We start from the raw sequence: 60763 nt of genomic DNA, 5'->3' as shown, positions 1-60763 counted from the left end.
GAATCTGTTTCCTTAGTGAGTTACCTGCAGAATTTTATTTTTTTCTCCAGTTTTCTCTAGTGGGGACCCTGAATTGGTTTCTCACAGTTCTGTCATGGCTGGAGTCTAACATATAATGACTTCACAGACACAGAAGCAATTTCTCATACGTCTCAAAAAAGACACACGTATGGATATCTGCTTGATTCTTTTGTTCAGGTATCTTGTTTCAGTTCAGATTATATACTTTTGGAGGGATGTGTATTTTGTACCTTCTAAGATACTTATTTAACAACCGATGCTCAGTTAATGGCAGCAGAGAAGGAATACATTCTCCCTGAATTCTGGAAGACATAAATCAAAGAAGTCTACCATGAGCCCCCAAAGCTTTATCCTAAAACTTTGTATGCGTTTTACAATCCTGTCTGTAACATACCCCTGTTTGTTTTAACATGAAAATGTTATGAACTGCTTGTACTAGGTAAACGTAATGCTTTGAAAGGATGTGTCGTATTGAATTTCTGAGTCTATATACCCTCTGATCCACAGCTGCTCACCCCTGCTGTGTATTCCAGTTAAAAAAGCATGGCGACTAGAAGTTAAATAAATGTTTATGGGATGAATACATGAATAAAAAATCTGATAACACTAATGGAAATTTTGTATTTAGGCAACTCCTTCCAGAAATTTATATATTGGGTCACAGTCTTCCAAGGGAGTTAACTCACCAGCAGGAGTATGATCTGTGTTTCTTTCAAGTCCGGCCAGCTAGTGCACAGATGCAATCATTCCTTACTATAATTAGCTTCACTTTACAGGTGGGAAAGTGGAGGCTTAGGCAGATAAACAAGCACCACAGTAGCCGTGAGTAAATAGACCATAACACCCCTGTCTCTCAGGGCACCCAGGCCAACTCCCTCCTGCAGGGGCCCCAAGCGCCCCCAGTTCAGGCCTTCACGTAGCACTTTTCATGCTGGGTTGAGATTACTTGAGCACTTCAGACTGCACCCGTGGGCCAAGAGCTCCTCCTTGCTGGGACTCTGTCTTGGTCATCTCTGCGCACTCAGCTTCCCACACGGAGGGCTCCTAGGAAGTGTGAGAATGAATAAATAAAAATACATAAATCCAAAAAACTGCTGAAGGATTCTTGATTTTCCAGGCCTGTCTTCTAAGTAGGCCCTTGTGTTTTTAACTTGTGCTAAGAGTATAAGTCTAAATGAAAAAGAATCTAATGCTTACATTAGAACATGAACTCAATGTTTCTCAAGACTTTCTTTTTCTATTTTTACTATATTGAAAATGTTCACTCAAGCATATCTTCTTTACTCTGGATTGATTCCCCTTCAACTCTTTGGGAAACCCTCGTGGACCAGGCCACAGGGATTGTTTTTGTCTCTGAGAACAGGCACTCCCTGCTTTGCTGCTGCAGGAACACAGCTTGGTTGTCTTCTGTGCAGATGACTGACATGAATAGTCTTGGTGACCACTCTTACAGGACCCCGAGTTAAATTGGCTTCAGATAGATACAAGGAAAATTCCTTGTTAACTATTTTATAGGTACAGACGGCAAATCTACAACTTATAATGGTTTTTTTTTTTTTTTTTTAAAGGATTTTCTTTTTTATTTATTTATTTATTTATTTATTATTTTTTGTCTGTATTGGGTCTTCGGTTCGTGCGAGGGCTTTCTCCAGTTGCGGCAAGCGGGGGCCACTCTTCATCGCGGTGCGGGGACCGCTCTTCATCGCGGTGCGCGGGCCTTTCTCTATCGCGGCCCCTCCCGTCGCGGGGCACAGGCTCCAGACGCGCAGGCTCAGCAATTGTGGCTCACGGGCCCAGCTGCTCCGTGGCATGTGGGATCTTCCCAGACCAGGGCTCGAACCCGTGTCCCCTGCATTAGCAGGCAGATTCTCAACCACTGCGCCACCAGGGAAGCCCTATAATGGTTTTTTAAAACAGCTTAACTGAGATATAGTTCACATACCGTGAAATTCACCTATTTATGCCAATCAATGGCTTTTGGTGTGTTCACAGGGTTGTGGGACGATCACCACCCTCAATTTTGGAACGTTTCCATCACCACAAAAAAGAAACCTCTAGCCTTTGGCTCCAACCCCAACCTCTCCCCTGAGCCAGGGTGGGAGGTGGGCGGAGACTAGCCATAGGCACAGGGAGAAAGCTCTGCGGCAAGTACAAGAATCTACTTTGTATGAATATGAATTAGTAAGGATCATTGTGTTTTCAAGTGACAGAAATCCAAATCAAACTGGCTTGGGCAAAATGGAACATTTTTTTTTTAAACATCTTTATTGAAGTATAATTGCTTTACAATGGTGTGTTAGTTTCTGCTGTATAACAAAGTGAATCAGCTATACATATACATATATCCCCATATCTCCTCCCTCTTGCGTCTCCCTCTCACCCTCCCTATCCCACCCCTCTAGGTGGTCACAAAGCACCGAGGTGATCTCCCTGTGCTAGGCTGCTGCTTCCCACTAGCTATCTATTTTACATTTGGTAGTGTATATATGTCCATGCCACTCTCTCACTTCGTCCCAGCTTACCCTTCCCCCTCCCTGTGTCCTCAAGTCTATTCTCTAGTAGGTCTGTGTCTTTATTCCTGTCCTGTCCCTAGGTTCTTCAGAACCATTTTTTTTTTTTTAAGATTCCATATATATATGTTAGCACACGGTATTTGTTTTTCTCTTTCTGACTCACTTCACTCTGTGTGACAGTCTCTAGATCTATCCACCTCACTACAAATAACTCAATTTCATTTCTTTTTATGGCTGAGTAATATTCCATTGTATATATGTGCCACATCTTCTTTATCCATTCATCTGTCGATGGACACTTAGGTTGCTTCCATGTCCTGGCTATTGTAAATAGTGCTGCAACGAACATAGTGGTACATGACTTTTTGAGTTATGGTTTTCTCAGGGTGTATGCCCAGTAGTGGGATTGCTGGGTCATATGGTAGTTCCATTTTTAGTTTTTTAAGGAACCTTCATACTGTTCTCCATAGTGGCTGTATCAATTTACATTCCCACCAACAGTGCAAGAGCATTCCCAAAATGGAGCATTTTTTTTATGTTAGTTTTTATTTATTTTTATGTTTTAATCTTTATTTTATATTAGCGTATAGTTGATTTACAATGTTGTGTTAGTTTCAGGTGTACAGCAAAGTGAATCAGTTATCCATATACATATAGCCACTCTTTTTAAGATTCTTTTCCCATATAGGCCATTACAGAGTACTGAGTAGAGTTCCCTGTGCTATACACTAGGTCCTTGTTGGTTATCTATTTTATATACAGTAGTGTGTATATGTTAATCGCAACCTCCTAAGGGAGCATTTATTGACTAACAGGATCCATGGACATTTGAGCAAGCAAACCATGGGAAGGGCACACAGGCAGCTGGGTCTTAGAAACAGATAGAACAAGGGACTTGAATGCTGCCAAGACTCTTCTTTCTTCTCTGCCCTTCTTTTCATTTTTTTCTCAATAAAACCATTTTCCTCCACACGGCAGGAAACAGCAACATCTCCCCTGCCTCATGGCATTCCTCCACCGCCAAGGAACTTAAGAATCACCTGGAAGCCTAAAGCCACCAACACGGACAAATTCCCCTGGAAGACAACCAGGCCAAACTTCAAAAATCACTATTGTTTTGTGGGGTGGGTTTTCTTCTGGGGGATAGGATGATGTTGCGTTTCAAACTTAGAATAACCTATACGACAGAAAAGGTGGTTGATGACAGCCAATGTCTGGCTATAAATGAAAGATAGAAAGTAATACAAATTAAGAGGCATGTTTACTTCACACCATGTGCTTGAAATCCAATAATAGTCATGATGTAGATATAGGGGTACCATAAAATCTGTGGGAAGTATCATGAAAAGGTTAAAAACAAGGATAAAATAAGGATAGACTGTTAATGCAATCATATGACGAAGTTCTGGTCAATGGGATGTAAGTAGAAACAGTGTGTGCAGCTTTTAGGAAGTGTCCTTCAGGGGTGTCATTTCTCTTTCTCCCTCCCCTTTCTTATTCTTGATGGTTTGAATGAGGATGCAAAGCCTGGCGCTGAAACAGTTACCTTGAATTGTGAAGTGGAATTTGTCTGTTGAGGACAGTGAGCAACAGGATGGAAAGGGCCTGGGTTCCTAATGACCATGGGGCCACCATACCAGCCTAGGATTACTTATGCCAACGTTATTATAAGAGAGACAAAGCCTCAATCTTGTTCAAGCCACTGCTGTTCTGGAATTTCTGCCATACTTGATCAAACCTTGGGATGAAAAATTGCAATAAAATGTTTCCTATTCTAATAATTTCTCAGTCTCAGTGGATTGTACTGACAGGGTAGGACAATGACATTTACGGGTAAAGCCTCAAAAAAAAAAACACCCTACTTCCTATGTACTCTTTCTCAGAGAGTCACTGGAGTAAACCAATTAAGAGGAAGACATGGGATGCTGGCAATGGGGAGTCCAACACAGGAGACAGGTGGAAGCATCTCTCAAATGGGGCTGGAGGGAAGCTCCAGGACAACAGGTGTGCAGCCAGCCTGGAGAGCAACCTGTCTAGATTGTAGCACAAGAGTAGATTCTTCTCCATTATAGATTCTTTTCCATTATAGGTTATTATAAGATATTGAATATAGTTCCCTGTGCTATACAGTAGGACTTTGTTGTTTATCGATTCTATATATAATGGTTTGCATCTGCTCATCCCAAATGCCCAATCCATCCCTCCCCCACACCCCTTGGCAACACAAGTCTGTTCTTTACGTCTGTGAGTCTGTTTCTGTTTCATAGATAGGTTCATTTGTGTTGTATTTTAGATTCTACATATGAACGATATCATATGATACTTGTCTATCTCTGATTTATTTCACTTATATATATATATATTCCAGGTCCATCCATGTTGCTGCAAATGGCATTATTTCATTCTTTTTTATGGCTGAGTAGTATTCCATTGTATATACATACCACATCTTCTTTATCATTCATCTGTCAATGGACATTTAGGTTGCTTCCATGTGTTGGCTGTTGTAATTAGTGCTGCTATGAACACTGGGGTGCATATATCTTTTCAAATTAGAGTTTTATCCAGATATATGTCCAGGAGTGGGATTGCTGGATCATATGGTAACTCAGTTTTTAGTTTTTAAAGGAACCTCCATACTGTTCTCATAGTGGCTGCACCAATTTACATTCCCACCAACAGTGTAGGAGGATTCCCTTTTCTCCACACCCTCTCCAGCATTTATTGTTTGTAGACATTTTGACAGTGGCCATTCTGACTGGTGTGAGGTCCAAGGCCCCACTCTTTTTTTTTAATTTTATGTGCTTCCTTTTATTTTTTTCTCTCTTTTTTTAAATTGGAGTATAATTGCTTTATATTGTTGTGTTAGTTGCTGCTGTATAACAAAGTGAATCAGCTATATGTATACATATATCCCCATATCCCCTCCCTCTTGCGTCTCCCTCCCACCCTCCCTATCCCACCCCTCTAGGTGGTCACAAAGCACCGAGCTGATCTCCCTGTGCTATGCGGCTGCTTCCCACTAGCTATCTATTTTACATTTGGTAGTGTATATATGTCAGTGCAAGGCCCCACTCTTTTTTTTTTTTTTTTTTTCCCCACTCTTAATAGTTGTATTATGCTCCTCACTTTGCCAGTTCAAAAGGTGTGGTGATTCCACCTGTAACTTTAGTTAAAAATCTGACAGAGGACTCTGGGAGTTGAGGAGATTGGCTCCCTGCCTGTACTGATTTCCCTAGATGGTGTTTACTGAACAAATATTCATTCGGGGCAGCATAACAGTTCCTAGAGGAGAAATCAGTTCAAGCACCACACTCATATTTTGTAACCTGAGTATTCCTCTTTCTCTTTCCTGTGCCCAGAGGGGCATAGGATGAATGCTCAAAGGCATTCCCTTTCATTTGTATACCCCCTTAGCCTCTGGGAAAAACACTGGATGTGGGTGTCTTGGTCAGGGCAATGTTAGTTCTGTAATGAATAAATCCCAACACTTCCATGCCTCAATCACAATCGTATAAATGGAATCATACAACATGTGATTTACTTTGTGACTGGCTTCTTTCACTTAGCACAGTGTTTTTGAGGTTCATCTATGTCATAGCATGTATCGGTACTCCATTACTTTTTATTGCTGGATGACATTCTATTGTGTGTATTTACCACATTTTGTTTATCCATTTATTTGTTGTTGCATATTTGGGTTGTTTCCACTTTTGGCCATTGTGAATAATGTTACTATGAATATTTGTGCACAAATTCTCTATGTTTTCATTTCTCTTGGGTATATACTCCTAGGATTAGAATTGATCGGTCATATGGTAACTCTGTTTAATCATTTGAAGAACTACCAGATTGTTTTCCAAAGTGGCTACACCATTTTACATTCCTATCAGCAATGTAGGAATTTTCCACTTTTCCTACATCTTTGCCAACCCTTGTTATTATCTGACTTTTTTGATTATAGCCATCTTAGTGAGTGTGAAGTAGTATCTCATTGTGGTTTTGATTTGTATTTCCCTAATGAAATAATATTGAATATATTTTCCTGAATATATTGTGCTTATTGGCTACTTGTAGATGTTCTTTGGAAAAAGGCTTATCAAATCCTTTGTTCATCTTTAAAGTGGGTATTACTGAGTTGTCATTTTATTTATTTTTTAAAATAATTTTTATTTATTAATTTTTGGCTGCATTGGGTCTTTGTTGCCGTGCACGGGCTTTCTCTAGTTGTGGTGAGCGAGGGCTACTCTTTGTTGCAGTGCACGGGCTTCTCTTGTTGAGGAGCACAGGCTCTAAGCACATGGGCTTCAGTAGTTGTGGCACGCGGGCTCAGTAGCTGTGGTGCACAGGCTTCGTTGCTCCACGGCATGTGGGATCTTCTTGGACCAGGGCTCGAACCCGTGTCCCCTGCATTGGCAGGCAGATTCTTAACCACTGTGCCACCAGGGAAGTCCCTGAGTTGTAATTTTTTTAAATATATATTCCAGATACCAGTTCCTTACCAGATGTATAATTATAAAATATTTTCTCCCATTCTGTGCATTGTCTTTTCACTTTCTTGGACTGTGTCCTTTGAAGCACAAAAGCTTTTAGTTTTGATGAAGTCCAATTTATTTATTATTTCTTTTGTCATTTGTGCTTTTGCTGTTGTATCTAAGAATCCATAGCCTAACTAAAGATCATGAAGAGTTACTCCTATGTTTTAAGATTTTTATAGTTTCATCTCTTACATTTAAGTCTTTGATCCATTTTGAGTTAAGTTTTGTATATGGTGTGAGATTTGGGGGGGGGGTGTCCGATTTACCCTTTTTCCCGTGGAATTTCAATTGTTCTAAACCCATTTGTTGAGAAGACCAGCCCTTCCCTCATGTAATTGTTTTGGCAAGCTTGTTGAAAATCATTTGCACCTAAATGAAAGGGTTTATTTCCGGACTCTCAATTCTATTCAATTGATCACTATCTGGTGACAATGAGTACTAGCAAGTAATTAAGCGATTTGGAACTCTTTGCTCAAAACTGCTCTTAACTGATTCTTACACTTTTAGGCAATCCACCATTGTTTGTTTAATTTCAGAGCAAACCTTCCGAAAGTGGTAAATGACAAACTGTTCCAAAAAATTAAAGCGAATTAAAATAAATTGTTTGAGAAGGTTCTAAAACAATTCAAAACATCCTGGGGTGTGGTAATATTTGAGTGAGAAATAACTGGCCTAGTTCACTCGCTCCATTGTTAGTTAGAACGTCTCTCCCTTTCTCCTCAGGGACGGGCACTCTCAAAGATCATTATCCATAAAGTGGAGGAAGGCAGAACTTCCACTGCCATCACTGGTTTTCTCTCCCCTGAGCAAGTGTTGCGACGTCTCTAAAAGCCATAGAAAATTCTGTAATCTCTAGAATTTTTCAACCACCTTCCCAGAATGCGATTTATTTACTACCAAAGCTGAGAAGGAGAAGCGCACACCTGGCCATCGCAGGTGCCTGCTCGCCCGAGAGCGTCGCCCAGGCCTTAGGAACGCCAAGGTCCTGTTCGCACCTGCTCGCCGAAGGCGCTAGAGCCCCTGGCAGCTCAGGCTCCCCACCTGCGTCTAAGCCTTCCCCTCGCAACGCGCCCATGGGCCTCGTTTAAAGGGCACCGCGGGTGCAGAGTTGCAATGATGCCGTCCTCTTGGGCGCTCGCAGCGCGCCATCCCCGGGGCTGCCCTGCCAGCGAGCCCGGCCACCTGGTTTCTTCTGGGCGGCAGGTCGGAGGCCCCCGGGTCCCGCTCGCTGCGCGGTGGCGTCGGCGGAGGTGGTGGCGCGGGACCGCGGGACGCGCCGAGGCGGTGGGGCCGGGCGGGCGGCGCTGGATGGGACGGGGCGGGGCCAGCGGGCCCCACCCTCGCCTGGGCGCGGCTTGCGGGTCGGCGGGCGGCCAGGCGGGCGGCTGCAGACTCGACGAGAGCCGGAGGCGTGGACGCCGACCCCGGAGGACTCGGCGGCCGGCGCGGGGCGGCGGGTGTGCTGGCCGCGCGGCTTCCCTCGGCGGCGCCACTCCGGGCCTCGGCCATGCCCTCGCCGTGGAGAGAAGTGCCCCTGGAGAGCCTCCTGGGTAAGCCGAGGCCGCCCGCCGCTCATTCGCCGGTCCGCTCCCCCGGCCCTGCCCGGAGCCGAGGTGCTCGGCCGGGTTGGCTGAGCTCCCGGAGGGAGGAACGCGCGCTCGGTGCCCGGAATAGAAATGCTTATCGTCCCCTGGCAACTTCTGTTGCTGGAGGAACTGAGAGGGAGGGAGCTCCCACGCCACCCTGGTGTTGCGCCCAAGGGGCCCGACTTCTTCACCTGTCGGCCTTGAACCGCGAAGCTGGTACCAACCCCGAGTCCCCTCACCCGTGATCTTTAAGTTTAACTGAATGAATTTCAGCACCGAACTTTACCTTTCAGAAGGAAAGGGGCACCCGTTTCCCCCGGTAGCTGTAGGTGAGCACTCAGCGCGGTGGCTACCGCCTGGGTTGACCCCTCACAAGTGGCCTTGGGTAGTGGCTGCACATTTGAGCATTTGGCGGGAAACGTCGAACTCGAGTCCCGTGTGCTCACTTAGCAGCTTTGCAGAAAGTCCCAAGAACTATTATTGTTGTAATATTGTCCGAGTTGTATGGTTGAAATCAGAATTCCCAGACAAACGTTTAGGAGATTGCTAGCATCTCGCTGTTCACGATGAAGGGGAGGGGTGCCTTCCTAAGAACTTGATTTTCTGGGAGCTGGTAATGCTCGGGCTGGGGGGCGGGGCTCATTTTTTGGCCTAGTCTGTATCTCACAAGTACACGATGTAAAGCGAATTACTTTCAGTGAGTACCTAGGGTGCTAGGTACTGTGTGTACTTTATCTTTTTAAATCTTAGTAGCTTTGCGAGGTGGTTAAAAGTACTGCTTTCGGTGGTTAAGGATGGTTTGGAACCGGACCGCTCGGTTTTAAGTTCACTATGCCATTTGCCACTTTTGTGACCTTAGGCAATTACTTAACTTTCTGAGTCTAAGGAGTTTTTGTTGTTTGATTTTGCATTTGTAAGAGGGGAGTAGAAATAGTGTCAATTTCATAGGATGCGGAAGAAGAGAGAAGATCGGAGTGAATACTTAGCACAGAGCCTAGCACATGGTAACTGCCCATTGGTTAATTATCATCATTGTAGAAGATTACAGTCAGTAGTTGGCAGCTGTGAAAGTAACGTCAAATCTGGGTTTTCCACTACCCTACACTGTCTCCTAGGGTTAGGTTTAAAATAGTCTGCTCACAAGAAAATGATTATTTCCTAACTAACGTGCCTTTGGCTGTAGTCTGGAGTGGGAGGAAGGAGTTCTGCCGTTTGTTGCTCTTTTTGATTTTCACGCTATTTCTCATTAAAGAAGGGTCGATTTAGTTAAGGAAATTTTATCAATCAGGGTCCTGACAGGAAACCAGATTTAACCTAGATGGTCCAAATGAAGAGCCTTTAATAAAGGGACTACCTACCTACGGGAGGTATGAACGAAGTTAAAGGGACAAGCAAGGGATGTTGAGCCATTCTCATTCTGGGCCTGACAGGAAAGGGGAGGAATTCTGTTACTGGAACCCAGATAAGGCCAGGGTCATGAAGGAGGGCAGCCAGCGGGAGCAGTTTTAGTGGCGAGAAGGGCTACTGTTTGAAACAATGAGAAAGTTACACTTTCTCTCTCTCTTAAAAATGTTTTTTTCCCCTAGGATATGTTTCTTGGTCTCTCTGCGATGGCCTGGGACCGATGATCTATTACTTTCCCCTGCAAACACTAGAACTCACTGGGCTTGAAGCTTTTGCCATAGCATTTCTTTCTCCATTATTCCTCACAATTACTCCTGTCTGGAAATTGGTTCACAAGAAGTGGATGGTAGCCCTGTTGCGGATAGTTACCGTTGGTAAGATTTAAAAGTGATTCCTTAAGGTTTCTTTTTTTTTTTTTTAGTTAAAAATCAAGTGAAAATATGTAGACTGTTCTTTGAATGCTAAATGATTAAATAAAAAATAAAAGATTTCTCTTTCTCTTACTACTACCTTGCAGAGTTTTAGTAGAATTGGAAGTCTAGACCAAGAGTCAGCATGTTTACATGTTTAACTTTTCCATCAGATTGGAAGGGCTTAAGGATCACTGAGATGAAGAGGGGAAAGATACCTTGGAGAACAGCTTAACTCTTGAACATATTTTTGTTCTTTTTTCCAACTATGACACAAAACTCCGAAGCCATTAAAAAGTTGTCAAATGATACTGCCTAAAAATATGAAAATTATGCATGATGAACACCGTATTAAGCAAAGGCAATCAACAAATTAGGACAGCTATTGCAGCTCTTCCAGTCAGAGGGCTAATTTCATTAATATATGGAGTTCTTACAAATCAATAATAAAAAGGGACCAATAGTTCAATAGAAGAGAAAGCAAAGGATATGATCAGTTTACTGGAAAGGAAATATAACTGGTTCTTAAAAAGATACTAAAATGTATAGAATACAAATCATACACACACACACATATATTCATAGACAGTCTCACATAGGTTGGCAAAGAACAAACTCTGACAACACTGTCGTAAGCGTGGGAAAGCAGGCACTTACGCATTGCTGGCAGAGCTGTAAATTGTCACAACTTCTGCAAAGGATCGGTTAGCATTGTTTATCAAAAGGACAAATATGTATCTTTCACTCAGCAATCGCACTTCTGGGAGTATATCCTATAGATAAACTCATATATGTGTAAAATGATAAAAATAAAAGGTTCTTTAATCATTGCATCAATGTTTATAATAATAATGTTAGAAATAACCTATATGTCATCTATATGGAATAGGTTAGGTTAAATAAGTTATGGTTATGAAACTCGGAGTACTATAGAATACTATGCAGCTATATTAAAGAATGAGAACATTTATGTAAGGAAATGGAATGTTCTTAAAAATATGTTGTTAAGTGGGAAAAAAGAAGCGCTAAACAATATGTGCAGAAGACTAGCATTTGTGTAAAATAGGTTAGATGAAAATATATTTAATAATTAATTGGACATGCATTAAATAGGTCTAGAAGTATTTTTTAAAAACCTGATACCATTTTAGTTGCTTCCAAGGTGAAAACTTTGGTACCTAGACACAGGTATGAAAGGGAAACTTTGCACTGTATACCTTTTGTAGCTTTTGAATTCTGAATTTCAGTACGTTACATTGCCAAAACCCAGCAATTAGAAAATGTACACTTACTATCACAAACACTTGAGGTTATTAACATTAATAAATATTGAGAGACCTTGGAGAAGTACTGGTAGGAAAAAAAGAAGGTGAGGTGCGGTCATGGAGAAAAGGTTTTAAAAAACAAAAACACCAGGCTCCAGTCTGATGGAATCTGTAGCTGAAAAGTCTGCCTGTTTTGCCCTTCTGCTATAACACAGTTGGTTTCTCTGAGTTTTCCAAGTGGCATTTGTTCTTGAGCCACGCTGTAAGAACAGTCACTTGACTTTTTTCAGAAACAGTGACAGGAATCACTAGGGAATTGCCTTCTGTTTTTCTGTTCATCAGTCCCTGAAGAAGGCAGAACGTGGTTAGTGAGTGTAGTGAGTTATGTGGTTACCCACAAAGGTCTAGAGCTCAGAAATAGCAGTGGTAAAGACCACTGGAAGATGCATCCTTTTAAAAGATGACGTCTATAGGAATGAAATAACCATGAAATTTTCAGCTCTAGAGATAATAGAAATGAAACTTTCTTCTTTTTGAGTATATATAGTAACTGAGTTAAACTGGCCTTGGCTCACAGAATCCTTCTATGAATGAAGATGGCCTCATCACACTCCTTGGTTGGCTTTATGAGAGGGATCTCCTCAGTGGCCCTTTTTCGTTGCCTTTGCTCAATGCTGCCTGTGGCAGCTTTACCTACAAAGCCACCCACCGAACAGTTACTGGGACAGTTTTTTATTTTTGAGTCCAGTTCTGGCCCAGGAACTTCTGGAGGCTATAATGTAATACTAAATAACTTTGGCGGAGGGTATGGTATTTGAGATGCTTCTTGTTGCTCCCCTTTCATCTGCTTCCTCCCTGAAAACCCATCACCTTGAGTAGAGGTAGAATTGTATTTGAGAAAGGGGAGTGGGTAGGAAAGTGACTCAGAGTTGAGGATGAAGAAACCAGTTTTTGTCAGATGCTCTTCCAGGTAGCCATTGAGCTTTGTTGATGCTAAAGAGAGGCTGAAGTAAGCCATGATTTGCCTTAAAACTCCCTTTTCAGATGCTTCTTAAGGAAGCAAAACAACTTTGTTTTTACAGAGTCCTAAGGCATTCTTACATAACTACAAAGAAGATCTGAGTGTTCTGTGCTATCTCATCACTGACACCTCAGATATTTTAGGTTGATTACTATGTAGTTAACTATTAAACTAGTTCATACTACCAGTGATTTAGGTTATTTTTGACCTTAAATACCTTGACCCACTAAAATGGCTACAATCAAAAACATAGACAATAAGTGTTGACAAGGATATGAAGAAATTGAAACCCTCACACATTGCTGGTGGAAATGTAAAATGGTGCAGCTGATTTGGAGAACAGTTTGGCAGTTCCTCAATATGTTGAACATGGTTGTCATATGACCCAACACCTCCACTCCTTGGTATAGACCCAAGAAAAATGGAAACATATGTTCACCTAAGACCTGGTACACAAATGTTCATAACAGCATTATTCATAGTAGCCAAAAAGTAGAAACAACCCAAATGCCCATCAACTGATGAATGGATAAACAAAAGGCAGTATATCCATGCCATGGGATATTATTTAGCCATAAAAAGGAATGAAGCACTGATACATGGTGCTACATGCATGGACCTTTTTTTTTTTTTTTTTTTAAATAATTTTTTTTTAAATTTTTATTTATTTATGGCTGTGTTGGGTCTTCGTTTCTGTGCGAGGGCTTTCTCTAGTTGTGGCAAGCGGGGGCCACTCTTCATCGCGGTGCACGGGCCTCTCACTATCGCGGCCTCTCTTGTTGCGGAGCACAGGCTCCAGACGCGCAGGCTCAGTAATTGCGGCTCACGGGCCCAGTTGCTCTGCGGTATGTGGGATCCTCCCAGACCAGGGCACGAACCCGTGTCTCCTGCATTGGCAGGCAGACTCTCAACCACTGCGCCACCAGGGAAGCCCTGGACCTTTTTTAAAAAAAGATTTTATTGAAGTTTAATTGGTTTACAATGTCATGTTAGTTTCAGGTATACAGCACAGTGATTCAGTTTTATATATAATATAATATATTTTTCAGATTCTTTTTCCCTATAGGTTATTACAAAATACTGAGAATAGTTCCCTGTGCTATACAGTAGGTCCTTGTTGGTTATCTATTTTATATATAGCAGTGTGTATATGTTAATCCCAACCTCCTAATTGTCCTTCCCCCCCCTTACTTTTCTCATTGGTAACCATAAGTTTGTTTTCTATGTCTGTGAATCTCTTTCTCTTTTGCAAATAAGTTCATTTGTATCTTTTTTTTTTTTTGTAAGATTCCACATATAAGTGATATCATATGATATTTGTCTTTCTCCGTTTGGCTTACTTCACTTAGTATGATAGTCGCTAGGCCCATCAACATGGATGAACCTCGAAAACATTATGCTAAGTGAAAAAAAAACAGTCACAGAAGGCTGCATATTTTATGATTTCGTTTATATGAAATGTCCAGAATAGGAAAAATCCATACAGATAGGAAGTAGATAAGTGATTGCCGGGGGCTGGGGGTCGGAGTTGGGGGGAAGAGGAGGGAAGGGAGTGACTGCTAATGGGCACAGGTTTCTTCCTGGGGTGATGAAAATGTTCTGGAATTAGATAGTGGTAAGAGTTGCACAACTTTGTGAATGTATTAAGAACCATTGAATCATACACTTTAACAGAGTGAATTTATGGTATGAATGATATCTCAATAAAAATTTTCAAAAAGATTTATGCACGCAGATAATTATATATTAACTCTGTCTTCCCGAGTGTAACCATGGTACCAGACACAGCAGTTATCAAATGCAGATCATCGAATACCAATGCATGATTGCCAGAAACGTTCAGCTCTCCTTAATCTGCAGGCAGTATAGCCTCCTTCCAGGCTCCAAATGCCTAACTTCGGCTCTTGGTTCTCGCGCTCCGTCTGTCTTCCTCACTGGTAGTGCAAGCCGTGACGTGGTGGACAGGAAGTGGTTTGCAAAGGTATGGTTCATATCTTGTGCCTACAGACAAACAAATGTGGTCAGTTACCAAAGGGAAGGTTGGGACCAGGAGTTGCAAGATATAGTATTTACCTTGCATAAGGCCTTGTAGAAGTCGCACTTTTCTCTTCACAAAATCGGGATGTGAATATTTGCCATCAGTCTCAATAATGTGAGAATGAAGGCATTATAACAAGTTGCCTAGGTAACGGGCTATACAAAGGCTAAGTCATGTAGATTACCAACAAGACTACCTCATATACTCCTTCTATGACACTGTGAAATTCACAATGAACATAGTACATTGAAACCACATAAAGAGTTGTTAAAAATACTTCTGTCCTTACAGGTACTTCAGAATCTGGGGATTCATTTTAGGACAGATTCTTCTTGTTGTTCTCCGCATTTGGTACACTTCACTGAACCCAGTCTGGACTTCTCAGATGTCCAACAGAGTGATACTGACATTAAGTACCATCGCCACACTTGATCGCATTTAGACAGGTAAGTGTAGGCCCAGTTTATTTAGGGATTTTCTCTCTTGCACAGTTTATTTACGTTTCTTATCTGAATGTAACACATCTTGGAAAGATAAAACTAGTCTTTCTGCACTCTATCTCCGTTTCTACTTTTTCTCCCCCTGCAAGAGTAGCCGGCACAGGTAGTGGACGGTTATCTAGGCAGAAGGCACCTTTTCCTCGCCAGCATAGAGGGCGACCATAGCAATCTGTCTCTGGCTTGTCTCAGCGTGGAGTGCGAGAGTAGACCCAGGCCTCATACTCCCTGCTGGCTTTCAGCTCTGTCTTCCTCCTCTTTCCCTCTGGACAGGACTTTCCAGGACGAGGACGGTGGGAACTGCATGGGTTTGTTTGGGTTTTTTTGGTTTGTTTGTTTTTTGCTTTTGTTCCCACCCCGCCTCGGGCCCAACTCTGAAGATATTTAAGCTCCAAATATGAAATTTAAAAAGAAAGGAAATCCTACATATTCATACCACCTTTCAGATCACCTCTCTGGAGCTGACAAACAAACTTGGACATTTGCTTCACATGCTAACTCGAGACTCTTCTGAAAAGAAGGGAGAAGTGTTACTAGATTCTACATAACTTGCTCCTGGCTTTGTGTGTAACTCTCAGTGAGTCGCTGTTCTTTTGTAAATACAAGGAGAAATCTCACAGATTAATGGAAGTTTAGAGGGTTTGGTTCACCATGAACAAAGGGCTTGTATAATTCCCCCTTGGCCCGAATTTTGGCATGAAGTGGGGTTAGTGAGAACAAGGGAACATCATGCACGTAAATTGGTCGAGGGACGTTGATATTAATTAGAACATTTAGAACTCGGTCTAGTGCCCTAATATATGTTTTATATTTCATAAATTGCTAAAAGTCGAAACTCAGGCAGCACATTTCACAGGTACAGCCTGATAAGGATCTGGATTCAGGGTATCGCTTACATTTCCCGACTGGAGTTTTCTTCTTTCTCACCTCTGTTTTAAATTTATGTGACCCAGTTGTTGGTCCCTTCCTGTTTTTGCACTGTGCCCCATTTACAAAACTTGACTTCTCACCAGCTTCCCCAGGATATCTGATCATCCCAGGCATTTTTGGGGGTAGCTTTATTAAAGATTTGCTGGGTCTTGGGAGAGGGTCACCCACCATAGTATGCAGCAGTGTTAATCAGCAAATTCAGCTTAGGCGTGTCTCTTCTCCAAAGACTGTCTCCTAGCCTCCAGGCCCTGGCCTTCTTCCGTCTTCACATCTTCTCTCCCTCATCCCTATAGCTTTCAGCTCTGCTTCTCCTTCCTCTCACTCGTTTATTGGCAGAATGGCTTTCTTCCTCTTTGTGAAATCGGGCTGTCACCCTCACAGGCAGACCCGAAGTTTTCTTTCTATCCTGGAGAGGGCTTCTCAGTGTCATGAAGCATCTACACAGCAGGTTCTCTGTTCCTACAAAGAAATTCTCCTGCCAGCATTTTCTCGAGTTGTTACATTTCTGTATGTGAAGTCATTAATGCAACAAACTGAGACCTCGTGGTTAAACAGTCCCGGGAAGTATAGTATAGTCAAGTACACAGGTGCTGCCTAAGCTCTCTTTACCAGCTGTATGATCTTGGGCAAGTTACTTGCTTCCTCTGGGCCTCAGTTTTTTAATCTGTGAAATGGGATTAGTAATAGAGCCTACCTCGTAAAGTGGTTGTGAAGATTAAATGAGTTCATGTAAAGGGCTGGGCATAGGGCCTGGCCCATGGTAACTGCTCAGGCGATGCACTGTTGTCACTCCGGGGACACAGAGGGTTAGACGAGAGCCCTGTGCTTTTTTTTTCTTATTTTATTCAGTATTTATATTTATTACACATGCTAAATTGTTTGTTGAGACCTCGGAATGGGAGATACTATGAGGGGAGTAAAGATGAGAAGGGGTGAGAGAAAAGGAGAGGGGTATACACAAATGAGTTCTAGGGAGGGATTAAATGAATACTGTCCACTGACATCATCAAAACTGGGGAAGTTTTGCCACATTAGCACATTCCCTTCCTTTATTGCTATTTTTTTTAATGTATATTAAACTTATCCAGTGAAACCATCCAAAGACATACAAAGAAGAGTAATTATCTTGCCCTATCCTCAGGGCCTTTTTTTTTTTTAAACATCTTTATTAGAGTATAATTGCTTTACACTGGTGTGTCAGTTTCTGCTTTATAACAAAGTGAATCAGCTATACATATACATATGTCCCCATATCTCTTCCCTCTTGCATCTCCCTCCCTCCCACCCTCCCTGTCCCACCCCTCTAGGTGGTCACAAAGCACCAAGCTGATGAGAGCCCTTTTCTTTTGGGGAGAAGCAGCCTGGTATTCTGAAAGTGTTCCACTCAAGGTGGACTGCATTTGTTCCCTGAACATACCTTTCACTTTTCGTACATATATTTTAGCTCATACTATTAATTTCACTTTAAAGAAGTAAATAAATTTCTGCATTTTCAGTTGTCAAATTCCAAAATGATTTGTTCTCCCTAAATCGTTCCCAATCTAGCCTGCCTGAAATAACCTCTCCCACTGACTATCTCCCAGCACATTCTGCTTTGGATTGGGTCTCATCTCCTCTTCTGAAGTAAGGTCCTTGAAGCCAGGTACCATTCTGTTAAATATAGAGGGTAGATTTCCATGTAACTGATCCTTTTCCATTTTTCATTCTAGATGGTGCCTGCTGTAGACCTGCGGGGAAGAAGTCCGGTGAGGCAGCGAGGGTGATGGCTTCTAGACCGAACTGGTTGTTGGCAGGGGCTGCCTTTGGCAGTCTCATGTTCCTTACCCGCTGGATTTTTGGAGAAGTCTCTCTTGTTTCCAGATGGGCAGTGAGTGGGCATCCCCATCCAGGGCCAGATCCTAACCCACGTGGGTGAGTTTGGGTTTGGAAGCAATCCAGAAATTGGCTAGTATTGTTGAAGAAATTCCTCCTCTGTGTGAGCAGCTAGATCTGCACCAGCCAGATGTTTCGTGTTCCTCTTTCCCTAGATGTCAGAAACATTGCAGGACATTACTGCAGTAGGACAGTACTGGATCTACTCTGGAGATGACGGAGCTGGAGGGGTATTTGCCCCAGTGCTGAGGGATTGCTGGGAGGTAGATGAGGGAGGACTGAGGATAGTGCACGGCTAAGTGAGAGGTCCTGGGAGCTCCTGCATGGGCACGCTGAGGAATTCCTGCCAAGAAGAGCGTTCTCAGTGGCAGGGAAAGCATGGCATTCCTCCAGATCCCCCTATTACAGTTATGGGCACTGGGTAGGACGAGACCAGAGGGCCTTGACGAGAGACCGGGTTGGCAGCAAGGCAGACAGCTTTAATCTCTGCAAAGGAGGGAAGCCTGGGGGAGCTCTGCATCCTCTGTACTTTGGGACTTGTTCCAGCCGTGGGGCTCCCAAGGAGTTAGCAGTCTTGAGCTTAAGTGCTGGTTCCTGTGCTTGGTCGTCACTGACCCTCTCTCTACTCTTCCTGACACCTCTTTTCTCCCATGGCCAGGTCCAGCCTTTCACGTAAAAAGATGGGAGGAACCTTTAAAACTTCTGCCTCAGATATCTGTTTTCTCCTAAAACGCTGAAATTCCCACATACGGAGACACACTGGCTCTTTCCCCAGAGGATGTCTGGGCACATCCCACAGTTGTCTCACATGCAGTGTGTCCAAGTCTGGCTCAGTAGTTTTCACTACCCAGACATGTCCTTCCTCCTCCGGGCCTTGGTTTACTCTGTCTATCCCTCTACCATCTAAGCTGGAAACCAGGAGTCATCTTAGAATTGTGTGTCTTCCTCATTTTCTGCATCTCAGTTGGTATTAAGTCCAGTCGATTCTACTACTTCTCTTAAAGCATCTATCCCTCCCTCCCTATCCCCCACCGTATCTCCTTAGTGGATCCTCCCATCTTTCATCAGGCTACTGCTCTGGTCTTCTAGTGGCCTCTCTGTAGTGTGGCCATCTCCACACTGAGAGTGAGATCTCTAAAATGCACACCTGACTCCATCACTCTTTTGCTTAAAACCTTTCAGCAGTTTTTCTCCCCCAAACCAGGTCATATGAGACAGGATCTGCACCCGCACCCTCACTTAATGTTTTAAAGATGCTCCCTGCCTTATCCCCATGCTTCACCTGGGCTGAAATCACTTTCAGTTCCCTAGACGTGCCAGATTGTCCCAGTCCTCCATCTGCATGTACGTGCTCTTCCCTGTGTCTGGGCTACCTTCTCTGCCTTGATGTCTTGGCAAGCTCTTACTCACCCTTCAAAACCCAGGTCATGCATCTCCTCTGTGAAGTCTTCTCTGATTATCCCACAGACTACCTTGAATGCCCATCCCACCCCCACCCCCTTGTACATCTCTTACTATTATTCTGTATTACAAATTGTTTATACTACAATTATTTTATGTCCTTCATCCTTTCTAGACGCTAAACTCTTTGAGGGCCGGGAATGGGAAAAGGAACTAATACTTATGAGTTCCTCTGTGTCTGGCCCTGAGCTAGGAAGTGTACATATGTGATCTCATCCAGAGTCTATATCTTTTTGATCTTGGATGCTCTGGCATATTTGGGAGGTGGGGAGAGAAGGAAGAAAGGCACAGAAGAAGAGAGGGGGAGGGAAGGAGTTTATTCTTATGTGTTAAAGCTTCATTTCCAAAGCTCCCATGAAAACAAGCATAAGACGTGCGGAAGAGCAACAGGAGAACTGGACCAGGAATCTGAGGCCAGTCTTGAGGGCTGGAGTCCTGGTTGGCCGACAGCAATTCACCATTCAACTTTGGACCAGTCGCCTGACATCCCTGGCCTTGTTTTGCTCACCTTTAAAATGAGGGTTTTCATTTTATGATTTTGTATGCTGGAGTGACACATTGAAGATGGAGATGCAACGCCTGAGACCAGCATTTCCCAAATTGTGTTGTGTGGAACACTGGTTTCTTGAGATGTTACTGGGTAATCTGAGAGAAAAAACAAGCAAAACCCAAACCTCTTTTAGATCAAGTAGGTTTTGGAAACACCGTACTTCATCTTCCTTTGTGATTCACAAGGCACATTAGCATCACAGAGACTCTCGGGAGTTTCTCCAACTTACTCGAACATGGAATTCCTTTGTTAGAACACCTATCAACACATCATAAAATTGATGTTTCTCAGAACCCCGTCTGAGAAATGTTGCATTAGATCATCATCACCTATGACCGTCATAGTAGGAATTGCTCTCTCAATTTCTCTAGATTCTACTTAAGGGAATGGGTCATAAATCTGTTTTGATGGGCTAAAGATGTGGGAGATGGGAGGAAGGTGAGAGACAGGCACAGATGGTGCTGAGGGAACTTTGGGAAACCAGAGGATCAGTGCAGACCACAGAGCCTGGGAGGATGAGGGAGCAGGACACGGTCTTAGCCTCATGTTCCAACTTCCCATTAGCCCACCCCAGCACTCCCAACCCCAAAACTCTCCCTCTTCTGTGCTGTTTTCTACCTTCTAATATCCTGTGTTATTTTCTAACTGTGTTTATTGTCTGGCCCTCTCCCCCACTGGAATGTGAGCGCATGAAGGAAAGGGATCTTTGTTCACTGACGCATCCCAAACCCCTAGAACAGAGCCTGGCACACAGTAGGTCCTCATAAACATTTGTCGTTGACTTGGGGATAGACAATGATCAACAGTGTCCTCGCCAGCCTTTTCTGTCTTCTGTAGACCCAGGACCACTCTTAACCTTAGAAGGTGGGGATAGGCAGGAGAGCGGCTGAGAGCCTCACTCCAGAGCTGGAGGGGCTTTTTTGGATTCTTAGTCCTATGTGGGCGACTGTGTACAATTTGTGGCAGGTTTCTTAGTGCTCTTTCCCCCAGTGTCCTCCCCTGCAAAATGGGGATAATTATTGCATTTACCTACAGACTTGTGAGTGTTAGATGAGCTAATATATGTAAAAATCTTCAAACAGTGCCTGGTATGTAGTAAGTACTATGTTTTTTAGTTTATTTATATTATAGCTGTTTCACTGAGTGCCATGTTGTAGCTTTTATTGCTGCTGGATTTTCCCCTAAAGTTTAAATTCTTTTTTTTCCCTCCTCCTCCAAGTTTTTGCCAAAGTAGCAAAAGAATGAAATAGTTTGTGGTTGTTTTTAAAAACACACAACTATTAATTATTTACCAAACTCACATCAGTCCCAGGAAGGCAGAGACTATTGATAAAAGCAGTATTGAGGTTGAGAAAAGAATGAAAAGAGGCACACTAAATAGAAACTATTCCCAGTGTCTTTTTCTTTTTATCTTTGGCAGAGTCATTTAAAATGTCACGTGGCCAATATGAACTATAATTTAATAGTCTGAGAAAACTCAATTACTGTGTTTACACTGACCATGAAAGACTGCAGATATCGTTTATCTCAAGTCAGAGGTGCTTTTATGTCAATGTTCTGAATGTATATAATATTGGTTCCCAGTGGGCTTTCATTATCTCATTGGTTGTTTCACACTCATATTATCTCTTGGATGTGCCTAGAGGTAGGAGATACATATCTGTTTTATATCTGGGACAATGGAGTAGTAACAATGTCAGATGTCCTATAACGTGTCATTTTTTTTTTACAGAGGTGCAGTTCTGCTGGGCTTGGCGAGTGGATTGATGCTTTCGCCTGGTTCATGGTTTCCTGGTTCCAGTTTAACCTGGTGGATGACAGATGTGTGGTTTCCCTACAGAAGTGCTTCGTTGTCCAATTTACTTGCAGTTGTCCAGTTTACTCCATGTGCCCCTGGAGCGGAAGGAGATGACCATACAACATGTACTGTTGCCCGGTGGGATAGTCTCACCAAGTGCAGCCACTAAAACCCAGATGTCACCACGGTTACCAGTGGCTACTGGTTCCAGGTCCCTGCTTCCTCCTCCTTCACTTTCCCTCTCCTCCTTAGCTGTCTTATCCCCCGACTGGGCTGACATACTCTCCCTCGCCTCCTAAATGACTTATCCAGGCACAGATGTCAGGATGTTTTTTTTTTTAAATTTTATTTATTTATTTATTTATTTATGGCTGTGTTGGGTCTTCGTTTCTGTGCGAGGGCTTCCTCTAGTTGCGGCAAGCGAGGGCCACTCTTCACCGCCGGTGCGCTGGCCTCTCACTATCGCGGCCTCTCCCGTTGTGGAGCACAGGCTCCAGACGCGCAGGCTCAGTAATTGTGGCTCACGGGCCTAGTTGCTCCGCGGCAGGTGGGATCTTCCCAGACCAGGGCTCGAACCCGTGTCCCCTGCATTGGCAGGCAGATTCTCAACGACTGCGCCACCAGGGAAGCCCGGAACAGTTTTACTGACAGTCTGAGGAGATGGAGGGTCAGACATTGCCACTTTGCCAGACCTCTTCCCCTCTCCAAGAGCATCTGTTTTCAGGAATACCTTCCTTTGGGACTCCACAATGAAGCTCAATTTCCCTTTCTCTTTTGTGTGTAACAGTTTGGCCCTCACTCCTCTACCCAGCCTTGGGGTCCATGTTTGCTTATTCAAAGGCTTGGACCCTCTCTGCCCATTCACACCCTTCAGGAATATAGAATATCAATGAAAACTATCATATTTCTGGAGCAATCTACTTATTTTTATGATTATGACCATTTCATTACTGTGACTGAAACTGAATTATGCCACTCTGCTCCCTTCCCCTTAAAAGGCAGGAATGGTGAGAGTCAGTTTTAGTGTTAAATAAAAAAATTCCTGCTCTGTGACAGGGCAAATACTATGTTTGGTTTCTGTGAGGAGAGATGTCCTTATACATTTTAATTAAGCAGGTGATGCAGAGTTTTGTACTAGAGGCTGGGCGTGGGTTTGTGAGACTACACGTAACGGTAATGGAAGATGAGGGTTAAATAACCTCGTAGGTACGTTTCTGTGCACCCTCAGTGCCATCATCCTTGCATGAAGACGTGTATGTCATCCAAATAGGCTACTTAATTCCTGAGGTTAATGAGGTCCTCATCCTCCTGGAGCTGTGTGAGCAAACAGTTGCGGTCACGTTCAGCTGTTCTTACTTGCTTGTGTATTTTTGGGTAGACATTCTATATGAGGATGCTTGTGTGAATATAACGTAGGAGTAACCTTTCTTCTCATCAGAGAAATGCCTCCTGGGATTCCGCACAAAAATGGCCAGGGAACTTTGTAAATGCGGAGTGTGCAGTGAGCATATATAGCTTATTAATCTCTATGCAATTAGGAAAATGAACATGAAATACATTGAAAGTTGTGCAGCATTTATAGCATACCTTTTCTTATGGAATAGGAGCAAAAGGCTTATTGGGCAGGTAATTAGCAGCTTCATTTCAAACATGGGAAAACTGAGGTCCACGGAAACATAAACTTAAAGAACAGAAAAGCTGTGAACTTGTTGTTTTATGCTTATGCTTATTTCCCCAGATAAGTAAACATAGCCTCGAGAGTTAAACCTAATTTAGTTTGACTGTCTCTCTGAAGTGTGAAATAAAAGGCCCTAGGGGCAAGCAGATTTAGGGCTTCTAATGGGCTGTTTGCAGTAGAGAGGAAAGCAGGGCCGTAATTCGTGAGCTCCGTCTCCCTCTCTGATGGTCTGCTCACCTGAATTCAGTAGGAGCTCACAATTATCTAGAGATGGTGCCCACTTTTCACTGTGATTCGTCTCTGGAAAACACCTCATAAAGCAGAATGCAGAAAAAGAAATCATATTTTTTCATTGTACAGTTAAAGTCCCAGCTGGGTCCCAGTATGAAATTAATTATGGAAGTGACCAATAGAATTTCCCAAATGCAAAGATACAGGAACTTTAGATCTGGATGACAATTAAATTAGTAAAATCGAAGTTCTATTTAAAAAGACATAAATGTACTAAATGCGCTGATAGGACCCCAGTGTACTATACAGTGTGTTTACAGTTTTATTATATGAGAAACTTGATCTATTAAAAGTGAACATGTTAGTTACAATAAATATCATTGGAATATTCAATTACCATGAATTCTGCTTGGTGTCTTAGATGTTGTAAAGATCTGGGGGGGGATTATTTGGGAGGACTCAGTCTCAAACAAAAAATAGTTATGCTGTATAGTTAAGAGAAAAAGGTAAAGTAACGGTGTATCATGTGCTACCACTGGTGTACAAAGAGGGAAATGCACACACATGCATTTTTCTTCCTGTGCACAGACTACCTCTGGGAGGATGCAGAAGAAAATGCTAACACTGTTGGCCTTCACTAGGGGAACTAATAGGTGACAGGGGACAGAGGGACTCTTTTTTTACCTTTCAGAGTTTGGATTGAGTTTATAATCCATTTAAAAGTACAATTTTAGGGGCTTCCCTGGTGGCGCAGTGGTTAAGAATCCACCTGCCAATGCAGGGGACGTGGGTTCGAGCCCTGGTCGGGGAGGATCCCACATGCCACGGAGCAACTAAGCCCGTGCACCACAACTACTGAGCCTGCGCTCTAGAGCCTGCGAGACACAACTACTGAAGCCCACATGCCTAGAGCCCATGCTTCACAACGAGAGAAGCCACCGCAATGAGAAGCCCGCGCACCGCAACGAAGAGTAGCCCCCGCTCGCCGCAACTAGAGAAAGCCCACACGCAGCAACGAAGACCCAACGCAGCCAAAAAATAAATAAATAAAATAAATTAAAAAAAATGAAAGTACAATTTTAATGGATTTAAAAATATGTAGCCTGTTTAAAAATAGAAACTAAATTAAAAATGAAAGTGGTAACAGTCAAGGGAAATTTGAAGAGATGTTTTCTTTCCCTTCAGATAATTCTTTGTAGTAAGACAGACACAACAAAGTCATTTTGATATCTTTAGATTAAAATATCAAACTAGGACTCATTCTTTTGAAAAATAGTCATTATAAGCTGGTAAACAGGAAAAATTCCCTCTCCCTAATAATCAAATAAATGAAAATCAAAATATGCTATGAAAAAAAATATGCTATGACTTAGTCATTAATTTGGTAAAGATTTTTAAAAAGAAATGCTTTTGGCAGGGTTCAAAAGGCTCATCTTTTGGACTTCTGGCAGGGTTTCTGGAGGAAGTGAGAACTGGTATAACCTCCCGGGAAGGCAGTTGACCACAAGTATTGACTCTTTAAAATGCTTTTGCCTCTTGACATAGTAGTTGTACGTCTAAGAATCTTTTTAAGAATTATTTTAAGGAAATAATCAGAGGTGTAGTAAGAGATTAATTGACAAAGAAAAATGTTCCTCACAGTGTCAGAAGCTTCCTAAATGGCCAAGAATAGGAAAATGGTTGCTTATTTTTGTGTGTATTTATCCAGTGCAAGAGTGTACGTACGTAAACATGTTTTAGAAGAAAAACATTAATAACACGAAAAAAATGTTCTTGATATAATGTCCCACAAAAAGCAGAATATTATCCTCACTATGTGGTAACGATTCCATTTATGTAAAAATACTTCTGCATATACACAGAAAAAGACATAGGGGAAATACATAGGAGTATTAGCTGGGATCATCGCATCTCAGTCCTAGGCGATCCTCAATTGCTTGTTCACAGTTCTGTATTTTTAAAATTTCTGCAGTGAATAGGCATTATGTTTGTTCATTTCAAAATGAAAAAGAACTTTTATCATTAAAATAATTGTTGTTGGATCTAAGATTTTGAAGGTCTAACTATGGAGTTAAAATCTGTGGGTTGTTTTTGAAGTGGGGAGGAATAGGCAGTCACATGGCATTGTCCTGTGATGGTGCAAGTAGAACTTACTGACGGGTGAGTGCCATGGGGCACTAAGAAGCTGGCTGGATCCTCTTCTCGGGGTTCTTGCCGCAAGCAGTAAGGAGGCTGCTGTAGACATGCTTGAAGGGTGGCTCACTGTTATAAAACATTGACTGAAATGTCCAATGTCTAGAGGATGTCATATTCTCTGCAAAGGTGTTATATTGATGGCTCCAAAATGGGGTGCTGTAAGTCCCTGCTGTGCTGCTGTCTCAAAGCGGATTTCATAGGACTATGGAGAAATGTTATATTCCCTCAGATTTGGCTCAACGAATTAGCAAACATTTACTAAGTGCCTGCTGTGGACCAGGCAGATTGCACAGCCCCCACCACCTCCGAGGCTGTTGTGTGAATGAATGAACTGCCTGCAGAACTGTAAAGCAGTGAGTCTGCAAATGCAGTCTCAGTCACAGCTTCTCTGGGGGCTATGGGGTTGGTAAAGTCAACTTATATATTGTGGGACGAGGGGCAGCATTTAAACTCCTTTAGAAAGTTTCTTAACAAAAATGTTCTACAAACATGACTCTGCATGCTTTCTAATGCCCTAGATCTGGCTGGTTAAATTAAATTAACAAATTTTTGGTATTACAGGTAATTTCCTTTCTTTTTTTCCAGTTTTTGCTATAAGGATCTTAACACAAATAACCTAAAAATGCCTTCTTCTCTCCTGCTGTTCTTCCTGAAGAAATAGCACTAGACTGAGATTTACTGGACCCACATTCCACCTCCAGTTGTGCAAGTAACTAGCTGCATGACCTTGAGCAAAGCATGTTAACCTTGCAAAGACCTTAGTTTCTCACCAGTCTAGAAATTGAACCAGAATGCCCCTAAGGTCCCTTCTGGCTCTAAATAGTTATAAATCGGTCGTCCTATAAGCTTATTATTCCTCTTTTTTTTTTTTTTTTTTTAAGAAAATGGAGGAGACTATTACGACTTTCCTGTCTGATTGTTTTTCTTTCTCTCTCTCACAAACAGGAGCGACCTCGGCTCTGGGTCTCCTTTACCTGCCCACGTGGGCAGCCGCTCTCTCTGGCTGTGTGCTCGCCCTCTTCACGGCGTCCATGTGACCTCAAGTGCTTGGACACCTTATCAGCTCAGGGTCAGGCCCTGGGAAAGCCATGACCACTGCCATGGTATTTTATCTTCTAGAAATATTTTTCTGTGCATGGTGCACAGCTTTTAAATTTGTCCCAGGAGGTGTGTACGCTAGAGAAAGATCTGATGTACTTTTGGGTGAGTACATGTGAAAGGTCTGGATTCAAGTAACTACTCAAAAATTCCCTTCAGGGCTGACTAGGATTTAGCACTTTACATGACTAAGATACATAGGATGATCTTGCCTTTCTTATTGAAAGAGACTCTTTTGGTTAAAAAAAAAAAAAAACCTGGAGGAATGTCTAAATTAGTATTTAAAAAGAAATTTCTTAATTCATTAATGAGTTTCAGTAATATTTATTACTGCAAAGGCCTTGGAAGTGAATAGCTGTGAAAAAAACAAGTTTAATCCATAATAAGGTATAAAAGAGGTCCCCGTAACCCCATATTATATGATATGTAAGGAAAAAATATGAGCATGGTGCGCACATTGCTATTTTGGTGGTAGGCTTGTAAATATATATAGGAAGTGTGATTTTTTTTTGGTTCCCCTGAATTTTATGTATGGTTTTTATTTACCCTCTTTTTACCAAAAGATTTTTTCATATGTGAATTTTAGTGTAAATGGTAAATTCTCAAATCATAGAGTACATATCTTCCATTTCAGTGGTTATGAACTTATGTACCAAAATTAAAATATCATAAACTTAGTTCAGTTCAGTATTTCAGAAACTGTCTTCTGGCAATAGTGAAATTACTGATGTGCACCAGGCAGACACAGATCAGATATTGCTTGTCGTTTTATTTTAAGTAAAACATGTCCAGAGCCTCCAGGATAAAATCTTTGAAAAACTGAGGAGACAAAACATGTTAATAGGGGATTCAGTTCTTGTTTGTTCAGACATTTTTCCATTTGTTCATTTATTCATTAAAAATTTTTTGTGCACCTACTATGGTCCAGGCACAGTGCCAGGTGTAGGGGATTTAAGAGACATAGGGTCCTACCCACCTGGAGCTTCCGTGTACTGGGGGAGATACCACACATCAGATTAGACAAATTCTTAGGGGGTTACAGCTGGGGTAAGTGCTGCACAAAAGTCTGGGCTTCTACTTATGTTCGTCTGCATTTCCCCCTTGTGCCCTTGGAATATATCCAAATCGCCCTGTACATTTTCACATAAACTTTTCTCCTCTATGAGCTAGACATCTGTCAGGACAGGCTGATTTGGAAGAGGTATTTTTCAATTATGTGAGATATTTTTAAAAACTTTTGAGGATTTGCTATTTCTCGTGGGACATCAGGCTGTCAGCTGATCAGAGACATACATTGCTGCATTTCCTCTGCGATAGTCTCGGCTTTGCGAACTTTGTATTTCTTCTGATTTCTTTCAGGTGTGTGTACTCTCTCCTGCTCTATCTTCCTATCCAATGCCCTGCTTTTTTCTTACTCCAGCTTGTTTGGGGGTCTGCCACGTGGAGCAAACGAATGAAAGTAAGAGCCATGCTAAGCATATATTTCTTTCTTTAGAATGTTATGAATGAAGGGTGTTTTGAGTTCCTTCTCGCTACTTATGGAATTGCAGAAATCGTGCTTTATTCCAGCTTCAAACAACTAAGAATTCTTTTTAGTAAGAGTGACATTATGTCGATAAGGCCACAAAAACTAAGGAACATTAGTAATGTTCAGAGTAGCTTTGAATAATGATTGAAAAGAATCTGTATTAGATCAGAAACTAGATATAAATGTATTGTCTAGGTTTCTCCTGCTGGTTCCTGGAAATTGCACATAACTTTTTTTTTTTTTTTTAGCTTTCCACCTAAGCATAACTTTTACTTGACATTCTCTAATTTATATATTGTTCAATCATACCTCTGTTTCCATTCTCATTATATACAACGTTAGAAGTATGTAGACTTCATGTGTAAGCTACATTGGAATGCACCCCAGTTAAGCTCATCTTTCTTGGCCCAGTGTGAATTCCAGCGTGCATCCTCTGTGTGGACCCACAATCCAGGCCAGAACTGTTGCCACAAACACTGCCATATTAAGAACCTACAAATCCTCCTCTTCTGTTCCTCAACTCGGTCGGTGCCTGTGGTCCCTTCAGTGGAGAAGACTGAGTCCCTAAGGCAGTCCAGAAGGCTGCTTTCTCTTCTCCCCACCCTTCCCTGCATGACCAACAGTCAGTGACCGACACTATCACCAACCTAACAACTAGGAAACACTCAGGAAATTCAAAGTAACCCCTCATCAGAAAAAGTTTGGGGTTTTTTAATGTAAAGCATAATTTCTAGAACCCTACCTGATTTCTTATGATCATCCTAATTATCAAAAGTAAAACTGGAGTAATTACTTAGGTACTGAGATAACTCAATAACTGATTTTTCAGGATATGTCCATTTAAATGAAATCAAGGCTCCTGGAATTTACCATTAGAAGGATTTTTTGGATTAGAATGTAATATATTCATCTTTCTTTTTTTTTTTTTTTTTTATTTATTTATTTATTTATTTTTTTTTTATTTTTGGCTGTGCTGGGTCTTCCGTTCGTACGAGGGCTTTCTCTAGTTGCGGCAAGTGGGGGCCACTCTTCATCGCGGTGCGGGGACCGCTCTTCATCGCGGTGCGCGGGCCTTTCACTATCGCGGCCCCTCCCGTTGCGGGGCACAGGCTCCAGACGCGCAGGCTCAGCAGCTGTGGCTCACGGGCCCAACTGCTCCGCGGCATGTGGGATCTTCCCAGACCAGGGCTCGAACCCGTGTCTCCTGCATTAGCAGGCAGATTCTCAACCACTGCGCCACCAGGGAAGCCCTCATCTTTCTTTTTTTAACAGGGACAGTGATGCTAATTATTGGGCTGAATATGCTATTTGGTCCCAAGAAAAGCCTTGATTTTCATCTTCAAACAAAAAACAGTCCTAAACTGCTTTTCAGAGAGAGTGGAAAATACATGAAACTTTGTGAGTATAATTTTGCTTCCTTTTTAAAAGCATTTTATTATCATATATGGCCTTTATTATGTTGAGGTTCCTGGACTTCAGACTATACTACAAAACTACAGTAATCAAGACAGTATGGAACTGGCACACACACAAAAATATAGATCAATGGAACAGGATAGAAAGCCCGGAGATAAACCCATGCACATATGGTCACCTTATCTTTGATAAAGGAGTCAAGAGTATCTGATGGAGAAAAGACAGCCTCTTCAATAAGTGGTGCTGGGAAAACTGGACAGCTACATGTAAAAGAATGAAATTAGAACACTTCCTAACACCATATACAAAAATAAATTCAAAATGGATTAAAGACCTAAATGTAAGGCCAGACATTATAAAACTCTTAGAGGAAAACATAGGCAGAACACTGTATGACATAAATCACAGCAAGATCCTTTTTTTTTTTTTTTTAAATTTATTTATTTATTTATATTTATTTTTGGCTGTGTTGGGTCTTCGTTTCTGTGCGAGGGCTTTCTCCAGTTGCAGCGAGTGGGGGCCACTCTAAATCGCAGTGTGTGGGCCTCTCACTGTTGCGGCCTCTCCCGTTGCGGAGCACAGGCTCCAGACATGCAGGCTCAGTAGTTGTGGCTCATGGGCTTAGTTGCTCCGTGGCATGTGGGATCTCCCCAGACCAGGGCTCGAACCCGTGTCCCCTGCATTGGCAGGCAGATTCTTAACCACTGCGCCACCAGGGAAGCCCACAAGATCCTTTTTGACCCACCTCCTAGAGAAATGGAAATAAAAACAAAAATAAACAAATGGGACCTAATGAAACTTAAAAGCTTTTGCACAGCAAAGGAAACCAGAAAAAAGACAAAAGGACAACCCTCAGAATGGGAGAAAATATTTGCAAATGAAGCAACTGACAAAGAATTAAACCCCAAAATATACAAGCAGCTCATGCAGCTCAATATCAAAAGAACAAACAACCCAATCCAAAAATGGGCAGAAGACCTAAATAGACATTTCTCCAACAAACACATGAAAAGATGCTCAACATCACAAATCGTTAGAGAAATGCAAATCAAAACTACAATGAGGTATCACCTCACACCAGTCAGAATGGCCATCATCAAAAAATCTACAGACAATAAATGCTGGAGAGGGTGTGGAGAAAACGGAACCCTCTTGCCCTGTTGGTGGGAATGTAAATAAAAGAAGTGAAATTGAGTTATTTGTAGTGAGGTGGATGGACCTAGAGTCTGTCATAAAGAGTGAAGTAAGTGAGAAAGAGAAAAACAAATACCATATGCTAACACATATATATGGAATCTAAAAAAAAAAAAAAAAAAGGTTCGGAAGAACCTAGGGGTAGGACAGGAATAAAGACGCAGATGTAGAGAATGGACTTGAGGACATGGAGGGGGGAAGTGTAAGCTGGGACGAAGTGAGAGAGTGGCATTGACATATATTCCCTACCAAATGTAAAATAGATAGCTAGTCGGAAGCAGCTGCATAGCACAGGGAGATCAGCTTTGTCACCACCTAGAGGGGTGGGATAGGGAGGGTGGGAGGGAGACGCAAGAGGGAGGGGATATGGGGTTATACGTATGCAGATAGCTGATTCACTTTGTTATTCAGCAGAAACTAACACAACACTGTAAAGCAATTATACTCCAATAAAGATGTTTAAAAAAAAGCATTTTATTATAAAACATAAATTTTCAGACATATGAGATTAAAGAGTATGATGAACCCTCATGTACCCTTAAAGCAGTTCCAACAATTATTAACATTTGCTAATGTTGTTAATACCTATCTTCCTTATATTTTTTGGTAAAACACTTTAAAGCAAATCGCTGATATTGTATTTTTTCAACCATAAATACTCTGTATTAGTTTTGTTTCACTTCTAATGTAGATTTAACAGGTAGGATTTCCAAAATATTTTGTTGTAATAGTTGAGACCATTTATTTCATTTCTTGTTCTTTTTTGGGAGATTTAATATGTTAATGTTTGGAATATTGATGAGCTGGAAACTCAGGCATGAAATTAGTTTACTATTCAGTCTGACTCATCTCAAAATATACTAGATTAAATAAAAATGTTTATTGAATGTGTAACATTTGCAGATAGTGTATTAGGATATAACATACTGCATAACTCCATAGCATTATGTAGAATACAAAGATATATAAAAACTGGTCTCTACCGTCAATGACTTGATGCTTTACTAGAGAAGACAGAATCTTATGGTGTAAAGAGCTAAAAAACAATTAAGAAGCTAAATAAAATTTTAATATATTTCTAAAAGAAATGTCATGAAGCAGTAAGATCATTAGATAAACCCCTTCATATATGTTCCATCATAATTTGAAAAAGTTATATTAAAATTTAGGGGAAAAATTTAAATTTAGGTGGTTTTTTTTTTTTTTTTTGTATATATTCTTATACTTTAGGTCTGTCCCTTGAAATCAGCATCTGGTGGCTTTTGTTTGTTTGTTTTTAGTCCTGATAATCTTTGTCTTTATTATTACTATTATTATTAAATTATTTAATTCATTCATCAAATTGAGGCACTTGAAACAACTTATTTACAAAGTTGTTTAGATAGCTTTGTATGATTTTCCAAAACAAGCTTTATTTTTATTTTATTTTATTTTTTTTTAATTTTTTTTTTTTTTTTTTAATTTCTTTCGTGTGAGGGCTTTCTCTAGTTGCGGCAAGTGGGGGCCACTCTTCATTGCGGTGCGGGGGCCGCTCTTCATCGCGGTGCGCGGGCCTTTCACTATCGCGGCCCCTCCCGTTGCGGGGCACAGGCTCCAGACGCGCAGGCTCAGTAGTTGTGGCTCACGGGCCCAGTTGCTCCGTGGCATGTGGGATCTCCCCAGACCAGGGCTCAAACCCGTGTCCCCTGCAATGGCAGGCAGATTCTCAACCACTGCACCACCAGGGAAGCCCCAAAACAAGCTTTATTTTTTGGACCCATTTTTGGTTCACAGCAGAATTGAGCAGAAAGTACAGAGATTTCCCATAGGACCCTCTGAGCCCACATATACACAGCCTTCCCTGCTAGTGACCTGCCCTACCACAACTGATGAACCTACAATGAAACAGGACTATCACCCAAAGCCCTTTGTTTACATTAGGACTCATTCTTGATGTTGTACATTCTGTGGTTTTTGATGAACGTATAATGATATATATCCACCATTGTAATATCATATGGCATAGTGTCACTGCCTTAAAAATCCTCTGTGCTCTGCCTGTTCATCCCTCCCTCCCCCTGCCAATGGCAATAACTGTCTGCTTTTTAAAAAAAAATTAATAGATTTTATTTTTCAGAGCAGTTTTAGGTTTACAGACAAATTGAGCAGAAAGTGTGGAGTTCCCATATACCGGCTCACACTCCCACCTCCTCAGTTTCCACCATTATTAACATCTTGCATTATTACAATTGATGAGCCAATATTGATACATTATTATTCACTGAAGTCCACAGTTTATATTCGAGTTCACTCTTTTTTTATGTGTTCTGTGGGTTTTGACAAATGTATAATGACATTTATCCACTATACAGTATCATACAGAATAGTTTCACTGTCGTAAGCATGGTAATGTGCTCAACCAATTCATCCTTCCCTCCTTCCTCCAGACCCTGGCAACCACTGATCTCCTTACTGTCTTCATTGTTTGCTTTTACTAGAATGTCAATCTTTGTCTTTTAACTTGAAATGTAATTTATTTTTGTCATGATTTCCCTTGTGTTATGATTTATTTCCATACTCTTACTTTGTTTTTCTACTTTCTCTAGGCATATTTTTCCTCTTTTTTCTTCTTGCTTTTGCATTGATTGGGTTTTCTTTTTCCTTTTTTCTTATCCTTCTCCTCTCCACTCCTCTTTCTAGGTTGGAAATTATACCTTCAATTTCTTTTTTTCAGTAGTTGGTTATTTTTTTCTCAGAACATTAAAGATAGTATTCCCCTATCGTCTGACTTCCATTTTTGCTCTTGGGAAGTCAGCCATCAGTGTAATCTTTGCTCTTTTGAAGATACAGTGGCTTTTCTCTCTGGCAGCATTTAAGATTTTTCTTTGTTTTGGTGTTCTGAGTTTCACTGTAATACATCTGGATGCGGATCCAGCCCCTCCCTTACTTGCGAGTGTTTGGGCTTTTTGAATCTTAAGAGTCATGTTTTTTTATCAATTCTGGAAAATTCTCAGCATTATTTCTGCAAATATTACCTCTTCCCCATTCTTTCTCTTCTCTCCTTTTTTGACTCCAGTTAGATATGTGTTGGATCTTCTTATTCTCTTCTTCATATCCCTTAACCTCTTTCATATTCTCTACCTTTGTTTTTAAGCTGCCCCTTGTACTAGTTCTCCATTAAGTTTTGTCTAATCTGCTTTTTATCTTGTCCATTGAGTTTCTAATTTTAATTGTTAGAATTATTATATAATTTTATTTCTAGAAGTCTATTTAATTTCTTTACAAATTTTCTTGCCCGTTAATTTAATCCCATATTTCTTAGGTATCCCATGGAATATCCTCTTTTATTTTTCTAAACATGTTAAGCATGCTTATTTTATATTCGATTCTAAAACTTTTAATATCTGAAGTATTTTGGGTTTGATTCAGCAGGGTGTTTTTGCTGTGGTTACTGCTCATGGAGACTTGCTTTCTTGTATATTATTTCTTGTATATATTTGTGATTTATTTTTATTTTAGTTCATGGTTCTTGGAACATTTTTAGGGAAGCTTCTTTGAAACCTGAGTTTAAAGTATGGGTTATATATGCGTGTCACACATGAAAATTAACCCAGGAACTGGACATTGCCCCTTTGCATAAAATCTTGGCCAATAAATTCAATATTTTCATAAAGTTATTTTTTTAAAAAAGAAACTTAGTTTCTTCTAAACAATTATTTCTGGTTTCTGTTTAGTTTTGTGGCTGCTTGTTGGTGTGGGGTTGTTGGGATTAGGACTACGGCATAAAACCTATGAGAAGAAATTGGGAAGAGGGGTAAGTCATTAAAAGTTTTGATATAGAATTTTATATGATATACGGCCTACAGAGCACAGAAAGGAGTTCTGACTTTATTTTTCTTGCAGTGGAAGCCACCAGAATATTTCAAGCAGGAGCATGAAGAAACATGATATATATTAACTTGGCTGCTCTGTGAAGAATGGATTGTAGAGTAGAAGCAGGGAGATAAGTTATGAGGCTTTTTCAGTTGTCCAGGAGAGAGACCTGGAAGTTTGGATGGGGGCCGTGGCCCTGGAGTTGGAGAGGAGTGGATAGACTTACAATAGATTTTGAAAGTAAAGCTGATAGGAGTTGGGGATGGATTAGATGACACTGAATGAGAAGAAGGAAAGAATCAAGGATGACTTCTATGTTTTGGCTTGAGCAACTGGGTGGAGGGTGGTAGCATTTACTGACGTGGGAATAACAGGTTTTGGAGTGATGAGAGCCAGAGTTAATCATAGGTATGTAGTTACATGAAAAGGCATAATTTGATTAATATAATCATGCCTCTTGAAGTCTCTCTTGATGGTTCTGTTCTCTTTATAGGACATTCGGTAAACTGAGTAATATCTCTTGCATAGAGATGAGATTCACATCTCACTGCTGTAGCACAATGAGCTGTTTAGGTTAAGTGGTGGCCCTCCTGTGCAAAGAGGTGGTGCTTACCCTTCTCTCAGCTTGAACTTGTATGTTCCACTTTGAGTTGTTTTTTTCGGTTGTGGTGATAGAGTTGGTCTAATCTGACCATACTCTTTCACAGGATCCCTGTTGTTGATCCGTTGGTATTAGTTTGAAATAGATGGTTAGGGTTGGACACTGCATTCTCTGACTGGGCCCATGGGCTCAAAAGAGGACTCTTCAGAGGGTGCTGTGCTCCTGAACCTTGGCCTTGCCAGCGCAGTGGGGAGCAACACCATGTATAACTCAGAGTTGGCAGACCATTCTGTAAATATGGTAAAGGACTCTGTGTATCCCTCTGTGGTCTCATTCTCTGATATAAGGGTAACCCCTTCCTGCATATGCTTGTTATCATATTCATGCATTTCTTTATATTGTTACTACACATGACACACCTCTATACAATATTGTATTTTTCCATGTTTTTAACTTTATCTAAATAACATCTGACATATATATTTTGCAACTTAATTTTTTATTTAAAATAATCCTGGTGAGATTCATCCATATGGAAATATGTAGCCCTAATTCATTTATTAGGGCTGTATAGTATTCCATTTTATGTATGCTCATTTTTTAATTCATTTTCCTATTTTTCCTATTGAAACAACAGCCAGGTTATTTCTAATTTTTTGCTATTATAAACAATGCTTATCAGAAATATCACTTTCCAAACATTCTTCCTAACTTCCAAACCTAAGCTAGAAATTCACAGGTTATAAAATACCTACTAGCAAATATCTCCATATTATTATGCATTAGCTGTGGGCAGATGCCTAAAAAATATCCTGTGCTGAAATATGAATTTTGGTGGAGAGAGGTGGAGAAGAGTGGATCACTGAAACTGCCTTTGTTCATTCATCCTAAATTATCATTAAAACAATTCCTCAGGCACCAGCCACAGAGGTCTCTGCCGCCATCTGGCCTTTCAGGTTTGGCTTTGACAGTGAAGGATGGTCTAATTTAGAAAGATCAGCTCAACTGCTCAGTCAAACAGGTAAGTCTTACTGAAATTATTTCCAGGTTTTGAGAAACTCCTACTGTTACGTTTATTTTGAGCAAGATCATAAGTAATAGGAGGAGGGTTTGCTGGGTCATAAACTAATCTCTTAAAAAGGCTTTACTTTGGTGGGCGGCTACAGGAGGATTAAACTTCTGTAACCACGTCTGTGTTTGCTTGAGAGCAATTAATTCACTTGATTCTGAACAAAGTCTCATACTGGGTATCTGCAGGAGAATCTTGTCATGCCTTTGCTCTTGGAAATGCCCCTGCTGGTGGCTCCTGTCACTTGGGAACCCACTGTTGGGGACCAGAAAACTGTCAGATTAAAAGGCAGAATGGGTTGGAGTGATGCTCATTTGCAAATCAAATTGCTTTCAAGAGCCTGAGGGCCAATTTTATTTGTTTCCATGCCCTGGGGTACTCATATTTGGATGAAGCATCCTTTAAAATATGTGGGTGTTTGGTTCTTAGATCAACAACATGGAGAATGGAGCAAGAGACTTAAAGGGCTGAACTGTTCTAGTTATTCCTAATGATAAGCATGTCTCCTGAGAAATAGCTGAGGGTCTGTATGATTCTAATGCCATTAAGAAATTTCTCTGGCCCTTAGTCCTTTAGTCCTGATTACAGGCCTCGGGCAAATCTGACCAGGGTATCTGAATAAACTTACTTCTGTGTCAATACAATGGAGGTGTTTGCCCAGGAATAAAACACTACTGTATACTCTATTGTTTCTGAACATAAATTGGATATTTGAGAAAGGTATTAAGCTTATTTGAAATTTGGGAAACGATGTTAATATTTGAAAATTTAGAAAAGTTATGTTTTTATCCTTTCCTACATTTCCTCAAGGTGTCCCATGTTTTAATTGCGTTCTAAATATGGTAAAAAAATTTTTACAGCTCAGATTTGAACCAGTTCACTTTAGTAACTCATTAGGAATTACTTTGGTTTTTGATTTATGAGTAAAGGCAGGGGATTAAAGAATCAAGTTTTGCTAATTGTTTTTACATTGCTATGGTTAATCACCATGTGCATTTTTTTTTTTCTGAACAGGTGCAGATTTCATTACAATTTTGGAGAGCGAGGCTTCTAAGCCCTATATTGGGAACAATGACCTGACCATGTGGTTAGGGGAGAAGCTGGGTTTCTATACCAACTTTGGTCCAAGCGCAAGGGATCACACTTGGGGGTGAGTGTCCCTTCGGAATTAATCCCAAACATATCCCTGAAAGACTAGGCAGCATAGACTTGGAGTGGATAGTTGATATTGTTATACCTTAGTCCTATGAATATATCCCAGTGATGCTTCTTGGAGGATGAGGAGGTGCTGAAGATATGCATATTCCATCCTGTTTTAATGGTTTCCCTTTCGCTGGATACTTTCAGTTCTTCACTCTTATAAAAACCATTTAGGGTAGGAGCTGAAGTTACAGCACTAAACGTGTCTGTCCTGGACGCTGTCCTCATGGAGCTTACATTATAGTGTGAAGAGACGGAAAATAATCATGGACACACAGAAATAAATAATTTGAGATAATGGTAAGTGCTGTGTGGAAAAGGAGAGCGGCTGGGTGGGCAGGGCAGTGGGGGATGCTGCTGTAGGTAGCGTGGTCAGGAAGGTCTCTCTGCCGACCCCATGATGAGGAGGACCCAGGACCCGCTGTGGGAGGAGCCAGTGTAAAGACTTGAGTCCGGGTCAGTCCTGGTGTGCTGGAGCACAGGGTTTGAGGGGGAGCTAGTAAGAAAGGAGGTCAAAGGTGTGCCCCTGATCTTACAGGTCCCATAAGCCATGCTTAGCACTGATTTAATTCAGTTTTTAAAAAAAATAAATTTATTTATTTAATTTTATTATTTTTGGCTGTGTTGGGTCTTTGTTGCTGTATGCGGGCTTTTCTCTAGTTGTGGCGAGCGGGGGCTACTCTTCGTTGTGGTGTGCAGGCTTCTCATTGCAGTGGCTTCTCTTGTTGCAGAGCACGGGCTCTAGGCGCACGGGCTCTAGTTGTGGCTCATGGGCTCTAGAGCGCAGGCTCAGTAGTTGTGGCGCACGGGCTTAGTTGCTCCGCGGCAAGTGGGATCTTCCCGGACCAGGGCTCGAACCCGTGTCTCCTGCATTGGCAGGCGGATTCTTAACCACTGCGCCACCATGGGAGCCCTTTAATTCAGTTTTTTTTTTTTTTTAAACCCCACATTTGTTTATTTATTTATTTTTGGCTTTGTTGGGTCTTCGTTTCTGTGCGAGGGCTTTCTCTAGTGGTGGCAAGCGCGGGCCACTCTTCATCGCTGTGCGCGGGCCTCTCACTATCGCGGCCTCTCTTGTTGCGGAGCACAGGCTCCAGACGCGCAGGCTCAGTAGTTGTGGCTCACGGGCCCAGTTGCTCCGCGGCATGTGGGATCTTCCCAGACCAGGGCTCGAACCCGTGTCCCCTGCATTGGCAGGCAGACTCTCAACCACTGCGCCACCAGGGAAGCCCTTTAATTCAGTTTTGATAGGAAACCACTGGAGGATTGTAAACACGGGAGCAATCTGATCTGATTTACATTTTTGAAAGATCATTCCGGCTGTTCCTAGAAAAACAGATTGTCAGGGGGCAGGAGTGGGAGCAGGGAGACAGGTGATGAGGTAGAGGCATTAGCACAGGTGAGAAATGACAGTGGGAGCCGTGGAGATGGAGAGAGGGGGGCAAACTCAGGAGCTATTTTGGAGCAGGGCTGACAGGACTTCCTGATGGTTTAGATGTCAGAGCTGGAAGTGACAAGGATACACCAGGGTGTTTTACCTGAGTCCCTGATAGGAGATGATGCCATTTAATGGGACAGGAATGACCAGGTGAGCATCAGGATTGTGCTAAATTGAAGATGCCCCTGGACGGTCAGGTGACGTCCATAGGTGCTTGTGTGCAGCCTGGAGGGCCGAGTGGGACAGCACAGGCTGGGCATGTGCATTCAGGGATCATCACTGTAGGCGTGGTTCTGTCAGTGGAACTTCAGGAGGCCAGACAGTGTGCGCAGCCTGAGGTCTGAGCTCTGATCATCCTTTCCACATGTAGTTCTTTGACTTAGAGTGAGGCGGAACGGGTTTTCCTATCTTTATCGGACCATTTGTAATTTCTAATTTTGTAAATTGTTGCTCTGTGTCCTGGCTGGCAAGGTCGTACATTCTCAAATGCGTTGATTAATATTAGAATTGTTTATGCAGATAAGTGGCCAGAGTAACAGTGCTAGTAAAATGGAGTTTGTGTATCCTAATTCTGCCCTTTTCGTGTTTCCGTAGCACTTATTAAACAGAGTTGATAGTGTTGTGCTTGGTGACACAGTGAGACGTGCTGAATAGCCCAGATGCAATGAACAGTCCGGCAGACTGCCCCATACCTCTCCGCCACATTATTGCTCTCAGTGCCCCTCAGTGGGATGCTTGAAGTGTGCGCAGCCCTCTTGAACACATATTCTTAGTCCTGTTTGCATGATATGGTGGGACCAATAGTGACGCACGTGTTTCTTTCCATTCGAGTACAGGATTATGGTTTTGTCAAGATACCCGATTGTGAAATCAGAGCATCGCCTTCTTCCGTCACCAGAGGGCGAGATTGCACCAGCCATCACTCTGACTGTTAACATTTCCGACAAACTGGTGGATTTTGTTGTGACCCACTTTGGGAATCACGAGTGGGTTTCTTTGGTCTTTTTTGAAGTACACAAATGCCAAGACATATTATTAACACATTACTTTGACTTCCATGCATTGACCTTTCTTACTTTCTTCTTCCTTTTTTTTTTTTTCCCGCAGTATTTTTCTCTGTGTTGCTGGTTTTAAAAATCAGGCATAGAGGGCGTTCCCTGGTGGCCTAGTGGTTAGGACACTGGGCTTTCACTGCCGGGGCCCGGGTTCAATCCCTGGTCCAGGAACTGAGATCCTGCAAGCCATGTGGCGTGGCCCCCCCAAAAAAAAAGAAAAAGAAAAAGGAAAAAAAATCAGGCATAGAAACCTTTGAGATGCAGGCAGTCCTTAACGATGGTACAAGGCAGCATGATGGCCATGTTAGCCAGCAATTACTGAGCAAGTGCTGTGCTAAGTGCATTATTGTATTTAATCTTCATTTTGTATAACGTTAGTACTATTATAGCCCCATTTTACAGATAAATAAACTGGACTGCAGGTTAGAAGACTTGTCCAACCCGGGTCACACAGCTAGGAATTAAGTAGACCCAACTCAGAGCCTGCAAGTGCTTGAAACTGCATGGTAAACCAGACTACGGAAAGATGAAATTCCCTTTTCCTACAGGATTACTCCAGTTGGAAGTACTGTTGGAATTTGAGGGTACTAAATAACATTTCCTTTTCCCTCAAGTTTTCAGTCAACTGAGAGGCAGGCAGAGGAATCTGGCAGGAGGATCAAAATATCTCTTTTGATTCTGATAAACGTATTTGGACAACATGGCTTAAGTGTGTCCACATGGACCTGCTAATACATTCCTCCAACAATACATGATGCTGGCTCCCCCAAAGCAGCTGACCTACCTGGCAGGGGCAGAGTCTGCCCTGTCAAACTCTCCCCTTAGTGGAGAAGATAACGCAAGGAAACACCCCTTCTGCAAACCGGCAGGTTCCAGGGAGAAGAGTGAGGAGGTGTTTGAGACAAGCATGCCCAGTTCATTCTTTTTTTTTTTTTTTTGATTTCTTTCCTCTGATAATTTCTCTTCTGCTTATGCGTAATTGTTCCCTTCACTAATACCCATAGCAATTTGTACTTCCTCTTTTTTTTTTTAAAATTAATTATTTATTTATTCATTTATTTATTTATGACTGTGTTGGGTGTTCGTTTCTGTGCGAGGGCTCTCTCCAGTTGTGGCAAGCGGGGGCCACTCTTCATCGCAGTGCGCGGGCCTCTCACTATCGCGGCCTCTCTTGCTGCGGAGCACAGGCTCCAGACGCGCAGGCTCAGTAATTGTGGCTCACGGGCCCAGTTGCTGCGCGGCATGTGGGATCTTCCCAGACCAGGGCTTGAACCCGTGTCCCCTGCATTAGCAGGCAGATTCTCAACCACTGCGCCACCAGGGAAGCCCCCCCAGTTCATTCTTACAAGCTTAATTAATTAGAAAAATCCTCCCAAGAAGTAAAGGGTGAGAGGGAGAGAGGCCAGAGATGATTTTCTAAGTCGGTTCCCCTCCAAGGAGACATGAAGAATGGGGAATGAATTTTATCCCCAAAGAATAACATTTACAACCAGTGACTTAGTACTGAATAAATCACGAATAATGCCAGCAATATGTTGTTAAAACAAAGATAAAAGTATATAATTTATACTCTACCATACTAAACATTCTCTAATAGTAATTGAAAACACACATGCAAAGTGCTTAGCGCTATAAAATATAGCATATGGGCCCTGTGCACATTAATGACACAAGAGGCCACAGAGCTTTACAGTGACATATAGAACATTAGAAAAACAACAAACAAAATACGGGTAGCAGGCATATTCGTTTTGTTTAGGTGAAACTTACAGTATGACAGAACCCAACATTGTTGTACTGTAAGTTTCACGTAAGCAAAATGAGTATGTCTGCTACCCATATTTTCCTATTACTTCCCTTTTTCTCGCAGTATTACATGGATCTGTGAAAGCATACTTGACTATTTTCTGAAATAAGTCAGAGCATAAGGAATATAAACTAACCATTCAAATGTAATTAATGTGAACTGTTTGGTAATCGGACTCTTGCTGGTCTTAGAAATGGGAAGGGTGTTTGGAGGACGGATGGTATAGACAGTCCACATCTCTGTAAAAAGATGTTTGAAGAAACGCCTTCTGTTTCTCCCAGCAATTTTCAGGTTGCAAGTATAGGCATTCAGAAATCATTCTGCTGAGCTTAAATTGCACTTGAATTGGATTTATCTTTCAAAAAATAGGCACTTTTGTGTTTAAAGATTGCAAGGTCTCAACCTAAGAAACAGTTGAGTATACTCCATCCTGTTTTCCTTTGCTTTTTTTCCCCTGCCCCCTTTAACTCCCTCTGACCTCTGAAATGTGAAGAATAGACTTGTGAGGGAAGAGCAGACTAAAATATAGCCCTCAAATTGTTTGGAAAAGAGGAGAGAAGGATTACCTTTTCTAACTTTCTATTAACCACATATTTAAAGCCCTGTAACTAACAACATACCCTTTGCTTGCTACCTTACTCACTTGATTTAATAATAATGATGCCAACCACAGCAGTAATGATAATAGCTAGCACCTGTCAAGGAGATGTGCCTGTAAGGGAAGGGAAGGGAAGCAGTATAGTTTAATGGCTAAGAGCATGAAACTCCAGAACCTGGAATCAGACAATCTGGTTTGAATCCTAAGTCAAGGTGTATCCTTCACCAAATTATTTAACTATCCTGAGCCTCAGTTTTCCCATCTGTAAATCAGGAGCGATAATCCTACTTACAGGATTCTTGAGGGAATTAAATAAGATATATTATCTCATGCAAAGTATGTGACTAGAGTAACTGCTCAATTAATACTGGCCATTATTATTAAAGCAAATCAGACACCTCTAAGTGTGAAGCGCATTGGGCAGCTTTAAAAAAAGTCATTCATCAAACTCGAATCAAGCATCTATTGTGTCCCAAGCACAGTGCCAGGTGCAGCCTTTTCCCTTAGAGCCTTAGCTCTTGTCTCACTCTTTAGAAGCCCTGTCCACTCCCAACAAGTGACATGAGAAAGTTCATGTTTCAAATAACTTGTGAAGCCATCACTACGTATTTTTGCTTACCTTTGTTTTTATAATACTAGATAAAAAATTCTTACTCTGAAAATATATTTAGTGATTTCATTTTCTAGTGATTATGCCATATAAACATGAAATCATATTAGGAATGAATTACAGAATGCTTATGCATGTTATTAGCTGATTCAACAGGATTTCTAAAATTACTGACGACACAAATATCTCTTTACAACCAATAAACAGAAAATAGCAGCATTCCTTAGAAGTTACTTAGGTATACACCGTAACTAAAATTGGTATTATTTTAGGTAATTAACTGAGCCACCAGTTAATCACCGTGTTTGTTTCTTATAACATGCATAAATGTAGGAAGAAGAAAGAGCACAGAACCTGTAGTCTGTAGTTACAGTTTTGGTTCTGTTGTAAGATAAACTCAGTGAGCTCCAGTTCCCTTGTCTCTGAAAATCAGATAAAATTATTTTTTCTAGCCCACATCATAGGGCTATTGGGCTGATCAAATATCAACAGATAAGAAAACATAAAACATGTGTTCAGTCTCTCTCTTTCTCCCTCTCTCCTAATTCCTCCCCCTCCTTTCTTTATACCCATACATACATATAGGTTTTACTTTTATTATTATCACTGGATAAAATTTATCTCCTGAGATAAAGCCAAATTCACAGATTATTTTCCAATAATATATTGCTAAAACATATTTGAATGAAAGCTCTATCTGTGGTGCAGTGACTTTGGCATTCTCTAGATTGGATTTGAATCCCAGTTGTGTGTCAGAAGGAATAGAATTTATTGCAGACTTAATGAAGGGACTACTTACCACGATGTTGGAAGGGTCAGAGGAACAGATAAGAGGTGCTAAGGTACTCAGACATTAGTAATGGTGGGGAATCAGTACCATCCTTAGGGCTGAAGGGACAGGTAGAGGAAACAGTGTTCCCAGAGCCCCGTTTGATCTGGAACCAGAAGAGGGGCCACCAGGCATGAGGAATGCAGCTCGAAGAAATACTCCAATTTCTCTCTCTTCCTACCCAAACCTCACTGGAAATTAGTAGACAAGGAAGCCCAGGAGATGAAATCTGCAGAGACCAGCCTCCAGGGCATAGAGAAGGGCTGGGAATGGATCTAGGCAAAGATGTTTAGCAAATGGTCATCCTTTTCACTCTTCTGTTTCTTGAGACATCTTTTAATAGTGCTCAGCTGTCTATACGTAAGAATGGATAAGCTTAGTCCTGTCTTCTGATCCTACGTCAATGAGGTTTCTCCAGTCTTCTCAGCTCTCGGTGATCTCCCTCTATCTTCCTTTGTCATTGATTTTTCTTAACAGTCATTTATTAGCTGTCTTACTCCGTAAGTGCCTGTGTTGGTCTGCTGCCTATTTGCTTTTGGATCCATTCCTGGTTCAGCTCCCTTCCAGCTACAGATTGCAGGAAACCACATTTCCCAGAGTCTGTTGCCTTCTGGCTTCTGGGTAGGTTTAGCCAATAGGACGCACTAATGCAAGGCTGGAGGGCTGGAGGAGGGGAGGAGACAGAGTACTTCTCATTCTCTCTCTCTTCTTTCTCTGTTGTCTCTGGCAGCAGCTAAGTCTCTTCTGTGGCTCCAACTCCTCCTTCAATGGCCCTGGATCCTTCCGAGTAGCTTCCTCCATAGTACCGTTTCCCACCAGGTAGGACTGGCTTGTGGACTCTGGGAATATCACCTCTTCCTGTTGTCCCTCTAGCCCTAGAGGTGGTAGTGGTTTCTCACTGTTACTAAACTCTAGTTGCTTCACTGATTCCTGTTTGGCTTCCTATCGCCTAGTAGCCAATCCCTTGTATTAAATTCACTTTGTTTGAAACACCTAGAGTGGTTTCAGTTTTTCTTGCTGGATCATGCAAATATGATGTCCCTGTTTTTCCTCAGACAGACTGACTATAAACCCCTCAGAGTCTTGATGTACTTGCCTGATTGTCTCAGTTACACACTTATAGTGCTTAGCATGATAAAAGCAGTACACTTAGCCAGTATTTGACCAGGAGAGCCAGGGAGGCTTTCAGAAACTGTTCAGTTGAAGGAGCTGAGTAGCTTAACAAACCTAGTGTGTTCTGTGAATGTTAGGATTCTCCCTCTTACCGGTACTCCTTGCTTTTTTTTTTTAAAACTACTAATTTTTAGCTGTAATACTGATGACCAGGTCTTAGATTATTGTTATAATTTCTTCTGATGAAAAGTTGAGCAATTGCTGTTTTTAGATATTTATATCCACTCGACTCCAAATGATTTGTGGGGAAAGGTCATGTTGTTCTTGGTCAAAAGTTTGTCAGCCTGCTCATTTGAAGCACTATAGCTGTCTTGCTCATTTGCATAACATTAAGTCAATGTGTCCTAGTAGGAATTATTCTGGGTTTGTGCAGTGTTTGAAGATATTCTTTGGGAACTTAGTTAGGTATCTAATATTTTTAAAACATTGTTTTGCAAATACAGTAAAGAGGTATATTTTTGCATTTTTTCAGAGATGACCTCGATAGGAAACTTCAAGCTATTGCTGTTTCAAAACTACTGAAAAATAGCTCTGAGCAAGTGATATTTCTGGGATATATCACTTCAGCACCTGGTTCCAGAGATTATCTACAGCTCATTGAACGTGGCAATGTGAAGGTAACACAATCTTAATAGGATTTCTGATTTCTTAAATAAAGTGTTTCTTCTTCATGTTTTGAAAAACCTAACCCAACATTGTAATATGTATCCTGATTATCTACTGCTGCATGGAAAACTACCAAAAAACATACTGGCTTTAAGTAGCATTCATCTCTTTGCTCATAAATCTGCAATTTGGACAGGACTTAGTGGGCATAGCTCATCTCTGCTCCACACAGCTAGGTGGCTCACCTGGGGACGGCGGAGCCACTTTGCAGATGACACATAAGTGGCAAATTGGTGGGGCTGTTGACTAGGAGCTCAGCTGCTGCTTTGGGCTCAGAGTCCTGCTTCCTCTCCGTGGGCTGCTTGGGCTTCTTTCCTGCATGATGGCTGGGTTCTAAGAGTGAGTGTCCTAAGAGAATCAGGAAGAAGTTGTATTGCCTTGTATGACCTAGCCTTGTAAGTCATATAATGTGAGTTCTGCTGTCATCACAAGCCTGCTCACATTCAAGTGGAAGAAACATAAACCCCATCTCTCGATGAGAGGAGTGTCAAAGTCACATTATAAGAATGCCATATGGAAAGTGGATTATTATAGCCATGTTTAGAAAATACAATCTGCCACATTGTACAAGTTAATCATGATGAGAGTAAAAGATAAAATGGCATACAGAGAGGCTGGCTGATCAGGGCCTCACTAAATGACACTGAATTTGTCCTTACCTGTTCAGGTCCCAAACGGTTGAATTTCTCAGTGTATCCAGATATAATCATACTCTGGGAAACTGACAGACAAATCAAGTCCTTGAGACATATATACACTAGAAGGTTAAATGCATTAGTTTATAATGAGAAATACAATTATTATATTTAGTTAAGCCCTATGTAGATTTCTTGGTCCTTTACATGTCTTTCTTTTGTACTTCATTGTCTTGAGGTAATATCTGCAAACAAAAAAACTTATCCATTTTATCAAGTGCTTGGAAAGACAGGTGAGAGAGAGTGTTGTATGATGAGGGTATTCTGTATGTGACAGAAAACACAAAACGACAGTGGCTTAAATAAGAGAAGTATAGCTCTTTATGTAAAAGTCTGGGCAGGTGATTCACCACTAGTAAGGCACTTTGTGGTATCGGGAGTGTGCTCCTTCTATCTTGTGGCTCCGCATTACAAGGCTTCCACTCCCAAGTTTGCCTCATGGTCCAAGATGGCAGCATCCTTGTTCTAGTTAGCAAGAGGGAGGAAGGGATACAGAGGGGACCAAGAGCATATGCAAGTTATCTCTAAGGCAAATTCCAGGAAACTGACCTCTTCTACCTACATTTCATTGACTGGAATTTAGTCACTGGCCATACCTCACTGTACGGGAAGTTGAGAGATGCAAAATTTAATCTTGATACCCTTATACCTAGCTAAAAATCCTACAACTTTGGAAGAGGGGCAAGGCAGATATTAGGGAGATGAGTTAATCTCTGCCCTAGTGGATAAGGCAGAAGTGGAGTCAAGATGGACTCCTAATTTTGGCTTTGGTCAGAGGGTTTATGATGGTGACCCTTATTATTATAGAGAATACATAAGGAAGACGAGTTTTGCAAAGAAGATGAGTTCAGCTTTAGGTTGAGTTGAGGCAACTGTGGGATATTAGTGGAGCTGTCCATTAGGCAGTTGGACATATGGATCTGGAACTGAGAAGGGCTGTCAGGTCTAGAGATACAGATTAAGGGGTTGCCACCATCTAGGTGATCATTAAAACCATGGAAGGGGATGATATTGCTTATGGAGTTAGAGAATTGCAAGAGGAAGACCAAAGAAAACTCCTGATAGAGTCACATTTAGTGTGGCTACCGTGGGGGTGATGGGTGAGGGAAGAGGAGGGAGATTATCTCAGAAAAGAGATTAAGGAGAAGTCAGAGGAGTAAGAGGAAAATCTGGAGAGTGGAATCACAGGGGTTGCATTAGTTATTTATTAGTGTATCACTGTGTAAGCTACAAACCTTAGTGGCTTAAAAAGAACAATGGTCCAATATCCTTATGACTCTGTGGGTCTACTGAGTGGTTTTCTGTTCTTGCCTGCATTTACTCGTGGAGTCAGCTGGTGGCTGTGGCTGGGGAGGTCTGACATGTCCCCACTCACTGGTCTGGGGCCTTGGTGCTGGCTGTTGGCTGGGCTTCTCTCTCCATGTAGTCTCTCATCACTCACTAGCCTACCTGGTACCACATTTACCAGCTTTGTGACCTTGAGGCAAGTTATTTAACCTTTCTGGGCCTCAATGTCCACATCTATAAAGAGGGGATAGTAATACCTATTGTATCATAGGGTTGTTCTGAGGATGAAAATAAAGTAATGCCTGAAAAGCCCTAAGCCTTGCACGTAGGAGGCATTTAATAAGTGGTAGCTACATATTTGTATTATGTACGTCTGGTTATATGTATCAAATCACATTAGATAAATGTGTAATTAGATGGTCTATAAAGTATAGAAGAATACTAGACAAGATGATATTTGGCAAATTTAAGAAAAAATTGATTGTATCCTAATAAGAGAGAGAATTTGTGTGTGTGTGTGTTTGTGTGTAAGGGGAATTTTATTTGATTTTTATTTAATACTCTGTTGGGTTCCACTGTCACAGTCAGAAGCTGTGTCAAGATTGGCAGTGGACAGACACTATCAAACTCTTAGAGGTAAACATAGGCAGAACACGCTATGACATAAAGCACAGCAAGATCCTTTTTGACTCACCTCCTAGAGAAATGGAAATAAAAACAAAAATAAACAAATGGGACCTAATGAAACTTAAAAGCTTTTGCACAACAAAGGAAACCATAAACAAGATGAAAAGACAACCCTCAGAATGGGAGAAAATATTTGGAAACGAAGCAACTGACAAAAGATTAATCTCCAAAATATACAAAGAGCTCATGCAGCTCAATATCAAAAAAAACAAACAACCCAATCCAAAAATGGGCAGAAGACCTAAATAGACATTTCTCCAACAAACACATGAAAAGATGCTCAACATCACGAATCATTAGAGAAATGCAAATCAAAACTACAATGAGATATCACCTCACACCAGTCAGAATGGCCATCATTAAAAAATATACAAACAATAAATGCTGGAGAGAGTGTGGAGAAAAGGGAACCCTCTTGCACTGTTGGTGGGAATGTAAATTGATACAGCCACTATGGAGAACAGTATGGAGGTTCCTTAAAATACTAAAAATAGAACTACCATATGACCCAGCAATCCCACTACTGGGCATATACCCTGAGAAAACCATAATTCAAAAAGAGTCATGTACCACAATGTTCATTGCAGCTCTATTCACAATAGCCAGGACGTGGAAGCAACCTAAGTGTCCATCGACAGATGAATGGATAAAGAAGATGTGGCACATATATACAATGGAATATTACTCAGCCATAAAAAGAAACGAAATTGAGTTACTTGTAGTGAGGTGGATTGACCTAGAGTCTGTCACACAGAGGTAAGTAAGTCAGAAAGAGAAAAACAAATACCGTATGCTAACACATATATATGGAATCTAAAAAAAAAAAAGTTCTGAAGAACCTAGGGTCAGGACAGGAATAAAGACGCAGATGTAGAGAATGGACTTGAGGACACGGGGAGGGGGAAGGGTAAGCTGGGACGAAGTGAGAGATTGGCATGGACATATATACACTACCAAATGTAAAATAGATAACTAGTGGGAAGCAGCCGCATAGCACAGGGAGATCAGCTCGGTGCTTTGTGACCACCTAGAGGGGTGGGATAGGGAGGGTGGGAGGGAGACCCAAGAGGGAGGAGATATGGGGATATATGTATATGTATAGCTGATTCACTTTGTTATAAAGCAGAAACTAACACACCATTGTAAAGCAATTATACTCCAATAAAGATGTTAAAAAAAAAAAAGATTTGCAGTGGATTCTCATATAACTTTTTCTATTAGGAACTTTATTAATGCAGAGAGGAGTTTTAATCATAAATGCTTGAGTGAACAGATATTTCTCTTTAAGAAATGAATATTTAAATTCTGTAGTCTTAAAATTTGAGAGCAACTTTTTAAAACCTAATAAAATAAAAAGATAGTAAAACATATTCATAGTTGATTAACCCCACTATATACAGTTGAATGACTAAATTTTTATCTCTTTCCGAGGCAAACCAGAGCAGTACCTTTAGAATTATTTGCTTTTTTTCATCATTAAAATTTTTTAATTTAATTTTAAAAATGTATTACAGTTTTTCCATGTATACAAAAGTCATAGTTGATATGTGTGTGATATGTAAGTAATAGTAAAGATTAATTAACAAGCATTCATGTGTCCACCACCAAGCTTAAGAAAAAAAATTAATACATAATAAATTGTGGTGTGTTCTTTGTGATTTAAAAATATTTTTTAAATTAAATTTTAATAGTAAAATTTAGTCAACATAGTCAAAAGTCAGGTATATTTTTTAAAAGAAGAAAATGAATATTTCTTTAATATAAAAGCTCCATATTTAGAGTTTTGCCAACACATTAGAGAAAAAAATGTTTATGTTCTGATTTTCTGATGAAAAGTAACGCTGGTCTCAAGCTTTCAACGTCAAATAGACTCATGATTACTTCTGAAACGTGTGTTGCCAGTGACTCAATTTAACAAACAGACTGAGCTCCTGCCAAATGCCAGCCTTCCTGCCAGGAACCAGGGAGCCTAGGTGATTGAGTCTTTCTGCTCAGGGAGGGGAGAGTGGAGACATCTAAACAATTAACTGTACAGAGTGGTGTAGCTGGTGCACATAAAGGACTACACAGGATGACCGATGAGCATGCAGTCAATTCTGCTTGGGATGAGAGACTTGGAAAGCTGTGCAGAGCCAGTACTGTGTTGTGATTGCTGCCTAACTCCCTCTCTAGACCACCTTCATGTTTTACTCCCAGCATCTCATACTGGGGCTAGATGGGCATATGGTAGGTGCTCCAAAAATATCTATAGAATGAATAAATGATTTTGACCTTAAAAAATCAGTAGGAGTCAGGCAGAGAAAATAGCAGGCACAAAAGAAAGGCATATTTATTACTGTAGCTCACACATTTTCTTGGCAATTCAGAATAGAGCACCGTTTTTAATGCTTTAAACATTCTCTTCTCTCTTCATTATTAGGATATTGACAGCACAGATCAAGACAGATGGTGTGAATACATTATGTATCGAGGGCTGATCAAGTAAGCATAGGTGTTTGATTGTTGTTTTTTTTTCTTTTTCTTTCTTCCTTTTTTTTTTTTTTTTGATTGTTGTTTTTCTTAATATACTGTTATTGTGATCTTTTGGGTCTATCCTGGAAGGAAGAACTTTCTGGAAGCAATTAGTTAATTGTGTTACTTTTCATAAACATTGATTTGACTAGTTACCCAGTTTAACATTTTTTTCAATGTATAGCCTAATGATTTAAGAAGGAGTAAATGGTTAAGCAAATTAAGTTTAATTATGCAAAGAGGATACTGTGTGAGTTATTAAGCATGATAATTATGTAACTGTCAGTACATGTTAGGAATGGCACCATTATTGACTGTATGCCATGATGGAAACAGCACGGACCGTGGACTTGAGTTCCAGCTTTGCCAGCTTCTAATCATGTAATCTTGGGTAAGGTGACTACCTTGTTGGAGCCACTACTATATTGTGGTGAGCTCTCAAGGTAGATTATACTTTTAAAAAATATCACCCCATATCATCCCATATCAAAAAGTAAATATTATCCATATATATATAAAAATTCAAAAATACTATAGCTGAAAGATCTCAAAATTCAAACACGTAACTGTGTAAATCTGTTTTGAAGGCAGTGTTGCTTTAAACAAAGCAAAGAGCAGTTTAATATCAAAAAAGGGACTAATCAGTCATTCATTTATTCAGCAAGTATTTATTAAATACCTATTACATGATTGGCATTGTTCTAGGCATTGGGGATATAACAGGAACAAAATAAAATCCTTGACTTGTGGAGCTTCCACTCCAGTGGAAAGAGACAGAAAGTAAGCACGTAAGGAATAGACTATGCCAGGTGGTGATAAATGTGATGAGAAGGATGAATAAAGCCAGGTAAGAAGGATGGGGAGTGCCGAGAGTGGGCAGGGTCACTGTTCTGATGGGGTGCTGTTCAGGCAGTAGCCCGAATGAGGGGGAGTCCGCCTGCATACATCCTGAGAAGAGCATCCAGGCAGAGGGAAGAGGAAGTGCAAGAGTTTGAGGAGGGCATGCTTGGTATTTTTGGGTAACAGTGAGGAGGCCAGCACGGCTGGAGTAGAGTGAGATGGGAGGTGATGTGAGAGAGGTAAGGAGGGACAGATCTTGTTGACAGTGATGGATTCACAGGCCCCTCCCCTTACAGGGTTCTTTAGTGGATGCAACATGCTGGAGACCATCCCTGAAACTCATCTTGAAATTCCGTTAGTACAGAATCTGTTTGGAGCTATTTGACCTGAGGACTCTTAACTACCCTCCTTGGGGCAGTGCTGGGAACTGTGGGACAGTGGGGGCTTCTAGGATGGACCTCTCTGGGCCTTAGTTCCTCCTCCATACAGAGCAGTTCATCACCCGGAGGCATCTTGGCATTGTCTGCCTGAAGAGGGGAGCTGGTGTGGAACTGATCACCCCTTAGGTAACCTTCTGTTCTAAGATCTGTGATCTACATTGATGAAAGAAATGGTTGCCTTCTGGAGATGCTATAGAATCACAGGGTCAACTTCTCTCCCTTTGGAGATATGGCTTGTTCACTTATGAGTCACAGTCTGGTGAAAGCAAACCATTAGGTTCTACTGTTCTTTACCCCATTTGCCATTCAACAAGTATTGATGGAGCATAATGTATCTCAGCCACCAGGGGTATAGCAGTGAACGTTCAGAGAAGCATCCCTCAACTGGCTGAGGGAAGATAGACAATGATTGGAATGATGGAGTCAATAATTCCATTGTGTCTTATTTTAGGAGGTGATAACTATAGTGAGGAAAACTTGAGCAGGATAAGGAACATCCAGAATATGGAGATGGGATGCAGTTGTAAATAGGGGCTTGGGTAGGTCTTAATGAGAAGTTGACATTAGAGCTAAGATTTGAAGGAGTGGCCCATGTGGCTGTCTGGGAGAAGACCTTTCCAGGTAGAGGGACCAGCTAGTGCAAAGGCCCAAAGGCAGGAGGGCTGATGTTTTTGAAGAAAAGTGATATTCATGGGGCAGGAGTGTGTATATGGAGATGGAGGTAAAGGAGGTAAGTGGGGAGTGTGTGGGCAACGAGGGAAGGGAGCAGGTCTTGTGGACTCTTATGAAGGACTTTGGATATTACTTAGTAAATTGGTTCCTGGATAATTTCATTGGTTCATATGCTTACTGAGGTGGCCAGGGAGGCCCCTGAGATGCTAAGCTCATTCTGGTTACACTAATAATTCAGAAACTCTAAAGACCCAGCACATGCCCATATGGCTGCAGGACAGGTAGCTTGACTAATATTTTGGTGTTTCTAAAACATTAAGGTAGGAGGGAGCATGCTAGTTTTGTAAAGTATATGATATCTCAGATTGAAAACACTGCTTCTGTTTAAATTCATATTAAAGTGGTTGCTTTAATGGGGTTATTAGAATTTCTAGAAGACAGTTTATGATATAGACTGAAAAGGGTATATATTCAAGACATAAAAATTGTTAGTTGCCAAGGGACAGGGGTATTTATAGTACCAGTGCCCATAATAGTTAATCACTGGGCTCTGTTTGTACATTTGTGGCCCAAGACCTTCTTTGTCTCTCCTTAGGAGAGTGGGATGGCAAATATATGTGTATATTTAGAAATATTTGGAGATATATATATATACACACATACATCTAGTGACTATGACTGTCAGAGATGGTATAATAGTCTGCTTAGGCTGCCATAACAAAATACCATAGACTGGGTGGCTTTAACAACAGAAACTAATTTTCTCTTGCTTCTGGAGACAGAGGGAAAGAGCATGCATGCTCTGTGATATCTCTTCTTTAAGGACACTAATCCTATTGGAGCAGGGGCCCACCCTTATGACCTCATTTAACTTAATTACTTTCTTAGAGGCTCTATCTCCAAATATGGCTACACTGGGCAGGGGGTTAGGGCTACAGCATATGAATTTGGGGGAAGGGAACACAGATGTTTAGTCTGTAACAGACAGGAAGGTAATTTTGAAAATACCAAAATTAATGAAGTTAGGACTACTGTTATTCAGTTTCTGTCCACAAAACCAATTCTATAAACTTTACCTTGATCATCGAATTCAATGCCCTGCTCTCAGTAGGCACTTAATAAATATTTACTGGACAACAACAAGAGAGTCCCTGTTTTAGTAGAAGATTTGGATTGTCAGTTTCCTTATCATCAAGGACTTTTTGAAGGCTGTGTCTACGAAATGGGTTAGAACTTTGATCTTAGAGATTTGGGAAATAAATAACCTAGATTTACTAGAGACAGTGACATAGAATTACAGGGAACTGCACAGATTTGGGACCTGAGCTTAGACAAATGCATTAACCTGTCAGACAACTCAGACCCACATCTGTTGCCATGATAGCTCTTCTTTTACCTGCTGTGGTGGGCAGATTTGCTGCCTCCGCTGGTTCCAGCTCTGGGTTTCTGTCTATTTTGTACGGAGTTACAGGTTTTAAGTGTTCCTCCTACTGCCACTGTGGCCCAAGCCCCCATCGTCTTTTACCTAAATTGTTGCAGTGGCCTCCTAACTGGTCTCTCTGCTTTGATCCTTTCCCTGGAGTCTGCTCTCTACACAGTAGCCACTGCATCTCTGCACAAAACTCATTGGATTACCATTTCATTCTCAGAAGAAAATCTCAAGTCTGTCAGGAAGGCTTTGCATCATCTGCTGCCCCCACCCCCGTGCAAACTCAGGTTCCCCCTATGCACTCCACTCCAGTCATTGTGGAGTTGGTTCTCAGAAAAGCCAAGCACATTCTACCCCAGGACCTTTGCATTTGCTGTTCCCGTTCCCTAGAACGCCCTTCCTCCAATACCTGTATGGTTTGCTCTCTCACTTCATTCAACTTTTTGCTCAAATGTCACTTTGTCAGAGAGTTATGCTCTGACCATCCACTATAAAATAACAACCTCTGCCACCTAGCATGCCCTGTCGTCTGTACTCTGCTTGTTCCCCCATAGTACTTGGGTACTGATCACCATACATATATACATATTTAATTTGTTCTCCCCAACTAGGATGAAAGCTCTATGAGGGCAAGACCTTCGTTTTGTTCACTGTTTGTCCCCAGTACCTGAATAATGCCTGCATGTAGTAGGGACTGGCTATGTATTTGTTTTTTAAATAAATGAATGACTGAAGCTGACATTTTTTAAGAGGCAAAGTATAAATAAAATAAAATGAATTCTTGGCTGGTCATGGTTCCCCCATTTTTCCATTTGAGCTTCTCGATAACTATCCAAATAGATAACATCTACAAAATGCTTTGAATTTCCTGGAGAACCAAAAGATGTAAGCAAAAACAAGATGTACAATTTTTTCAGACATGAAAATTGTGCAATTTTTCAGGCATTAAAAATCTTTTATTTTAGATGTTTCAATGTGAATGAAAATGTGCATGAGGTATTTGGATTTTTTAAGGTAAGAAAGAATTTAGGCCTATGCTCCTGTCATTCTGAAGAATTCCTGCTATTGACGCAAAACAAATGTGTGAGAGGCAATTTGTACAGACAGAATATTCATTAGTGTAATAAAGTAGAGTCAGTTTGCCAAGTATGTTTAGTTAATTAAACCTATGTGCATATTCCTTATTCATTTATATCATAAAAGCAATATTTTGATAAATATTTAGAGTAATATATCAAGTTAATTCTAGCGATATACAGAGTAGAGTTAGAAATGGGAAATTGGCTTAATAATGAAGATGTTATCTATAATACTAGATCTCATCAGATTTCTGTATGATAATAAAATCTTTAGAAACCATTTGTTTCTGCCACAGATTGGGTTACTCAAGAATCTCCCATGCTGAGCTGAGTCACTCTGAAATTCAGATGGCCAAATTTAGGATCCCTGATGATCCCATTAATTATAGAGACAACCAGAAAGTGGTCACAGACCCCAGGGAAGTTCCCGAGAAAATTCACTTCAATCCCAGGTGAGTGAGTTCCTTTATGTTGTGAACTACAGCTATGAGGTTGTCCATCCCCTCTCGGGACCTAAATATTACCTCACAATGAGCTACAAATTAGATTCGGTTCTAGAGGTTTATGCATGTTAAGGGAGCTCCTGGTAAAGATTATGACATCCTACTTGGGTTGAAGTTGTGATCCCTGCTTTCTGGGATAGAGAAACGTGTTGAAGTCCCAACCTCAGGCAAAAAGGATCAATGGTACCATCACCGTCATAATAGCTAACATTAAAGTGTTTTTTTGTCCTAGACCCTGTTCTAGACGTGTCGTGTGTTGTCTCGATGAATGCACATTGGATCAGTCCTCTTGTTATCCCCATTTTAGAGGTAAGGAAGCTTAGGCTGAGGAACATAACTTCATCAGGGTTACGTGGCTGGTCAGTGACAGAACCAACAAGTGGGAAGGAAGCCTGTTAGCATCGTTGGGTTGCTGTGATTCTCAGCGCTAGCTGCACTTAGACTCACCTGGAGAGCTTTTAAAAACTCCCTCTGCCTGGGTCCCACCCCAGACCAAATTCATCAGAACCTCTTGGTGATACATGGGCTTTGGGTTAAAAAATAATCTTTCCAGGTTATTCTAATGTGCAGTAAGAATTGAGACTATGGAGAGTGGATTATTTATTTCCATTACAGATACTCTACCCTCTGAAATATGTTGGGTGTTGTTTAGTTTTAAATAGAGGTTATCTGAGAAACCTATTTGCAGCAAAACATGTGATTTGGAATAGTTGCTCTTTTTTCCTCCCATGACTGGATAATGAGAGGAAATGTCTGCCTCAAACCAGACCCAGAACATGTCATATACCTTGTTAGTATTATTTGACATTTCTACTACTTTTACCAACTAGTAGCTATAGAAACTTCTCAGATGTCATTTTGTTTGGGGGGGAAATGACATTTATCCATTCTCTTTTTCTTCCTTGTCTCTCCTTACAAGAAAAAACTGTATCAAAGTGTAGGCAGCAAACGTAAGGAGAGCTATAGCCAAGTCTTGATTTGCTTCAGTCACTGTATTTGATCTTGCCCTTTGTAACTGCAATGTGGCTGTGAAGAGCATGGGCTCTGGGGAAAAGCTGCCCAGTTCAGACCTTCACTTTTTGCCAGTGAACAGCTGCGCAACTGTGAGCAAGTTGCTTAACCTCTCTAAGCTTCAAATCTCATCTGCAAAATGGGAAAAATAGTAGTGCCTGACTCTTAAGTTTTTTTGAGGTTTGAATGACACACAAAGTTCTTAAAATAGTGCATGGTAAATCCTCCAGAGCCAGTAGCTGCAATAGCAGCAACAGTATTTGTAGCAGTAACAGTAGAAGTAAAATAGAAAGCTTCCCTCCTTTTGTTGACTGAGGTGACTTCTTAAATGGAAGCTCAAAGATCTGGGAAGAAAAAAGTTTTTCCTGTTTCCTTATTCTCATATCAGGAGTGTGGAGAAGTCCAAATAAAATATTTTTGGCTAATCACAGCTGCAGATTGATCCACACCAACCATGAAGGGTGCTCAATCTGCTTTCTCACTCAGTTTAATTATGAAAATAACAGAAGCATAAGTAGAAGGTCTGCTTTAAAATTCCTTATAAAATATATACATATGAAAATTTATAAAATAGAAATAATCAAAGAATCACAAAAAATCCCATTCCTTAATTCAACAAACAGCCATTAAGTACCATGATGCCAGTACCATGCTAGGCCTTATGCTGGAAACTGAGGACAGAGTGGTGAATAAGACCAAATCTTTGTCCTGTGGAGCTTATGTTTTAGTGGGGAGATAAGCAATTCAAAGATTATCACTGGTAATATTTTTGGATACATCTTAGCTTTTTTATATGCATATATATCTATATATCACACAATTATCCCAACTTTATAAATGTATGAAACATATATATGTGTATGTGTGTTCATTCTATTTGTTAATCTGATTTTTTTTACATCCAAACAGTATATGATGAACTTCCTTCAATAATAAAATACTCTTCTGAAAATATCTTTAATGATTGCATAATATTCCATTGTATGGATATACCAAACTTAGCTAACCAATTGTTTTATTGCACGTTTAGCCTTTCATTATTACAGAAACTCTTCCAGGGACTCTATATCTTTGGGTATATCCTTGATTTCTTCCTTAGTACTCGGTTCTAGTCATGGAATAGTACAGTGAAAGGTTATGCAAAATTTTAATATCCCTTATTGTTGTTTTGAGATGACAAAGTAAACAGATCTCCTATCTCCTACATTATTGTAGTCATTTGGATATTGCAATTGCTGATTAAGAAAAGGAAGTCATAGCTTCCTTTCCAGTGCCTTTTGTATTTCATCATACCAACCAGAGCTATATAATTACCTAATTATTCATTAGCAAAGTAAATCATTAATCTATTGCACCTGAGCACTGTAGAAGCCTTAGAAATTGCAATTTTACCAAAATAGATTTTATAGATGCATAAATATAACATGAATAACATCCCTTCACCTATAAAATCGATATTATTCCCACCGAGAAAGGGAGAAAATCCAGACTTATTTTTCACAAATGTTTTCAGCCAATAATTCTCAAACAGTTGTGCTTTTGGAATGATCCATAATCATGGAATGAGGACTTTGAAGGTTAAAATTTAGTATGCCTTTTCCATAGGCATGAATCCTTTTTTTCTCTTCATTTGCTGTTTTATAAATTAATCATATCTCTCCTGGTTTTATGATAGATAAGTAAAACCACAATAGATTATGGTTAAATTTTACATAAGAACATATCTTTTGGAATAGTTTTTACATATCAATTACTTTTTTTTTTTTTTTTTTTTAGATTTGGATCTTACAAAGAAGGACATAATTTTGAGAACAATCATCATTTTCATATGAGTACTCCCAAATACTTTTTATGAACTGTTTAGAACAGGAATTCATTGACCACACAATCCTAAGGGAAATAAAAATACAATTAAAGATAAAAAGAAGAGATGAACTAAAGCGGGAAACTATACACAAAAAAACCCTTGATTTTGAAAAAATATGGTATCTATGCAGTGGGAAATTCTATCAATTTATAACATATATTGCTAAATACAAGCATTTCTCCAAATTGTTTTTCTTAAATATTTGATAAAAAATAGAATGTGGGGTAACCTAAGAAAGTTTTACTATGAGAGAGAAAATAACAAAAATGTCTTACCTTTTTAATGCTTAAAAATAGGAAATGGATTTTTTGACTAGCTGGAAGGATTACTTACAGAAATCAAGCAGCCTTACATCCCTCTTGGAACAAAGCAGGGGAAAAAAAATGTTTAAAGATTAAGTCTAATTGTTAGAAGAATAATGTGTACATATAACTGTTGTTGACTCAGCAGCTGCAGCACACCCATTGCCATCCTTCCCTGAGCTATGATAGCGTCGTGTCTCTTCTCCGGGTTTGCATCACTCCCTGGCTGTACAGGACACGCTCTGTTGATGTCTCCAGTCAGTCAGGCCACCAGCTGTCAGGGAACATACCTCGGCACACAGAGGGGTCCCACAGAGAGAATTTTCTTCCCTAGAGCCAAGCAGGTAAGTGATGGGGAGAATTCAGCCCAAAAGCATTATCTCCGTGAGGAATAGTGGTTTGAATGTTGTTCAGGGGGGCACACATTACATCTTGGAGCTAGAAGGACCCTGAATGTTGTTTGATCTCTTGGGGCAGAGATAACAATTCTAAGAGAATTTCCAAAGGTTTTATGTCACAATCTAAGGAGGTTCCTGGGATCTATTTAATAAAAACGTGTTGAGCACATCGCCATATGCAAAACACGATGTCATACTGTGGTGGTTTTAAATATGTCCACAAGTGATTTGGCACTTCCTTCAAAAGGTGGGGCCTGACTGGTCTCTTTCTGAGTGTGGGCTAGACTTAGTGACTCACTTTTGATGAAGAGAATAATGTGAAAGAGGGGGCATGTGACTTCTAAGCTTGGGTTTTAAAAGATTGTGGCTTCTTCTGCCTCAGTCTCATCCTCTTGGATCTGAGAGAAGCCAGGTGCCACGTCATGAGCCACCCTGTGGAAAGGTGGGGAGGGACTGAGGCCTCTTGCCAACAGCCATGGGAGTGAGCTACCTTAGATGCGGAACCTCCAGCCTCAGCCAAGCTTCAGATTGTACTTCAGCCCTAGCTCATGTCTTGACTGCCACTCATGAGAGACCCAAGTCCAACCACCTGGCTTAGCTGCTCCTAAATCCTTAACAGATAATAACTGTTGTTTTAAGCCATCTGTGTTCAGATCCTCCTCAACTTATGACGGAGTTATGTCCTGAAAAACCCATGTAAATTGAAAATATTGTAAGTTGAAAATGCGTTCAATACATCTAACCTACCAAACATCATAGCTTAGCCTAGCCTACCTTAAAAGTGCTCAGAACACTTACAGTAGCTACGGTTGTGCAAAATCATCTAACACAAAGCCTATTTTATAAAGAGTGCTGAAAATCTCATGTAATTTACTGAATAGTGTACTGAAAGTGAAAAA

General features: G+C 40.9%; 1 protein-coding gene across 1 annotated transcript; it reads left to right on the top strand.

The window, feature by feature from the left end:
• Nucleotides 1-8504: 8504 nt before the first annotated feature.
• On the top strand, nucleotides 8505-59152 carry CWH43 (cell wall biogenesis 43 C-terminal homolog). Its single transcript, XM_007180789.2, is given in 16 exon segments — nucleotides 8505-8622; nucleotides 10245-10436; nucleotides 14619-14739; nucleotides 15088-15242; nucleotides 17933-18134; nucleotides 21839-21922; nucleotides 26950-27212; nucleotides 29908-30033; nucleotides 34959-35038; nucleotides 36614-36719; nucleotides 37782-37917; nucleotides 40242-40391; nucleotides 45950-46094; nucleotides 51232-51293; nucleotides 56080-56235; nucleotides 59074-59152. Coding segments are annotated over 16 exon segments (2100 nt in total). The 5' UTR covers nucleotides 8505-8579.
• Nucleotides 59153-60763: the final 1611 nt, after the last annotated feature.

This window comes from Balaenoptera acutorostrata, chromosome 5, assembly GCF_949987535.1.
Source record: "Balaenoptera acutorostrata chromosome 5, mBalAcu1.1, whole genome shotgun sequence".
Classification (NCBI taxonomy): domain Eukaryota; kingdom Metazoa; phylum Chordata; class Mammalia; order Artiodactyla; family Balaenopteridae; genus Balaenoptera; species Balaenoptera acutorostrata.
Note: the sequence above shows the minus strand (reverse complement) of the source record. Positions and strands in the feature narration are given on the sequence as shown.